The sequence below is a fragment of the Arachis hypogaea genome, chromosome 19, assembly GCF_003086295.3.
Source record: "Arachis hypogaea cultivar Tifrunner chromosome 19, arahy.Tifrunner.gnm2.J5K5, whole genome shotgun sequence".
Taxonomy (NCBI): Eukaryota; Viridiplantae; Streptophyta; class Magnoliopsida; order Fabales; family Fabaceae; genus Arachis; species Arachis hypogaea.
In genome coordinates this window covers 158,200,615-158,265,629 of record NC_092054.1, presented here as the reverse complement: position 1 = coordinate 158,265,629, position 65,015 = coordinate 158,200,615, and the positions used below count along the sequence as shown (strand labels likewise).

Sequence of the window (65,015 nt, the reverse complement as noted above, 5' to 3'; positions counted from 1 at the left end):
ACGTTAAAAACTTAAAAGAATACGTGTATTAACGAATACCTGGATGCTAACGGAAAAGAAAAAGCGGCAAAACCCTGCGGTCTCAGTGTGAAAAACCGCCAAAAGATCCATGACTGTAGCAACTGTAGGGGCCCGGCCAAGTTGGTGACGTTTCTGTTTGCCACCCTACACATGCATCGGTACAACCAGGCCAACGCAGCTGCGCCCCAGCTATAGCTACCTATGTCGTCAAGTATCGCCACAAATGGCAACAGCGAAGGTAGACCCGATTACCACTCTTGTCCATGAGCAGCTGTGTCGACAGAAGCATCATAATATACGCACGGTCTCCTTGGAAACATCAGCCGGTAACACCCTGAACCTCTCATGGAACCATGTGAAGTGGACCGTGTATAACTTTCTCTTATCCGGTGGCGGAAGCTCACCAAATAACTCATGGAACCACTCCCACGCCGGTCTGGCCCCTTGATGTGCAGGTGGAAGTCAATCATGCACCCAGAAACAGCCTGGCTATTCACGGGCAGCCCCTGCTGATATGCTTCATCCTGGAGCGTGATAGTACACTCTCCGAATGGCATATGGAAAGTGTGGGTCTCAGGCCGCCATCTCTCAATAAATGTACTGACCAGAGACTCATCCAACCAGAACCAATGCACGTTCAGCCTAGCTAGGTGGTACAACCTAACCCTCTCTAAGTAAGGTATGATCCTATCATGTAAAGGCATATTTTATTGCCTATGAATGCTATAAATATATCGGGTTGACTGCATATTCAGAAATAAAGAACACCTGATTAATTTCTAACAATGACATCACCAAACCATAACTTATGTTTCAAGGCTTAAACTACCTAGGTTTTAAAATTACTAATTTACCATCCACAACTTAAATTTCAAATTCTCTACATTTAATTTTAAATTTTAAATTTCAAATTTTAGTTTTCAAAACCTAAGCTAAACTAAGGTTCTATTTTGCTAATTAATAAATAACTTCCTTAATATTAAATAAAATATACAGGTATCATCCAACTGAAAGAAAATAAAGAGACTTACCTCTTCGTTGATGGTTCCGACTACGTGAGCAACACCGTTGAGCCGGTACAACCGCCTTTCATCTTTCATTGTTCCACTGCTCCTAGAATATCCTCTCCCTTCTCTCTACTTTCTCTCTCTAAGTCCCTTTCAAAACTCCTCAAATGAAATCTGCTACAGCCTCACGTGGTTTTTATAGTGAGCCACTCTCTTCATAATCCGCTACAGGGTGTAGCGGATTACGCTTTGGACCCATTTGTTCATAAACCGCTCCAGGGTGTAGCGGTTTATGTGTTTTCAGCAACTCAACATAATCCGTGACAGAGTGTAGCGGATTACGTGTATTTAGATTCCACGCTAGGGTGTCGCGGATTACATATAATTGGAATTGTTGCATTTTTGTTTGCAGTTTCACAATGTTGTATTTACATAACAGTTTCTCCAACTTATTTTATTTATGTGAATTGCCCTTAGAAATATATCAACCAAATATTTTGCTAACAAAATCGTAATGATTTAGCTTTTTTTATATTTTAAGAGAATAATAATAGAAATTTTTTTAATTTTTTATTTTTAAAATGCAAAAATATTGATCTTTTTAACAACTTTTAATAAATTATGAGTAAATGATCAAATTAATTTCTAAAATATCACGCGATCTCAAATTTTGATATTTGAAATTTTTTTTAATAAAATTCATTTCCTAAAAATTTTAGTTTAGTCATGTTAGTCCTTCTTTAATTATATTATGAACGGCGTTAATAAAAGCTGACCTAGTATATTAAATTACAAGTCAGGATTAAAAAGAGCATCGTTTTTTAAGATGAGAGGTAGTGATTAAAACGATGTCATTTTAGTCACTGTTTTAATTAGTATGATTGACAACACTCCCTCTCACTTCCATTCACTCTCGCACTCATACTGAGTTCCTATTTCTCTCACAAGACTCTTTTTCTCACTTTCGTTTTGACATCGTTGGGGAGAAGACAAAGAAGCCTTCATCATCGTTGCCAATTGAAGCATCTGGCGAGGCTTGTTCGCGAGTTCGTCATTGAGAAGTGGCTTTGGCGCAATGGTTGAAGACGTGACCGGTGACCATTTTCGTCCTTGTTAAAGATTTTTTGTGGTTACTAAACTTGTTGTTAGGATTGTACCGTTGATAAAATTTATTTTTTGTTAGTGTTTTTTGTTGGAACTGAAAACCGTTTCTGGAGTTAAGGTTTTACTTCTTGTTCATATATTATAACTTAGTACATGAAAATTGATCAAGAGTTCTGTTTTTTTTATTATTAAAGAAGTCAACTATGTATCAATTTCTTTGTTTATTGTTTATGTTTAGTTTTTTTTTAGTGTTTCGTTTTGATTTTTGCATTTTTTTTCATGAAATTTGGTTCTTTTGAAGGTAAATTTTTTTTCCTCTTACTAAACTTACTTTTAGGACTGTGCCATTGTTAAATTTGATTTCTCATTAGTGTTTTTTGCTAAAACTGAAAATCGAAAGAGATAGAGGAAATGCCTCGCTCTAAACTATTGTAACATCACCAGTCATTCTTTCTGCTGAAATCATCAGGCGGACTAGTTCCGCAACTGCCAAGAAACTTACTCACTTCATGACTTTTGTTCCTACTCTAAGATTTAAACATCTTAGGAAGAAGGATAAAATCACTTGATCAATTTTTGCATTATAATCACTCTCAACTTATGGATCAATTTATGTGTTTACCTTTCCTCTATCATATTCATCATCATCAACTCATTTGAAGAAGTTGCAATGGTTGTGATTCTGCACAAATTTTAAATAAATAAGATTAGAAAACCCCACAAGTACTAAAAAGGTTGAAGATGAAGGAATTTATAAGAACAACTCACCTGACATCTTGGACAAGTATGAAATAATCTATCTGAATTTTTTAAAGTCTCAAATTTTTTAATCAATGTCCTCACTCCACAATGACATATTAGGTCTTTGTTCTCCTTCTTTCTTCGCATAAATGAGTTGGACCAAAGGCTACCAAGTGAGTGAGAAGACACTCCACTATGACAACCTCTATTTTCACCACCCATCATGCCAGTGACCTCAAATATTGCTCTCTAAACCACTGTAGCTGCACTTCAAAGGAAGGAGACATATATACAATATTTTGGGATTAGAGTTTATCATTTAGGGATTGATTTGACCAGATGTCATCAAAATAATGTGCTATTTGTCAATTAGGATGTAGAGGGATGTCCTGATATGTAATTTAACATGTTTCGTCAGATTTCAATCAACGCTGTTAACGTGAGAAGTGACAAAAAGACTAACATGACTAAACTGAAATCTTTGAAAATAGACTAATTAAAAAAATTTTGGAAACTAAATTAGACATCGTATGATCACTCATAAATTAATTTAACTATTTATTTATATTTTTTTATAATATTTTTAAGACGCGTCCTTAAGCTCTTTTTTTTATATGGAAGTAAAAGTGATAATATACCTTAACATTGTAATTTTTTGTATTTTTTAAAAATATGGAAGATACATAAATCGGAGAGTCTGATTTCTATGCTTCAAATTTTTTAGTTTTTTTTTTTTTAACATAAATTTTTCGGTCTGATTTTACAAATCCCTCAGTCCGATTTTTGTATCCTCACAAATCGAACAGTTCAATTTCTGTACTTCTCACAAATCGGACGGTTCGATTTTTGTTTATCTAATTAAACGATTTTACATTTAAGAATAACACTCCATAAATAAAAAAGTAAAAGTAAAATTTAAGGCCGCATTTATGAGCCACTTTGTGGCCCAATTGTTGTACGCCTTATTTATTGTTCTCATAGCATTTTCAGACAGAATCCTCTGAGACACCACCAATAATGAAATAATCCAGAAGCATTTATCTTTGAAATGATATTTCTTTATATTATCGTCCTTTTAAAAATATAGACTAAAATACTAGAAGTACATGTTTCTTCCAATACATATTCTCTCTCGTTTTTATTTTTTCTTTTCATAGAAAGTAAAGCGTAAATGTAGTGCAAGCAACTATTTCTTTTATATATAAATTTTTTTATTTTCTTTGTGGTGTGAGAATATAATTTTGGTTGGATTTCCTCGGGGAAAGGGAATGAGGGCTTCAGCGGGATGCGTTGTTTTAGTGTGTTACGTCGTAATCTGCCCTCAAAAAGCTTTTGCAAAGTTCATTATGATTCATTATTTTTTCTGGTAACAAGGGAAGAACTCATACAGATTCTCGATCTGTAAAATACATGTATCTATACCTATAAATATGTAATAATGGTTGCAGTAAAATTATGTAAAGTACTACTAGTTTGAATAAGAAACTAAATATGTAAGAATCAAGCCAAACAAAGTGATAAGCTTTATTTTGTTTCATTAAATAAATTGACCAAAGGTTTCACAGGACGAATAGGATGTGTCACCTGTGACCTCTGTGACCTGTCACCTGGCAATGACACAAAGCTTAACACTGTTGGATTTTCATGCCTTCTCCTTTTTGTTACAAACCTCTAAGGCTTCATCCATATAGTGATTCCATGTCTAGCTGCACAAGGAAGGTTCTTCCATTTTTGGCCTCAAATTGCATTATTTGCCAAAACGTGGAAAGTGGTTTACTCTTATCATCTTACATTTTCCACCTAGCTATATATATTTCTTTTTCGAGGAATGCTAGGGGACCAGCAACTTTTGGGATTTATAGCCATCAATGAGGTTTTTAATGGTGTGAGATTAATGTGAGATTTCATCCAATGGCTCACTCTTCTTTGATGGTTACATGCTGGCCAGAATTTGATAAAATTGCTGACCTCCTAGACTTTTTCTTCTTTTTTTTTGTCAACACACGCTTAATTTTACTTTTAGTACGTACAATTTGGATTACCTTTACATAGAGGGGCTAGTACATATAATTATATTACAGACACTCGAATCCAAAACCTCTAAGTAAGGAGAAGGAGTGGATTCTCTCCCGTGGAAAAAAAACTGGATGGTGTTCAGTGTTCTCTTTTCTATTTATTTTTGATGCCACTTATAGAATTAAAGGTGAGAGATCACACTTTATTATCTCAACTCTCAAGTATTAAAAAAATGGAAAGGATCAATTTTCAGAGAGATTATGCCATCTGAACTATAGTTTATCGGTGGTTTGAAGTTTCTGACATAATTATTATGTACTAGCATTTTTGCAGGCTTTTTTTTATTTTATTTTTGTAGGCTTTATTGGTAGCTGCAGTTGGAGGAGCAAAAACCTATTGACCCAGATTGCTCCAATTAGGGCCCATTAAGGGCATTCATTTATGAAGGGCCTGACTTTATAGGCCTGACTTTTGGGTTGTTAGTGTCACAGTATTGGACTACTGTATGTGGCAGTAGAATTTACCAACCCCAAAACTACCACTGCTACTTACAGTGCTGTAATAGTTATACACTTATTACACTTGGTTACAATAGGCTTTATCCAATTATTTATGGCTACATGAATTACTTTTGCACTGCTGATGCCAGAATCACACAGATTCTCAGCATTATTGCTCCTTTGCTCTAGATTTATTTTTCCTTTTCTCTTTTTTTTTTTCCCGCATTTTCCCAGTTGTGAAAATAATAAAGGATTATTCAATATCAAATTAATTTAGTAAAATAAATTTATTTAGTCTGATCACGTCATTATAATTCGGATAAATCGCAGCAATAAATAACACAATTTGGTAAAGGATAAATGATTCATGAGCTAGAGAATTATTAGAATTTAGAGTAATTTTTTATATTTAAATAATTTTATATTCAAGTGAATTGAGTTACGTTTTTTTTTTGTTTTTGCTTCTTTTTTCTTCTTTTTCTTTATTTTTTAATTTTGTTAATATCGTCACCAATAACACCACCTCCTCCTCCTTCTACTATTAGAATTTCGTTAGCTCTTTCTTTTTTATCATTCTCCTCCATTATCATCATAATCATTATCGTTATTGTTATTGACACAGGTGTTTTTGAATTTGAATTTATATAATGGACCACTTTCAGTTCATTTGGTATTATATAATAGTTTCGTTTTGATAATATTTTCGATTCATTCGATCACCATAGAGAATCAAAATCAATAAAGATGTTAGCAAAATGTTGGCGTTATTAGTGATGACGATAATGATGATGGAGGAGGAAGAAGAAAATGAATAAGGAGATCAAAAAAATTCAAATAAAAAAAAATATTAAGGTGGAGGAGATGGATGTGGTGGTATGGTAGTGGTAACGATGACAATAATGAAAAAAAAAAGTAGAAGAAGAAGAAGAAGCAGAGGGAGGAGGAGAAAGAAGAAGAAGATGAAGTCTCACAGCGTAAACTAAATGACTTCGTTGCTTGGTTGCATAAATTGCTTTGATGTATAGTAAGACTCTAGAATTTATTATTTTTTTGCCATTACTTAACCATTAACTCAATCTCTTTAATTTAATCTAATAATCTAATAATATATTTTATTCTATAATTTTAAACATTAATATATAACTGATAATAAAATAATAAATTTTGATAATCCTCTAATATTACTCATAATTTATTCCTTCGTTATAAAATATATAAGAAAAAAAATCAGTTATGTTTTCCTCTAAAGACATTTTGAAAAATTATTTTTTTTAGACTAACTTAAATGTCAAAGTACCATTTGCATATATTTACACAATTTTCTGTAAAAAAAAAAAAAACTGAAGTATATCTAATTCTCAGAAAAACAAAGTTTAATTTCCTCCAAAAAATAGACTATGATACACATGCGATAAGGTTATTACAGAAAAACATAGTCCATACTCCATAATATTTTCTATTCAAATAATATTATAGAATAAAAAATGTGACTGAATCTATGGCAATAAAATTGAATACAAATAACTTGGTTAGTTCACGAGTAGGAGCAAAGCAGAAGCCCGGAGGACAAGGCAACTAAGCATTGCTGGTCCTGAATAACATAAAAATGTGACCTTAGTCTAGGCTTTAAATTCACTTCTGGATTCTGGCTCCATGGTAGGTATAGGATAGGCCTGTTGCACTTGCAGAAAATAACGTATGCATTTGTTCCATTCAATGCAACTTGTTCTGTTCTTCCTCATTCCACTACTCCTAGATCTCTAGCATCACTTTTTCAACAATTATTTTTCACTACTAGTCTCGTGCTGTAAAAAACAGAATTTTATACAAAGTACAATAATTATATATATCATGAAACTATAGTGAAGTGGAGCAAGTATTTAGATGAATATAAACTAGGCATAATTAAGTTAGTCTAAGAAATATGCATGTATATTCAATTATTCACCCACGTTAGTAGCTGTGTTCTGGAATGAGAATTGAGATGAGAAGAATCAGGAATGGTTTGTCCCGAACGTACAAGACACATCCCTCTCAATACTCCACACTCCCCCCATACCTACTGCTACTCTTGCTGCTCCTATCACTCCTATCACACCTCGTTAAATTTTATGACATTATATTAATTTTTTTTATAATAAAAATTTAGAGTTTGATTTATTATTCAAAAGAAAAAAAATTAGTATACAATAAATTAAGAATATAAAATTCACTTAAGCTCAAAATATAAAATTTATTACTTAAAAGAATGTATTAGAGATAACATTGTTAATTACTACTTGATCTGAATATCTGATATTTATAACTCGACTAATCAATGCCTTATCTTGGTCCAAATTGCTATCCGCAGTCTAACCTACCCTCATTTTTTTTCCCAATAGTAAGGCTGTTAAACGGGTTAGCCTGGCCCATTTAGGTCCGGCCCATTAAACCCGTGGATTAAATGGGTTGGATCGTTAAAACCCGCTTTATTCGCGGACCATAATTTTTTAACCCGGACCGTTTAAGGTCAGTCCGTGAGTTAAACGAGTTAGTCCGTTTATTATTTTATTTTTCAAAAAAAATTTTGACAAAAAATATTATTTTTAAGTAAAAAATTTTTAAAAAAATATTTTTTTTAGTTTTTTGGGTCAGATTTTCGGGTCGAATCGAAAAAAATATTGACTAAAAGTGCTACTTTTTTTAAAAAAATGTAAAAAAAAATAAACTGGTCACTCATTTAGCCCGCGGGTTGGCCTGTTTAACACGTCATTTTTTGCAGGTTAATCGGGCTCAATCTGTTTAGCCCAAAATTTAAACGGGCTTAATTTTAGAGACAAAATCCACCCATTTAAATGGATAAACAGACTGGTCCGATGGATTTGGCCCATTTTAACGGCCTACCCAATGGAATGATTAACCAATTATTTATTTATTGGTCAAGCGAAATTGGTAATGAAAAATCAAGTCAGCATTTCAGTGAGTCTACTGTGCTTAAGTTTGGTCCAATACAACATAAATTCATACAAAGTTGGGCTAATGTGGATATTTCTTTAGGGCCAAAGTCCGACCCGGCTATATATACAAGATGAGAACAAAGATTTTATTTCAAAGAGGCGAAAGCTAAAGTACAAAACTTATTCTTCATATTCAAATAAAATAAATAATAAATAAAATCTTATTCTTCTTTTGTATTGCACAAGATGAAAAGATGGAGCCTCTCTTGTCTGTAGTGAGTAGAGTATGATACAGTATCTGTATTAGTATGGTATGATAGTATCTCCATTCATAAATTAACATCAAACATTTTGACAAATCAGTAGCGTAATGAGCGAGTAGAGTAAGAGAAAGCAAGCCATCGCAATCAGTCTGGGCCCAGGGCCCTCTTTCATAATGGGCCCATTGTCCTGTTTGGGCCTTTTCCCCTAATACTCAAACAGACCCCCCTACCCCCTCCCTCTTTTGGGTTCTTGTCTTCCGAGTTTTGACCTTGGACTTTTTCTCTCTCTCTCTCTCTTTCTTTCACACGCCACGCCAGAACCAGAACCAGAACCAGAACCAGGAGTAGCAATTACTCAACCCTCTTTCAACCACCACCAGTCCACCACCCTCATTTCAACTCTTGTAAGTCACCGTCCGGTACTGTCTGCTGACGTGTCCCACCTCGGCCATGGGCGTACTCCGCCGCCGTCACCAGTACTGGTTGCCAGCACTAGTATTGACGGCCTTCACTCTTCTCTTGTTCTCTTCTGCTGCTTCAGCCATGACCAGCAGAACCACCAGAGCATCATCAGCACCAAGTAAGTTCATAACAGTACAGTTCAACATCACGTGACACTCTCTCTACTTCTGTTTTCAGCTCTGACCAGCTTTCTGGGTTCAGGTTTTGGAGTAGCAGCAAGACACGTGCAACCTCGCATGGAAGAGAAGGAAAAAAGGGCAACGGCGGGGGATGAGAAGAGGTCGAGGGGTCCAGGGTCGTGGCCGCCGTCGTGCAGGTCAAAGTGCGGGTGGTGCAGCCCATGCGAACCGGTTCACGTGCCGGTCCAACCGGGTATGATCATACGGCTTGAGTACTACCCAGAAGCGTGGCGTTGCAAGTGTGGGAACAAGCTTTTTATGCCTTGATCACTCATCATTCACACAACCATCATCATCATCATCATATATTAACCTTGTTGCCAAAACAGAACAGGAAAAGACATTGCAGGCACCCATCTTAAGATTTTCCCCTTTAGGTTTCTTTTTTTATTTTATTATTTTCTTATTATATCTTTCTCTCTCTCTCTCTTCTCTCTCTCTCTGTCTCAATTTTAGTGCCTACCAACATGCATTGATTAATGATTGTGGTGATGAGGATGGGTTGTTGGTGATGGTGCTTTGTTTTTTTGTTCTTCTTACAATTAGTGTTATATTATAGTTAGTACTAAGTATCATTGATATCTCAACATTTGGAGGGTTAACCCTTTTTGAGACAGGAAGCTAGGGAACGTTGGGAATGTAAGATGCTAATAATCTATGTTCAAGCATCCCTTCTCTGCTTTTAAGTTTTAACACACCTCTCTCTCTCTCTCTCTTTTAATGTATATATTATATGGTTTCTCTTTCTTGTTTTGGTTCTTTATTAAATTTATTTTCTCTCGGCCACCTTACAGATATCACATTATGAAAATAAGTGAAAGTTGTAACATATAATATTATGTTCAGAAAAACAGAATCATTTTCTTGTTCTAGTTATTATGGCTCCATTGGTTCCATGCTTCCATGCCTGTGAAATCCAGAGAGCATCTTTGAATAGAGATTGTGGTATCTGATTTGTATTCTTAATTTTCCTTCCGATGGTTTTCCACTTAATATATACATATATGTCTCATCGCTCTCACTGTTAGGTTCATCAGCTTGTGTTGTGTGTGCAGTGGATTAGGTGTTTTCTCTTTTTTTTTTTTTTTCTTCTTCATCTTTGTTTCTGCTCTGTTGAAAAACAGCGTTTGAAGTTTGAATATTATTTATATAGGGAGACATTGGCTTTTTAATTTCTCTTTTTCTTGGATATGCATTAAATGTGCACATGTCCAATAAAAGAGGTGGTTTTGATACTGTGGAGAAAGCAACGTTTGTCAGTGCCTCTGAGTAACATGTTTTGTGTGGTGAGAATGGAAAATGAAGTAACGCAAGGGATACACAGATAGCCATAGCCCATTCTTTGTTTCTACTTTCTATCGTTAATTTCCTATTTGTTGTGATCAATATTATGGTGAAATCATATTCACCTAGCTAGTATTAATTCATATATATATGTCTCATGTTTTTAGTTGAACCATTTGTTTGGTCTTTTGAATTTCCTTTCTTTTTCTCTTGAGGAGGGCCATATATACATGATTTGATGTAAGTAGAAAATAATGAAAGGTTGGTCCCATCATTCAAACGCCATGCATCTTCCTCACTTTGTTCCCTTAATTTACACGCGAATTTCAATTGTCTCTATTTAGTCGTCAAACTTTGTGAATATAACTCATGTTAGTCCTTGAAACAATTTTCAACGTACAAACGTTAATGGAACACTGTCGTGACAGCAGGATGCCACACTAAACTTTGTAAAATGATGTCGTTTTGATTTTGGCACTCAAATAACCTAAAAACAACATCCTAAATGGTGTTTATTAAAATTTTACCTAACAAAATAAGTAATACGATGTTGTTTTTGAGCTATTTAAATGTCAAAACTAAAACTGCATCACACGTTTATAAACTTTGAGAACTAAATAGAGGCAATTGAAACCTCAGAAACTAAATTAAGACTAACGTATAAATTCAAGGACCAAATTGAGTATTATCTCCATCTTCCTCTCATGGCATCAAACGGAACTTCACACAAACATGGATTAATCATGCACACCCAACGTGGGAGAGGACAATTTCTCTCTCTCCTCTTGTTTCCTTTTCAGAGCAAATTAAAGGCTATGCCACTGTTTTATGATACTAATTAAAGCGCCAATTAGGATGTGTGGGTGTGGTTTCCAATTTTCCCGAAGAAGAAAAATATGGTCCAGCAAGCAACCAATTTGGATGTAACATTTTTGATAAATACTTTGTACATAAAAATGCATATTATCGAATGGGGATATTTTAAGCCAATAATGATAGAGTTGTTCCTATATATGTGCTACTTTATCAGTTTTTCACTTGTGTGTAAATGAGACCAAATATATGTCCTTTTGGATTCTTAAAAGAAATTCTTCCTTCTCCTCAAAGTTATAATTTAGTACTACTAAAAGTCAATCCTCTTGTTACCTTATATGTATGTTTTGAATTACCACTCACAGATAAATAAACTAAAATAAAATAAAAATTGCCATGTTTTACAAAAATGATAATAAAAAATAGTGATTAAATTAATTACTATTTATTTGTAAATATATATATAGGTCACCATATATATATGTATTATCAAATGTATTTTATATTAGTCACCAAAAAAAAATATGTATTTTATATTTCAACATATATTTTATACGAATAGTTAGTTTGATGAGTTTGAAAACTCCAAATTAATTTGATGATAATCAAATATTATTAAAATAATTAATCTCAAAATTATTAATTTGAATTCTAATTCACATTTGATTAATTAATAATTTTGTTGCCTGCAGATTTTGTTATTGGGCATAAAGAAAACTCAAAGTCCAAAATGATTGGCAAAAATAATCAGCCTTGTGCAAGAAAATATTTTAAAATATGTGGCTGAATTATTATTAAAGTTGGGCCAGACTTTGTTGAACAAGCCCAAATTAATCTTTGCTACAAGACCATCAAGACTTGGTCCGAAAAATTGAAAAAGGAAGAAAGCAATATATGCTTTCCTCGGTTACCCACTTTCATCATAGAATGGATTTCAAATTTAATTAACTTGCATTAATAGCATTGGAAACATGAAAGATAAAGTGGGAATTGATTTGATTGCTATCAATGAGTTACACGTTATTAGGCATGGGTAATATAAACATAACTCATTTTTATTTTCTTCTTTAATTACATTGCAAGCTTTTCTTTGTTCCCTCTCCTCTCTCTTTCGGTCATGTCTAGCAGGAAAGGAGGGTTGAAGCAAGCTATCAGTAAAAATCACAAAGAAGCTAGAAGTAAGGAAATGGCCATTGTGATGATGCCGTTATCAGAAAGAAGATCCACATTAGGGTGTGGCAGAGATCTTTGCCACTAATGGTAAGATGTGGTAAAGAAGTCTCAAACTCTCCATACCCGAAAATGGAAGAGATCCAATTCGGTCAGAGAAGAAGATCCGTTAGGCATGGCTCGTCTCTACTTTTGATCAACCATCACAGAAAGTAGCTACTGTAGCTACGTGGAGGAAGAGGCAGAAGATAGAGCAGATGGAGCTGTCAAGCATCAAGGACTCATTAAGGGTCAGGAATCCTTCTTGGGGAGCAAGTCAAGATGGAAGGCCCGAATTGATGAAGCTTGGTGAGAAGGGATGAGGAAGAGGTAATTGCATGTTGGATTTTGCATTTTGCATTCGGTTCTCTCTCTTCTCTCTCTGACGGAACCGGTTTGGTATTGAAGAAGAAGAAGATTAGCTCGGTTCAACCGTTTCAACTTTGGAGGCTTCTCCTTCTATAATAAGGGTGAACAGCCAAGGCTTGAAAAAAGGAAAAAGGAGTGTAAAGCACATAGTTCTCATAGTTACCCAAGCTAACAGAAGTTCTTCTCCTTCAATGTTCTTCATGTTGTATTTTTCTGTTTAGTTTTATCTGTCTTGAGTCTCATGGTGAAAAAGGCAAACAGTGTGAGGTTTGTAAGAAAAAGTCAGTGAGTGAAAAAAGGCAGAGGATACAAAATTTAAAAAAAAAGTCATAGGTGTTTTAGAGGTCCTTTGTACATCTGTGTTGTGTATCATGGTTCTGTGGAAATCCCCTTGTAAGTTGGGTTAGCACTTAGCAATTGAAAGTTTGGTAGGTGATCAAGTCAAGTTTAGGATTGGGGATAGATTCTGGACTTGTCCCGAATAGGAAGGGTAGTTGCTAGGGAGAATTGGTGTCTGTAATCAAGATGATTATAGTGAAATTCCATCATGGTTGTGAGACTAAATGTAGGCTGCATTGCACTTAGCAGCTGAACCATGATACTTCTGGGTGTGATTCTCTCCCTCTTATACTCAATTTCTGATTCTGTTCGTAGGAGACAAAATTGAAAAATATCTCATCATTGGTTACGAGGCAAAAAGAAAATATCTATTGACTAGTGACGAGACGAAAAGAAGAAATATCTTCTCAAAGCATTTTAAAAGGGCAGCAAGTGTTATTCAACAAAAAAGGGCTAAGATTTAACCCCCATTCTCTTAGCCACTGATAACCATCATAGTTTAATAGCTAATTTTTTTTAGAGTAATGTTATATGACCAGCAAATATTATTATTTTTTACTAGTAATAATTTGTACTCATATTTACAGATATTTTGCACACAAAAAGCATATAATGTACACCTATATTTATCACAATTTTGCACATATGAATTAATACAGTTTGCACCCACATTTTTTGAGTTTGCACACATAAATTAATAAATTTTATTTATTAAAAATAATTTAATCTTTATGTTGGACAAATAATGACAAAAAATACTAAAAATTGTTGCCCCAAATTTTTTTTAATAGAAAGTATTGGTTTTGATAAGCAATAGTTAACAATACTAAAAAATATTTGTTAAAAGTCGGATATATGACTACTAGCTAAAAGTATTGGTCAATATAAACTAAAATTACTTAGTCTTAAATTCTTTTATATATACACGAGTTAGCATGGTTGCATATTTTAATTAGGGGTGTTAATGTGTATACTTTAAAGAGCAAGCACTAAGCAGGAGTAGTGTTTAATGTGTGAAAATAGAGACAATAATTGAGGTACGAAAATAGAAATAATGGAAAAGAAGGAGAGTGATGATGAGAATTATTGGAGATGGGGATGGATGACATAATAAGAGATATGATATGAGTGCTGGAATGGTTGGTTCGATGAGATGATTATAAGGGTTTGGTCCAAAAAAGAGCAGAGGAGACGCACGAGGGGGTGAAGGCCTTTTCTCTGTTGAAGAGATCAGAGATACACAGTAGTTTCTATGGCTTCTTGGGTACCTAGCTAGCAATCCATCCAGCCTAGGGTATGTGTTTTCTTTGTGTCACAGTGTCAGTGTTGCCTGTGTCAAATGTGGTAAAAGGTTAAAATCAAAAACACTGCCACAAAGAAAGCCTCCACTCTCAAACAACAATAAGTCACCACTAATATCACTAGTCTGTTTGCATTCATTTATTAGTTACTAATTGCCTCTATAATACCCTCCATTAGTAGGGGTGAGCATGGTAGCGGGTACCCGATTACCTGTCCAAATCCGAACCGAACTAATTAAATTGGTTCTGGAACCAACGGGTAATCGGGTTCAACTTGAACCAAATTAATGATTTTTGTTAGTGATTGGTTCGGGTATCGATTTTGGAAGTGCGGAATCCGAACCAACCTGTAAATCCAATCATATATTAATTAAATAAAAAAATAAAAATATATATATGACTTTTAGTGATTTTTAGTGAGATTATTCACTATTAATATGTTTGGATTTTAATGAGTTTAGTTTTTAATATATTTAGTGTTTAACATGTTTAGATTATTTATATTAATGTTACATGTTTATTGTACTTGTTGAATTTTTAAGATAAAAATTTGATTTTTTATGAATTTTAAAGTCATTGGGTACCCAATTACCCGAACTAAACCAATCCGTTTTTAATCAGTTTGGTTTGGTTCGGGTACATACACAAAAAAATGCAGATCCAAACCAAACCAAACCAATTATATTTTGATCAGTTCGATTCTAATTTCACGTTAAATCCAAACCAAACCGACCCGTGCTCACCCCTATCCATTAGCAAATAGCAAGGGAATTAAGTCAATTAACCAATGCCATGACTCATTGACTCATATAGAGAGAGAAAGAGTATTTGTATTTAAGTATTTATTGTTTGAATTTGAAAAATAAAATAGCTGGCACGTATGTACAGTCTGCTTTTTCACGAGGCGTGGCAGTGTTGTTGTTTTTCAATTGTTTGTATGTGGTTTGATGCAATTATAATAAGTCACAGTCGTATTCCCACAGAAAAATATGCGTATAGTGGTGTTATTATTCAGTATTTGATAAGACACATTGACATAAAATGACTAATAAGGGGTGGTGGGCCGCTGCTACTACCTAGTGCGTGCCTCTCATTCTCAATTCAAACTTGTGAATCCACTCAGCCTAATTCATTTCAACTAACAAAGTTTCTGAATATTTGGTGTGATTTGACAGTGTTGTTGCCATTGCTGCTCATGAACTCAGATAACTATAAGACCCAGCATTCACCATCACCACTTTAATTTGGTTCTTTATTCCCATCCATCAAACCTCTTTTCATCTTATATATAATGACTAATTTTAATTATATACATATAAATTCTTGTAAATGGATATGGATCATTTTCATCAATTTAACCAGTACTAAATAGCAAGCATGTACATTATTCTAGGTCACACACAAATATGGGGGTAACTTGGATTAGAAATTTTGCCTATTATGCATTTTATTTAGAGAAAAGAACAATGCTGCATAATACTTTTATGGTCTTATCATTTATGAACAGTGTGTGCAGAACCCTTTTTGTTAAAAAATAAATATATAAAAAGAAATACTAATTTCATTGAGATAATATACGAAAACAAACCCCTCTCTCCAGGGGTCTGGGGTCTTTTTCAACCTGCAATGCGGCAAAATATTCTAGTTGCAGTTTTTAATGGAATTCTGTTCAGATGGCTCTATGTCCAGATTCCTTTTTGGCTTCTTTTTCTTTATTTCTTTTACATTTCAATTTTAATTTTTAATAGGGTAATAAAGTAATGATTGCCTTGTTTAATTAATTTGTTGAAGCTAATTAAGAAATGGATGTAGTAATAAGGCGGATTTGGTCAAATGAATTGTGTGCATTCAAAGAACAAAAACTTGGACTGGTATCTAGAAAGTAGAAACAGCCATGAATAATAATATCTTGATTAATGATTAGTGATAACTGTTTACATAGGATACGAGTGAAAGTGATGGAAGTGTGTTAAGAAACATGCAACGTTGTTTGTGTAAGCATATGGGGGATAGGGAATCTCTGACATTCTGAATAGCATCACATTGCACCCACCACCATTCCACACTCCACACTCTTTCTTGGAACAACTAACAAGTAATAATAAGTAATGTAACACTTGTACTAATTACAGCTCGGTATGGCTTCATTATAATTATGGAATTCGTGACCCACTTCCCCTGCTTCCTGTCTCATCCCCCCCAAATTAAACACACCTTCTCCCTTTTCTAAACATGATTGCCAGAGTTAGAAATGAATGGTAACTTTTTACTAGTGTCATTATAATGTACACAGCCTAATCTGATAATTATCTTCATGATTTAAATTTGTTACACATTTAATATGTTAAAGCAACTAAATTTTTGTTCCAAATATCTTCTCCCACGAGGCCACAACAAACAATACGTCTTGTCTTGTCCATCACATTTTATTCATCATGAATGAGGGGATGGGTTACTGAGATTTTTACCAAAACTTAGTCACCAATTGAAGCCTTTCAGAGCCATATTCCAGTGTGCATTTTCATCATTGTTTCACACTGCTATCGCTGATCATATGGTACATTTGTATCATGTCATCTTAAAAGCAATTTATTCTTGAAAAAGTAGGTTCTTTCAAGTAGAGGATTATTGATGTCATATATTTAACCATTAAGATTTAGATTTTCAATGTCAAATTAACGTAACACTATATATACACATAAACACTTTCCTCGTCTTAATTTGTTAGATGCCGCTGAAATAGCTTGTATTTTTTTTTTTACTTTAATCCCGTTTAAATATTCCCCAAAAAAAAAAGAAAAAAGAAAAACTATCATACATATATTTTTTCCGACAAATCAATGGCTAATTCGTCGCAGATCTGAGTTGAGCTCCATTTAAAGGTCTGCCGCTGGCCAATAGGTTGCTGAATCCCAACACTTACTTAAGCGGACGAGTGAACTGACCACTTGACCAACCCAAGTTGGTTGTCAGTCATATATTTTTGGTCATGAAGTAAGTCACATTTTATGAGAGCATACAAATAGTTTCTTTTCTTCTCTTTTTTGTTGGGCTGAGATTCTTCGTTTTACAAGGTGTGAAGCACAGAGTGGACAACGGAGGAGAATAAATAAACCAAAGCCCGAAGCCTGCTTCGTTGTTCCTCCAAATTTGGGCCCAAAACAAAATAGTGCTTGTGAGTTACATAATGACCAGAAAAAAGGAAAAGAATTTTCTGTGACGTAGAAAAGAAAGCATTAGCTTCTTTTTTTTTTTGGGCTTGAGCATTAGCTTACTTACTTGCATGGTTGCTCTTTTCTTAGCTTTTCTTCACAGGCCGTATTATCCCACTTTTTGTGGGCTATAATGATGGGCTTTATCTCCTTTACTACCGAGACAAGGTTAAGATTTTGGGCCAACTAGCCCATCTTCACATCAAGGATTTTCCACCTTTTGTCATCATTTATTTTGTTTACTATCACACACAGCTTTGGGTTTCATCAAAGTAAATAACAATGTTTAACCAAGATTCGCGTTGAGAGTTTTGAATTGCCTCTTTTTAATCAATCAAAATGTTAAACACATGAATTAGATTAAGTGAAAGCTAAATTAGGGTGTTAAATGGCTGTGGTGGCAAAGGGTGTCACAAGTATCAATCAAGTTTGCTAATAGTCAAAATCAAAGGAGCAATAGATGAGTTTGATCTCCCTTGTCTATTTCACCGACTATAGGTCCACTCCTATTAATGCTGAAAACTATAGCATATTGGTGCTACATGATTTTCTTAGCCCAACATGGTATGGTACCACTAACTACCAAAAAACTTTGATTTCTTACTGTTCCTGCAGATCTACTGAATCTCATTACTTGTATTCAGGTCCAACTACCCTGCCTAACCAACCCAACATGATTCACCGTAATATGGAACTCAATACATTTATATGCAATTTTATTAAAACGGAAAAGACGAAACAGTGTCGTACTCACGGAGTAAACATAATTGACGAGGACATATATGGAATAATGGTTTTCTTTTTGGTTAAATTGTTTTCGAATATTTCTTTTTTTCCCAACAGGGCATTCAAAGTAATTGTGTCAAAGAGGGGCCGGGACATATGGATAATGGCCTTATTGTAATGTATACATTAATGTTTGCCATCTCTTGCTCTAGAATTCAGTACGAGACACGTTGCTAACCGTAACATGAGCGATAGGACTCGACTATTAATATCACTGAAAGTGACAATTCAGTGTTTTGTAGCAACTGCAATATCCAAATGCACAACATTGGTAACTGATGAAAGGTACAAAGAAAGTGAAAGAGGTTCCAGTAACATTTTGTGCTAGAATGATGAACCTCAATACTAAATATCCATTTTCCACTAAGACTAATACATATAAATTTCTCAAATAACTTTTAAGGAGTAAGGGCAAATAAACATAACAGTCACATTAGCTTTTTACATTTGATTATATAAAAAATAAAAAAAGGCAGGGCTTACTCCTTAGTCCATGCTGCGAAGCATTTAATCAAGACAAGTAGAATCCGAAGGCAATGATGACTCTCTAAGTGGAAGAAACAGTTACTAAGAATTTTAGAGAATTAGAGATCCAATCCATCAATCATAGCTCAGACATTTTTTTTTAATTGTATTTAGTCACATGGAAATCTAGGATTATGTTCACTTTCTCTTAATATATCCAAACCACATGTACAAACACCTAAGATAAAATAATAAGGATTAAGGCCTAAGGGGGTAGGTGTCTTTGTCTTCAATATATATATTAAACCTTCTCTCCTCCAATGTGATCCTTGCCTTTTTGACTGCCCCCACAGTCCAAGAGACTCATTTTTTCTTTCCAGAACAGTGTAAAAACCAAAAAAGACCAGGCTTCACATGGTGATCACTCACCAAGGTTCCAATAACTTTCACTTTCCTCATTCAGAAAACCCAAAAAACATCCAAATCCCCATAACGTATAATATATTTTTCCAAAGACTAAAGTCACCCCATCTAGCATTTTACTTTGCCTTTAGTTTCTCCCTTTTTACAATGATCAAAACCCCACCACCATGTATACCAAAAGATCCTACTATAACGTTAACACTAATAACCCCACACAATCAAGTCATAACTGAAGCAGGATCATATTCTGTTTCTGCTGTTCTTTTCTGCAGCAATAGAGAGAAGCCTTGTGACACCTTGAGTCCAAACATCATATTCCCTCTGATTTCTGCACTCAAATTCAACAACACCGCGCATTACAGTTTTCAACCCGAAGTAGCGGCGGTTCTCGCCACCTTCGAGTAAATGGCGGCCAGGCCAGGCAGGCATATCCTTGATTACTTCAAGCACCACATCTGTTAAAGGCAAGAGATGGAATTAAAGAACACCACTTTAGATCTTTAGATCCTTTTATCAACCCTTTAGTGCGCTATGGCCTTTCACAAATCCCCAAAATGGAATAAGACCCACCTCCGAATCTGATATCAAATAATTAGTTAAGAGCAAGACAAAAAAGGAATGAAAACTCACTCTTTTTCTTTTTTGTAATGGTCCCAGCAACATGCCTGCTCTTCATCTTCAGAATAACCTTCAACACAAGTAAATAAAAAGATTTTTAGAAAAAACTTCCAAAGAGGTAAAGGTTACAGTTTTCTATGAAACGAAAGTAAATCCATCCGTTCACTGCTTCATATCATCCTAATTGCCCCAACTCACAACTTCATATCATTAAAACTTAATTGAATCTTGACTAATTTAGTGATTACTTGTCCTCTAGAATTTAAAGTACAGTATCTAAATTGTAAAACAGAAAAGGGGGGAAACAAAACCCACCTGATTCATGCTGTTGATATACACAGATACAACTTTCCAATGAAGATCACCTGCATATAATTTTCAATCCATATTCACTTCAAACATAAAACAAGAAAAAGTATGTAAAATAAGAGAGTAAATTTTAGGGAAAATACCTTTGCGAGTGCGCTTAAGGAGCTCAGAGCCTCTGGCTAGTAACTCTCTACTGCAGATGCCCAAGAAATTTTCCTCCGGGGCAAGTTCACCGCTGAAGCTACTGTTAGAACTACCATTGCTACCACTACCACTATTATTAACAGAACCACCCAAATTTTTCTCAACAGGAATTACTGCTGCAATATTCCAAACTTCCTTCAAGGTTCTTGCTTTCAATGTGGCAGCCCCACGCAAAGCTGCAATTCAATTTCAGGCCACACAATTATAAATGTATAAAAAAAAAAGTTAAAAACACAATTGGCAATTTGGCATAAAGAAACAAATAAAGTTAATAAACACATGTATTATTATATTAATAAAGACAAAGGAATGTTCATTCAAAATTATGAGATATCATTATCATGTACCTGTTGCAGCTGCGGCAGTTAGAGTCATTATATCACCGGCTGACCGAACGTTCACGGCGGAGCTAACCACCGCCGCCAGGTGTTCCCTTTCGGCACCCATGGCCTCCGCCGCCTCGACGCACTGAGCCGCCACCAGCGTGGCGGCCGATGCCACCGCCATATCAGTCTTAGCCATGTGCTCATCTTTGCCGGAGCCGGATGAGGCGGCCGTGGCGGCAGCGATAGCGGCAATTGCAGCGGCTACACCGGCAACGGAGACAGCAGCGTGAAGCTGAGCATTATGAGCCCTAGTCTCCTCTTTCCTCTTCTCCTTCCTGTCCTTGAGCCACCTCCCCACAGTCTTGCCACCACCGGCACCGGAAGCAGCGGTGGTTCTGAAATAAGTATTGAAGGCGGCATTGTTGTTTGTATTGTTATTGGTTTGTCGGTTATACTGCAGAGACTAATGCATCCAACGAGTTTAGGAATATGCTTAAGGAAGGTTAGTTAGTTAGTTAGTTAGTTAGGTAGTAGTACCTTGATATCGTCGAGATCGGAGGGGGAAAGAGGGGGACTATCTGTTCCGTTGAGAGGGCCACTACTGTGCGAAAGCCTCCCTGAGGTTCTCGGAGATACTTCCTGCCAAAGAACTGTCATTATCCGAAGAAGACGAGGAAGAGGAAGAAGATGAAACGGCGGTTCAACTTACAGATTGTGACATGATGCGCTCCATGACCATGAGGGAGGTTTCTGAGCATGCGAATGAAAACGGCTTCCCTGAGACGCTGGCAGAGGACTCTTCAGACTCGGCGGCGCCATCCTCGTCTATGGCAGCGGCTGATGGCGGCTTGGAGAGGGCCTTGGAGACTTCCATGGCAGAGACGCTCCATGAGCGGGACAGGTACTCCATGGGCTCGCGTGGGGTCTCCGGTGGGCGGAAGATGGGTGCGGCATGGAGCTGATGAGGTCCCCAGGGTTGGGATTGGGGGTTGTCCATGGCTGTATATATTTTGTTATGAAAAGAAGAGAGAAGGAAGGGTTGTCAGTTATGATGAAAGGAGAGTGGCGCGTCGAGAGAGAGAAGAATTGTAATCGTAGAGACTGGAGAGACAAATCAGTGGATTGTATGTCAGTCCTCATATATAAGGTCAATTTTTTGGATATAAATAAACGGAATCCCCTTTTATTCTAAACTTTTTTATATGCATTATTTTCATATATTTCTTCTTTTTTATTATGACTTACTGAATATTTAGAATAATACATCCATATCTTCTACAGGTAAAGAGCTCAAGCAATTTTGTATTTAATAAGGGGTTAAATCGAAGTTTCATTCCCATCTCTGTCTTTCGGAAGAGGCACAATGTTGATTAAAATATTGCACCGATTTTCTATACGAAGACAAGAAGAAGAAAGGAGATAGGGGCTCATAGTGTACGATAGCCGATTGCTCAGCGAGTATATTGGATTTTTCGCCTTTTCTTTTTGCAGTACAACATGCAGAGCAAAATATTTATGCTATTGTGCACATTTTTTTTTGAGTAAATATTTCATCTGACTCCTGACAATTATCTCGAAAGAATAATGAGGTCCTAAAAAAAAAACTCAATTCGGTCTATGATATTTTTTTTTTGGATTGATTAGTCCCTATGTCAAAAAAATAACATTAATTTTTTTTGGCACAGGAGTCTTGTCCTTTCGAGATAATTGTCAGATGTTATTTTGAGTTTTTCTTTTTTTTTTTTATGTTCATATTATTTTGTATTTTGGTTACATCTAATAAATACAGAAATAGAAAATAAAATTAAAAAAAATCACCCAAAAATTAAACTATCTTAACAAAGTTACAGAGACCAATACGATCATTAATATTTCTCCAAAAATTTGAAACTACAGGGGATGAATAAGGAGGTAGAAGATGAATGTTAGTTGGTCCCTTTCATAGTCCATGAAATAATATAATGGTGCGGCAATATTCCATTGAATTGAATGAATTTGGTTAAAAGAAGCAAGGACCAAATAAAGGCCAACTCAATTCACACTCACATACACCTTCATTGGTTCCATTCCTTGTTTGCTTTTTTTTTTTGCGCATATTAAAACTACGCCTATTCGATATCTCCTTTTCCTTCACCCAACCAAACCAAACAAAACACGTAACAACTACTGCAAAATCCCTTTGATTTGTTTTCATTTTAGCGTGTATGAAAACAAAGTAGTTAAAAACATAAAAATATTATATACATACAAAAAATTAGCTATTAAATCAGTTAATTTTGTGACTGATTTTTAGTATACAAATGGTAAAATCATACCCCCGTCAAGGCCTTCATTTTTTACCCGCTAGCAAATTTAACAGTCGATAATGACAAAGTACCGAGACTACTAACGAACCACACTATATTAAATTGTGTAACGTATAAATTAGCTAAATTAATAGTAAGCAATAATAATAAAAAGGAATTGTTACTATCAAGATTGCTGGATACAATGGTGTGTGGATACTTGATATTATTATTCATATCTGCAACAACGAGACGTTGAGCTCATTTGAATAAGATAGATACAAGTCACACAACCAACACATGATATCCTATTGAATATTGATTTATCTAGCTCACCACTGCAATTGTCCATTGATAATTTATCCGCAATCAAAATTTTTATTTAGTATTTGTAGGCTCTATTTGAATATTGTTACGGACCACCAAAGTCTAGCCCAACTAGTCGTCGGGTCGGGTCACTGTCTTTGACCCAAACCCAAACTACCCCTTACAAAGGAAGCCAGCCTTGTGTCGGGGGTTCGAATCACGCCTTGTGCATGCAGCAATTTATTGGCTAGCGGCAAACCCTTAAATGGAGCTCAGTACCGCGACGGATTAGTCCTTTACCTGTCGGGCTGGGGGATACCGTGGGAAACCAAAAAAGGAAGCCAGCGGGCCGGTCCTTGTACTCGACCCGGATCGCACCCGGTCTCCCCATCTGTGCAACTCAGCACACCCTGGCAAACTGGTCGGGTCGGTTTCCCCTGGGAAGCACCCGTAGCTCCGACCCGAATTCCGAAACGACCAGCATCTCTCACGTGGATAGGGGTAGCTCGCGAATATCTTTGCCAGTCGGCTAGGTCATCTTTTGGGCCCATCCAATACCATATATAAGGGGAGAGGTCAGCTCTCCTCCCGAGGTACATCACATTTTTACCTAATTCGGTCATCCTTTGGTACGGACTCTGACTTGATCGTCAGAATGTCCTTGCAGGTGGCCACCCCGCCTTCCGTTCAACCTCCGGCGTCGCCAGCACACCTCAACCCTCGCTCCACGTCCGTTCGGGGTCTCTCCCTCTCTCCTACTCATCACCATCCGACTACCCAAGAACACCAAATAACGAACAAATATGATAATTGCCTTACAAAAAATTACGAAAACACTGAAAAATACAAGCCTATTTTAAAGATAACAACATTTTTACTTATTTTCTTTATATGTATTATTTCTTCTCATTTACTCTAACCTCCTTTTATTTAATAAGATTATTAGTTAGATATGTTAGAATTATCAGATTTTTTTAGTTTTAAGATCATCAATATATAAACACACGTGATTTATGAGTATGACGGAAAGACTTCAATTCTTGATATAGATCTTAGTTTATTGTTTAAAATCTTAATAAGTGGTTCTTTGATTTTTTTTCCAACTAAAACTTACTATATTCTTATTTTAAATTGAGTAGTAATAACTTTTTGATAGAGCAAAAGTTGTAAAATGACTGATTGGATACCAATTTTCAGTGCATCGTCTATTTTTTTTTTTTTTTGGTGTTTTGACGGGGCTTAACGCCCAAGAAAATTAAAAATCAATGATAACACGAGGCAATGATACCCCTCTAGCATCATCATCTATAATGTTCCTTAGCCCTGTTGGCATAGTGTCTATGAAATGAAATCCAAGGCATGCTTGTAAACTTTCCTTCGCAAGCCAGTCGGCGCTTTTGTTTCCTTCCCTATATGTATGACAGAGTTTTACATTCCAGTCTCTTTGTATTAACTGGCTAATGCTTCTTATAATTGTTTCCGGATGATTGTCCATTTCTTCTCTTTTGCTGAGAATTTGGAATGCAATTTTTGAATCAGTTTCTAGAATGATTTTTTTGAATCCCAAATCCCAAGCTAGTTTCAATCCATGGAGAATTCCCCAAGCTTCTGCCGTGAATGCTGTTCCTTTGCCAATATTCGCCAAGAACCCCGCTACCCATCTTCCACGGCTATCCCGAATCAAGCCTCCACACCCTGCTATACGGTGCTCCTGTAAGACTGCTCCGTCAGTATTGATTTTTAGCCATCCATCGTTGGGAGGTTGCCATGCAATATGTATTTCTTTTTTCTTCTGTGCTCCTTTAAGGATATTGACTTTTTCAAAAGCATTATTGATCCTCTGCAGATATTCTTTAATCCATAAATGTGCATTGTTTGGTTTATAAATACCATTTGAGAATTGATAATACAATAAGGGTGTGACAAGTGATCTGTAACCAACCATATGGAGAATTAAATGAGATGGACCATAATTTTTTGTGAAGAAACCTTCGAAAGAGGCAAAGCCATCAATAAAAATTGAACAATGATTGGGAGTCACGCGGCCTTTTATAAATATGGTCATCAACTCATCATGAAGGCTTCGTCCATTTATCAAATTTCTCACACATTGCCAACTTTGCACAATTTTTTTTTTTTTGGTTTTCTACTGTAACTCCTAATTCGACAAGTCAAGAATTAATTTATTGCGGTACTGAGTTCTATTTAAGGATTTGTCGCTGGCCAATAAATTACTGCATGCACAAGGCAGGATTCGAGCTCCCAACACTTATTTAAACAGACTAATGAACTAATCACTAGACCAACTAACTTAGTTGCATAAGTTTTTATTACGCAACAAATTATACATATATATGTATTCACATAGTCACATCGGCCTTTTCACCACCCTGCTGGGCTACAAAGAACCAACATACATGGTGCTTATACACATCTAGGATTATGACCTTTGAACTACCTTTACTTCCTCTTCCCACGGTTTATAATTTCTTTAATGTATTTTCGTATAACAAATTAGTATTAAGTAACTTATTGAGTATGACCATGTGATAATGCTAAAGGATGATACAAGGCACTTCCAAATTTTTGGTGGACTTACTGTGGTAGTGATGCTTTTGTTTGTGGCTTATTTAGCTATTAAGACCTTTACGAGCCCAATTATGATGGGTCAACCCTACACAGTACCATTGGGGTCCATAAAGGTAACCAATGAACAACTGACACGTATGAAAAACCACCGTACCAGTAGTTGCCCTCAGGCAGTCGACCAGGTTTCTTGCTCTTCTCGGTTCTCAGCGGCAGACAACCCCAACTGAGTACTCTGACACGTACCACCCTACAAAATCTCCACCCTTTGTTGTTTTCTGCCTTTTTTTTTCATTTTTTAAATACCTAGTAAAATTTTTGAAAAGTTATATATATAGACGAATGCTAGATGCCAAAGAATTATTAGAATTGATTATTTTTTACTATATTCATATTTAAATATGGAATAAAATATATTATTAAATTAATAGATTAAAAAAATTAAATTAAAAAAAAACAAATTAATAATTAAATAATAATAATAAATAATAAATTCTGATAATTCTTAATATTTGTCGTATATATATTATGGTAAATAAATGTCTCCAGCATTTAATATTGAATTTGTAATTTAAAAAAATATCAAATAAATTTTAAAATTGCCACATTTCATTAATTTTTTCTTCATACTTTTATCCTATTTTATTGGAGAATATCAGTCATATTATTTGTTATAAACAACTATTTGATTTTGAACGAGGCTATAAATGAAACAATCAAATATAAATATAAAATTCGCTTCATAAAATAAAATTTACGAAAAAAAATACTTGAAGGAAGAATTAATATTTATGCATTTAAATTTGAAATTTATTTAGCCTGATATATAATGAATAGATACTTATTCAAGTAGGGTTGTATTTGCAATAAACAATCAACGATAATGGCAGGGTCTGCGTTTTGTCTGAATGTTTTTCACTGTCTACCTCTATTGACAATGCCAATATGCCATGATTCCTCTTCCAACTTTTTCAAGTTTCAAGTTCCAACGTAAGCAATTAATATTTGGGTAAAGTGTACAAAATGTTCTAAAAAAAGGTTTGGTATCAATAAAATTCTTTTCAAAATATTGAAATAATAAAATATCATTTTATATAAGTAATAAATAATTGTTATATGTGTCAAATATGTGCATATTTTGCTTCAATTTTAATAAAAATATAGTGGCCATTCACAAAACTAAAATCAGAAAAAATCTACTTAATGTAAAATTATTAAAAATAAAATCATATTTTATTATATTTTTTAAATTCAATTTTAAATATTTGTTAAACATATATATATTATTTTAATCATATTTTGAAAATATTCAAAAATGTTTTTTATCTATTCAAATAATTTTTTTATAGACTTTTTATGGCGTTTTACTCTTAATATTGCTGGTTATTGATATTGAGAATTAAGATTTAGTGTTAATGTGTTATATTTGATAGTTGGAGAAAATTTTAATCCATTCAATATTTTTAAAATTACGGACACAAAAATTAAAATTTATGAAGATTGAAATTAAAATTTTTTAATATTTTTAATAATTAAAAATATTTTAATAAATAATTTTTATTTAATTTTTATATTTATTTTAAATTAAATAAAATATTAAAACATAATTTAATATTATATACTTTACACTAAATATTATAGGATTAATTTAGTCTCAATCCTTTAATTTTTTCTCCTAATCTCTGTCACTCGATATTCTTTCGAAAAGTAACCTAAGGTAGCGTTTGATGGAGAGACAGAGATGGAAAGACTGAGACTGAGAGACAGAAACTAAGAGATAGAGATTAAAATAAATTTCAGTATTCTATTTGGTGCAAAATGGGAGACAAGAATTGAAACAAGAATAAAACTCTAATTTAATTTGCACAAAGAGTAAAATTGGAATTAATTAATTGAAATGAAAGTATTTTAGGTATAAAATGTTATTAAAGTTTCAGTTTCCATCTCTAAAAATTTTAGTCTTCTGTATCCCTACTTTTTAGAGATACTGAAATACTGAAATTTTAGAGACAAAAACAAAAATTTTAGTATCAATCTCTAAACTAACTCTGTCTCAGTACCTCAAAACAAACGCTACCTAAGTTACTAGTACTGATAGCGAGCGAGTAACGAGTGGAGGAGCGGCTATGAAAATCTGGGCGTGTTAGCATGCCTGTCTACGTCATCATCTACCTCACTCTCTCAATATCTCTTTCACATCAAAAAGCTTTCAAATGCAGATCTACCACTGCAGTATCAGTGCATGCCCCAAACTTTTCAATAACTTATTATTCTCGAACAACTATATATATTTCTTTTGAACTTGAAGTGAAGAGTGAAGTTCCAGTGGTTTTCTCAAAATTCCCCATGTTGCCCTTGCACCAACTATCTTTGTGACTTGTACGTTATTTAATGTGACAAAGGATATCTTATGGTCAAATATGTGGGGCTGTGTAATGGGAACGGTGAAATAATAAGTATAACTGGAGAATGTTTGCACTTTGTTTCTTTGAATCCCAACATATTATTGGGACTTACACCACATAAATATAATAGTTAGATTAATTATTCAAATTAATTTTTTAAAATTTTAAAAATAAATATTTTAGATTTTAAAAAAATTAATACCCAAAAATATTTTTAAAATTTTACTCTAAAAGATAAATTAGTCTTTAGTTTATTTTTTAGTAAAATAATTATCTAAATCAATTTTTTAAAGATTTTAAATGTAGATATTTTAATTTAGTCTTTAAAAAAATTTAATATACAAATCAATTTCTAATATTTTTTTATCAGACATAATAGTTTTTTATCCATAAAAAAAAGGTAAAATGAAATAAAATTTTTATTATTATTAATTACATAATAATACTTTAATATAATTTTTTATATTTTTTGAACAAAAATAACGATAAATTTATTCATTAAATTCTTATGTATATATTTATAATATAAAAGTTTTGTTGCATAAAAATATAAATATATTATATATCGTGACTCAATAATAATAATAATAATAATAATAATAATAATAATAATATTGTTCAATAAAGTAATTAGAAATTATTCTATAAAAAATTTAATATTGAAATCATTTTATATTTTTTTATTTAATATAATTTAGTTTGGTGTGATAGTTAGAAATTAAGTATAATCAAAGTTATTATGTATTTTACTTGAATTTCAATTTGATCATAAAATTATCAATTAACTTAAAAAATTAGCTAAATTTCTACTTCATAATTACACTAACTTAATACACACATTCATATATCATACGTATTATTTTTCTTTGATTTATAGTGTGTGCAAAAACTATATTAATAAAAAAAGTGTGTCAAATTTGTAACTTAATTCCATATGCATAATGTCAAATTTTTAACAAGAATTCTACAATTTTCTATTCTAAAAGACATGTTTGTATTTAAAAAAATGTTTTAATTTAGATTTCAAAACATCATTATTCACCTTGTTTATTTTTAACGAAAAGAGTGTATCAATATGCTAATGTCATCATCCACATGCACAAAGCTAAGCTAATAATAATAAATATTGACATATAATAAAAGTAAAATAGATGGAGGGACTGATATGTCTGACAAAAAAAACGTTAAAAATTAATTTGTGTATTAATTTTTCTTGAGAACTAATTAAAATATTCGCTTTTAAAATTTTTTGCGACTGATTTGGATAATAACTGCGTCGAAAAATATACTAAAAATTAATTTGTCTACTAAAATAAAACCTTAAAAATTGATCTGTATATTAATTTTTGTTAGAAACTATTTTAAAATATTTAGAAACTGATTTAAATAATTATTCTAGTAATTACGAGTATTAGTGCTACCTCTACTAATAGTCAACTATGATTCAATTTTCATTCAACTATTTTTTTTAACAAAATATGTATTTTCTAGTTCATTCAATAAATGAAAATATATATTTGTAAGAATTTAATTTTGATGTACAAATAATTTTAAAATTATATACATTTTTTTTAAATAATTATTCATGTAATTAATATAAAAAATAATTATTTTTATTAATATAATATTATATAATTAAATACATATATAAAATTATTTTATACTAGTGTATAAAAAATAAATTTTATCTATAATTGGTTCTAATTGTACAATAGAGTACAAATATAGAGACAAATAATGTATCAAATTATCAATCAAAATCAGTAGGTATAGGAGCGTATGTGTACATACGATAGTGATGGCCTTGACAGTGCATGTGATAAGCCAACGCATTAATTAATATAGTGTATGTGTTATTGGAACGCGTCATGTATATTATGTAGCGTGCTTGGTCAAGAGCTTATGTGGTTGAAAATGAGTGGTAGACCATAGTGTTAGGAGAAATTATTTGTTGCTCGATCTAGTTGGATCTTGAGCATTAACTCACTATATATGTGGGAAAGTTTGTAATCAAATACTTGTGAATCATCTTGAAATTAATTTTTGTTAAAACTTAAAAAGAATTTACATCTTTAAGATACATGATATTATTACTAATAAATAGAATAATTTTTTGAATGTGATAGATTGAGATTGAGGTTGATATATTTTAGGTTTCGGCGTTCATCTTATCCTTATTGAAGTAGATTATCTTTGAGCATGATTTATGAATATGAATCCATATCCACGTATATTAAATTATGATGGAAGAGACGGGCGCCATTACTTCATTTAAGTCAAATTTTATTAATAACAAATGGACCCAAAAAATGCTTTAAAGTTGTGGGGGACTCAAATAATCTGGCCTGGGTTCCAATTAATCATTTACTATGCTAACACTAGTCAGTAGTCACCATTTTTCGTTAATATTTTCTTTTTCATTATTTTCTATATCTACATATTCTCTTTATTTATATTGTTATCTATTTATATGTTTTTGAATATCTATAGATAGAGTTCAAATACATGTATATATATAAAATCAGTACTACTGACAGAAAAAAGGTTCAAAAGATGAGTGTCTTCTCTTCCCTCCGTGGAGTTTGATTTTGAAGGTTGGAACCAAAAAAGAAAAAGTAGCTAGCATGATTGAAGAGAGGGCCACCTTGAACAATGAACAATAGGGAGAGAGAGGAATATATATAGGGCTAATTAAGCAGTAGAAGTAGAACACAGAGTCACCAAGTCAGAGGACTACTACTACAAACACTAATATCATTCATTGTGCGGGTATTTTTTTTATTTTTTTAAATTAGGAGGGAGACCAAATGCCTAATTTCTAGATGAGTATATTATGATATTTGAGTTATAGTTTGTAGCCTTATTTTTTTTATATTGTAGGAGTGTGTGAATTTGTTTGGTTATGGTGTATATAGGTGTTAAACACAGGTGTGGGACAGATTTTTCTGAACAATGGCAGGAAAAAATTGGACCGTCTGAATTCTTTGTTAAGAAATTTATTGACTACAAATCGGACCGTCCAATTAGTTTTTTTTTTTCTTAAAATTAAAACGGACCATCCGTTTACACTTTTGTTTTTTTTTTTTAACTGAAAACAGACCGTCCCGTTTAGAATTTTTTTTTTTAAATTTTTTCTTAAAATAAAAACGGACCCTCCGTTTTTAGAATTTTTTATTTTTATTTAAAAAAAATATTAAAACAGATCCTCCGAATTTTATTAAAAAATATTTTTTTGTAGATATCCTCTAATCGGACCGTTCGAGTTTCTTGCTCTAAATTTCTCGGTCCGATTTCAGTCCCCTCACACTATATGTAGGAAAATCACCTCTATTCTCCATAATGCTGTATCACCCCACACTTTTTTCTATATTAAAAATAAAAAGTGTAATTATATACATTATGAGAAGGTGGATAATTACTTAAAAATAAATATGGATAATAATTAATGAATCATGATGCTTATTATTTAGTTTGAAAATATTTAATAGCAAAAAGAATTAATAAAAAATAATTAAAATTTATTTTCTTTAATATTTTGATAATATTAAAAAAATAAAAAATAATATTTATTAATTATTATAATAATTAATAAAAATTAAATAAAATAAATTTTAATAATTTTTAATTAATATTTTTTAGTTATCAAATATTTATATTAATAAATTATTATAATAATTAATAAATATTAAATAAAAAATTCAGATTTTTTTTCTAATATTATTATCGTATTTAGTTAGAGATTAATAGTGCTAGATTCTTGTGTAATTTGTACGGTGGGACAGGGTGCAATTTATGTGTTGCAACTCGCAACAGTGAAAGCCGAAGGAGACAGACACCTGCATCAAACTGACCAACCATGGTATTTAATAATTAATTATTTAATAATGAATATAACAATAAAAAGAATGAATTCATGATTCCTATTAACTAGGCCCCTAGCTCCTCTCCTCACCCATGACCCAATCAATTTAATGAAGAATCTAACACCGGGATACTCTCTTCTTCCTTTTCACACCCTATAACCCTCCTTGAACTGAACTTCATGCAGGCCTTGTTTTTTAATCCGGTTATTCATTTTTTATGAAACACAATAATGTGCCTGATTTATGCAGCCATTAGCAACCTATGATGCCGAGATACTGATACGGACACGGGACACGACTTGACACGGGACACGTTGACACGTGAATTTTAAAATTTTATATAACACGAAGATACACATACATATAAAATATAAAGTATTTTTAGATAAATCGTATTAATATTTTGATATTTTATTGATATTAAAATATAAATTAAAATTTTTAATTATTTTTAATGTCTTATTTTAATTATATTAAATATTTAAAATATTTTTTTGTTTTAATAAATAATAATATATACTATATAAAAATTTATTTTAAAAATATATGTTAAGAATAAGATAGGACACGCTGACACGTGATGGTATTTAAGTGTGTCCAGGTGCGTTTGAAGAAGAATTTTTTATTTTTTATTAAGACACGGTCGAGCACAGCAGACACACGTGTCAGACGAGTGTTGGTGAGTGTCGTGTCCAAAATATGTCTGACACGCAGACACGACAACTCAACGAAATGTCCATGCTTCATAGTTAACAACTAATATAATCTAAATTAAACCAATATATACGCATCAAAATAAATATAGATTGCTTCTTTTAATGACTTAGGACCTAGTACTCAATGGCACTACACAACTATTTATTACTTACCCTCTTTGGTTAACAATAATTGTTTTTCTTTTCGTTTCTTTTCGGAAAATTGACAATCAAGAAAAAGCTCCGATCCACACAACAATACTCTAATTTCCTAATAAGCCAACCCATTTTTTATAAGTCAAAACTACGGTTTTATACTATGCTCTTCCTATTTCATGCTTAAGGCAAATTGATATTAATATTGGACACAAATCATAATGATATTGCATATATGGACCATAAATTCATAACCAAGCAAACATGGAGAAGAATTCAATTTTGTAGGGTGACAAAAACAGTTACGAACTACTAACAAATACTTATTTTTTTATTTATATACTAGATTTTTTTTATTTTAATTGGTAATTATATATACTAATTAATAAGAAATTCAAAATGAGTAATTAACTATGAAATTATTTAATGTAAATAGTAATTTATATATAGTGATAATATGAGGCTTGGTTTGGTAAATTTTTTTGAAGAAAAATTTGTGCTTTTTAAAAATATAAGCACCTCATTTTGTATTTGTTAAATTAAAAATTTCTGTATTTATACTTACAATTTTTAAAAGTTAAGAATACTTTAAAAGACATCTAAAAATTTTTTTTTAAAGTTGACTTGTACTTATCAAAATTAAAAAAAAAATCTAATATAATTCTATATAATAATAAATATTTAAAATTATCTTTATTAATTATTAGCACCAAAAAATAATTATTCTTTATTATATATGTCTATTATAGTTCTTTATATTTTTAAAAATGATTTTAGCAAATACAATTATGGTACTTATATTTTTCAAAAGTCATATTTAGTTTGATTTTATCAAACGTAATTACTGTAGTTTATAAAAAGTTATTTTTTAAAAAATAATTTTTATAAGTTACTTTTAAAAAGTAAAAGCTCTACTAAACTAAATTTAATACGAAGACGATAAGAATCATTTTTCTTTTGGACATATTTAATTAATAGTGAAGACGTGAAGTCGACTGCACCTGAATTTCCACCTTAATTAATACCACCCAACCCAAGAGCATATATATATATATATATATTGAGGGTCACTTAATTTTGACTTAAACATGATACATATTATCAATCACACAATTTTTTACGCCCATCCTGGGCTTCATGTTACTCATTATCTAAACTTACATGGACCAAATAAAATTTACAACCTTAACTTTGGTTTAGTTGTGAAAAAAATAAGGGAAAATGCCAAGGGAGTACGATTATCCATCTTCATTTTAAGTTGGATGTGTACATATAAATGAAGAACAACTCTATTGTCCTTGTGGGACAATGAAGAATGGAGTTGGTTCTTCAAGAGGATATCAAAAATTAAATAAATATTTTTATTGTTTATTTTTTACGTTTAAGGTAACAAATTAACTTTTTCTAACGACAACTTCTTTCACGATCCATCTTTATACTTGCTAAACTAATGGAAGAAGGGAAAAAAACCCTACGTGGAGAAAGATACTATACAACAATCGTGACACATAATAAAATGGCATCGTATAATATTGTTTCATTTTTTAACTATCATGCATTGAGTATCAACATACATGTGAATATAATAGAGGTTTAAGGAGTATTAGAGATATAATTATTAGTGTTACCCTTTTCTATTCACTAAAGCTTTTGGGATGAGTGGTATTATGACATGGTATTAGAGCTCTAGATCCGAAAGGTCAAGAGTTCGATCCTTGGTGAATTCGACTTAAATAGGTATTATTTTTGTTTTTGTGAAGCGAAGAGTCAAAGGAGCACAATCCTGTTAAGCAGAGTAATACATCCTCCTGTACGTGTTACTATTATAATTACAATTTTACTAATAATTATTTTAAAATATTTGATAAGAATATTATATAACAAAATTTAATATTTATATGTAATAAATATCTCAAACAATTACCACGCTTAACAATAATAACTAAGGGTGAATGGGATCGAATATGACTAAAATCATCTGCATTAAAATTATCGAATCGGATTTAATATCTGCAATTTTTAAGTTTGGATTCGATGATCCGATCCGCAAATACGTGTTACTATTATAATTAGAATTTTACTAATAATTATTTTAAAATATTTGATAAGAATATTATATTAACAAAATTTAATATTTGTATGTAATAAATATCTCGAAAAAATACCACGCTTAACAATAATAATTAAAGGTGAACTGGGATCGGATATGACTAAGTGTGTGTTTGGATTACAGTTTGTAAACTGGAGTTTGCATAAAATTGATTTTGCAAACTTGATTTTAATAAAAAGTAAGTTTGTGTTAAAGTGATTTATGTTTGGTAATTTTTGTATCAAAATTGATTATAGTAAAATAAATGTTGTTTGGCTTGCACGAATCAAAATCACTTTTAAATAAAAAATTACTAAAATGGACATTAATCTAAATAATTTTTTATATTATTCTATTATTTTAATTGAGATATTTAAATAGATCTTATTAGTTAATTTTATAATAAAATTAATATTTACTTCCTAAAATAAAAATAACATATAAAAATAGATAAAATATATTTTTAAATAAAAATAAAAATAATATAAAAGTTCTTGATAATCTTTTTATATAGTATATTTTTAGTATTTTTAGTACTTTTTTTTAGTATACTATAATTTCTTACTATTATTATTATTTACAGTTAATTTTTTGTTTAATTTATTTTACCTAATAGAATTAATAAATCGTATTATAAAAAGATAATAACAAACATAATACACAAAAATCACAATTATAAAAGTGTATAATGTCAAACAAACAATTGAAAAAAATATAAATAATAAATAATAAAAAATAGAGTTCATATAAATAAAAATAACAAGAATTGTATAAATAATACAATAACATACATAAAAGATAAAATTGGTAAAAGATAAATAAATGATTAGTATCCATGGCTAAAAGCCCGTTAGGAAAACGCAGAAGCTACAAATAGTTGCTTCTTGTAAACGTGGTTTTGGTAGCAAAATCATTTCTGCGTTCATGAGAAAAAAATTTTGCCAAACCAAAAGTTGAAGCTTTCAAGAAATTTAAACGTACTTCTTCCCTTCCAACGGGTTTCCAAACACACCCTAAAATCATCCACACTAAAATTATCGGATCGAATTCAATATCCGCAATTTTTAAGATTGGATTCGATTATCCGATCCGCACATTTGCAGATCAGATCGGATCGATATCAGATATATCCGCAAAATACAAAAATATTTTTTAAAAAAATTATTTTATTAAGAAAAATAATAAAATTTTTTTCTACTATTTTAAATATGTTTACTTTTAAAATAATATTAAACATATTTTTTTTAAATAATAAATTTAAAATAATACAACATATATGATAATTATTAATTGAAATAAAATATAAAAAAATATTTATTTATTTATTTATTATTACATATATATGAATAAAATCTACAATCCAATCTTATAAGTTTGCAGATCGAATCTGATCCAATAACTTTACAAATCTATATCCATAATTTTTCAATTAAATTCGAATAAATACCGCAAATATGCATGACACCTCTCTCAATAATAACGTTGGATACTCGATCTGCCTAGTGCTGGTGGAGGAAGATAAATGGAATTGGCAGTTTTTTGCTCTTTTTCGAGGGATATATTTAATTTAACATTTAATTTTAATTTATGAGATGTGACACAAATAGCTCTGATCCATTAGCTTAGGTTAGCTTCAGTAGCTACCTGGGGATGGGATTATTATAGGACTGGCAAGTTCTTAATTTCTTTTTCTTCCGGGAAACTTTTAATTTGTGCGACCTTTGATGATGGTTTGATTGAGGGACTGAATGATTGAAATCAGTGTTGGAAAAGGACACTAATTCAACTCATGCTACCACTATCCACAGTGAGCATTATTTTGGTTAGGAAAATACTATTTCTAACAAGCTTGTATCAAAGAGTAAATTTAAAAAGTTTTTTTGTAAATAATATTCATATTTATAAGAGCTGAACTAGTATGTATTTATATGGTAGATTAAGTGGTCGGTGTTATTGAAAACTTGACATGTCATTTTCACCCTTAGTACGTGTTAAAGGAACAATAATTGTATTTCCTGGGTCGAAAATTTATTAGTATATGATTGTAGTAGGTTAAAGAATAAAGACAAATTTAAGTAAGATGAGATGAGCATGATTTTAATAATGGCATGAACAAAATCGCCAAGATCTAATACTGCAAAGATATGATATAACTAGAAAAGTTTGGAATACAAGGTGATGATACATTATAGCACATGCACAAGTTGAGACTTGGGAGTGACAGATGTAGATACATAAAATCATGGAGAAAAGAAAGAAGGTGAAAGGAATGGAGGCGGAGGAGTGTGTTTTGCTTTCAATTCCGAGGGGAAGGAAGAAGATGGGACAGAGACAAGGACATTGGAGAGAGAATAAAGAGAAGATTTATGTGATGTAAAAATGAAGATCATGTCACAATCCAGATGGAAGCCACCAACCTCATTAAATACTAGGGTACTATCATTAGGAATAGGGAATGAAAAATGAAAAAACTGCTTCTAATAATTCCAAGAAACCAGCCTGCCAATAACTAGTTAATCAAACTCACTTTACTACTTCTATTTTTATCTATTTCAAGTTTTGTTTTCATTTTGTTTTCTAGTCCACCCTTCAAGCTTTATGACCTGGGATTTGGACCTGTCCCTATTCAGATAAAGCTAAGGGTATCACAAGAATTAAATTCCTATTTTCAATCCTTAAAAAAGCTAGTTATATAAATGAGAAATTATTGAAACATATTTTATTTTTTTAAAACTTTTCCAAACATCCTATAACCAACAAAATACACATCCTTTAGAGGGTTTTTTTTTTCACATGATAAATTTTTGTGTGTAATGGGTCAAAGCCCAAAGGCCCAGATAAGAAAATCATAAAACTGCAGGTTTTTTTTTTCTCTGAGCCCAATTTTTAACATTTCACGATTAAATTATAGAGCTAACATATTATAAGTCAATGAGTTGATGTTTTTGCTCACCTAGTTTCCAATATCATAATTCTGTCAAAAAGAAAAAAATATATATAATGCACAAAGTTTGCAAGAAGGAACATATGAGCAAAGGCTCTGAATATATCTGTTTGGAATAATAATATTTTTTCTTGTAAATACTATGAAATAACAAGACAAAAATGATATGAAAGATGCAACTTCCATAACCTATAATCTTAGCTTCCGTGTCAATAACATTACAATAATCATGCGATTGAACTCTGTGTGGCATTATTCAGTGATCAGTAACATGCAGGGTTCACGGACCAAAAATAGAATGAGAGACTCTTAAGTCTTAAGATCAAGGACAAAAAGCCCTAATGCAATTGTATACTAGCCATGAACATTATCAACATAAGCAACCCAATACAGCTTCCTTGGAGAGTTGAGCTAGCTGCAAACCCAAAAAATCAAGAAGGTAATAACTGATTTCAACAAGGTTCAACAAAATTGTAAGCAGCCTAAACAACTATGTAGCAAATAGTTGCTTTAGAATGCTGATTTCAGATGAGAAAGCACTTAGAATAAGCGTTTGATTTTCCATGAAATTTCTTTAGCTGAATCACAATTGATAAAGCCAAGTTATGCAACTCCTATTTGTGATTTTACCAGAGAGAATTGACCTTAGCTTCATTCTTACCGCTCGCGGACAATGTTGGTGGCGGTGCTGTGGTAGATGAGTTCGTCATTGGAATTCCCAGGTTAGAGCAACCAATGCCAATAGCACCTTAGGAAAAATGTGAACATTAGATCATACCTTTCCACATTTCTAAACCAATGATATGAAACATGGGTGAGGTTTGTAACATTTACATTGTTTGACACAAGGGAAGGCAGTGGCATTGAGAATATTGTAATATCCGGCATCACAATGGCAACTGTAGGAGAAGGGTGATGTCTTGTTACATGACCCACCTCCACAATCAACCCAAAAGCAAGCTACATGATCAAAAAGGATATAAACACGAAAAGAAATTGAACAGCAACATTTGATGGCAGTAGTTTTTTCCGTCTGTTACCATCAAACACTGATTCATTGGATCTTCTTTCTTTGTGTGGAGAAGGGGCAGGGGCTTCCATGCAAGAGTAGTTCAGGGTACCTGCAATTACAAAAAGGTTATCAAGGAAGGTTCATAGTCATTATTAGAATTGAGCAGCTAAGTCAAAATCGCAAAAAGCTAACAGTAGAAGTGAGGGTCTAGGGTAAAGATTGGCCACATCTTGATTCTTAGCAATGCTCTACTTGTTGAAAAGTTAAAATCATCTGATTTGATTAAGACGTTTCTGATTTAATATATATCCATTAAGACTTAAAATTGATTTAATCCCTTGATTTCAAATATTAGTTTAACATCTTAGTCTAAGGAACAAGTTCAACCAGAAATGCATTCCAGTTAGTAAAAGCTTCCACTAAGCTACATCCTTTGCAGCAAGTCAATTGCTTCATATAATAACTGGGTTAAATTTAGAAAGTTGCTCATTGACATGGTACCAAATAATGACCAGAAACAAAATTAACTACATAGCATTTTATGCACCCTAAAACCACCATGTGTTAATGCAACTAGTTCACCACTTAGACAATTGAGAGTGAGAGAGAGAGAGTTCTTACAATTGGGTACTATGCAAGGAAGAAAGGTGAAAACCTGAGTATGGGAAGAGAGAGATTGCTTCCAACCAGGATTGCACTCACATTCATATAAGAAAGTGCTGTTCTTAGAAGGCTTGCAGGCCCCCTTTCCACATTCAACTCCTTTGCACACATCCTCTGAACTCAATCCACATCCAAAACAAGTAAAAAAACAAACTCAAGCTAAATATGATCAAACCAAGGGTGAAAAAAACTGAACTTGAGAAGACCCAAATGAAGAAAAGTATTGCAGGAATCTCAACCCATTAATCCCAAATATCCCAATAAACAGAGATGAAAGTAAAGTAAGGGTCAGAATCACAAACCATAGATCGGAGAGAGGAAATCAGTTGTAGCCGAGAGGGTTTGCAGAAGCAAAAATGTTACAAGTATAACACTTAGATGTCCCATATCTGATAAGAATCAACACAGAATTGACGGACCCATGAAATGAAACAGGGAAATTTTGGCGAAACGTGTGGAAACTTGAAAGTGCATCATCATTAGAGTGTGTTTGTTACTTTGTTTCGGTCACTAAACTTATAGTTAGTTACCTACTTAGTTGAATTGATCTAGTTTCATGTTCGGATCATAGCAATGTAACTGTTACACGTGGTGCTGATGTCATCTAATTCTTTTTTTGGTCGTGTGATGTCATCTAATTCAAGTGCGGAGCCGGTCAACGCAATTCATCAGATTTAATGGGCTACCATATTGGGCTTCTTTTTTTAAATTATTATTGGCCCATTTGGTATCGGGCCTCTTTAATATCAGCCTGTGTCTAAGCGAGAAGTTTCCAGAATTCATAACAATACTATTAATCCGAAAAAATATCTAAATTCAGAATATTATATATTATTTATCTTTCTAACAGGGACGGATCCAGAAATCTAAGAGTGGAGGGGCCGAAAATTAAAATATTATATAATTAAATATAATGTTATATATTTGATAATAGATATAATTATAATTAATTTTTTAATTTAAAAAATTAATAAATACTTATCAAATAAAAGAATTATCTCAATTTTTATAATTTTTTATAATTTTTTTATGATTTTATATCTAATAAAATATAAAATTATGTATTTTTAAATATTTTATTAATTAATTTATTTTATTAAGTATTTATGTGACGGTAAGTTATATTTTTATGTTTTATATCATTAAGAAATATGACATAAAATAATATAAGTTAATTGCACTAACAATTTTGTTACGTGAATTTAAAATATATTAAAGTATTTTTATGTAATAATAGGGTAAAAGTTAATTAAAAAAAAATAAAAAATAACTAAATAAAATTAGAAAAAAAATATTATTATAAATAATATTAAAATATTTTTATATGATTATAAATGTTAAAATTAATCTTAAGAAAAAAATGTAAAAAAAATTTTGAATTAAAAAAAATACAAATAATATAAATATATGTAGAAAAATTTAAACCCTATTACATAAAGAATAATAACTCTTTTATTTTTTATCAAAAATAGAGAGACTCGAACCCGCGACCTCTTAATTGAGTATGGAGAGACTATGCCATTTAAACTATAACTCATTAACAAGAATAATAACTCTTTTTACTATTACTACATTATTAAATTTTATTCTATATAAAATATCTATTATAATAGTATATGAGCTTTTCAAATTTGTTGGGGGGGCCAAGGCCACTACTTGCCCCCCCTTAAATCCGTCCCTGCTTTCTAATATGACAAAATATGTCACACCAGTATTTAACATGTCACATCAATATTTAACAGAGTAATCTAAGAATAAAAGAAAAGTACCTAAACTCAAAAAACAAATATTTTTTTACACAGTGTTTGGTTCAAACGAAAATAAGGAGAAGGAAAATACAGGGAAAGAAAACGGGTGAAAAGTCAAGTTTTTTATTGTTTGGTTTATCAAAGAAAATGAAGAGGAAAAGAAAAAAGTGGAATGGGGTCCACGAAAAAATTTTCTCTTCGATTGGGAGATGAAAACTATCAAGAAAGAGGAAATAATGATATAATTACAAATTTATCCTCTATTTAATAAAAAGATCAAAATATTTTATTTTATTTTTTTTTACATTTAAAAATTATCTCTTGTGCTCTTCTTAATTTTACAGCACTATCAAATTTCATTTTTTTTCTTAAATATAATTAAAGAGATTAATAATATAATTTATGAATAATTATTTACTTGTAAAATTATTTACTTGTAAAATTAATAAATTATAATTTATATATAATATAAGTAAGGATATTAATGTAATTTTATTCTAACATAATTTTCTTTTTTTTTACTTTTCTTTCAAACCAAACAAAAGAAAATTTTCTCTTTATTTTCTTTCCATCAATTTTCTCTTAATCCAAACAACATACAAATAACTCTACTTTTCTTTTTATTTTCTTTCCTCTTATTTTCTTTCCAAGAGAAAATTTTGGAAAATTTTGAAAAAGAATCAAGCGAGAGAACATAAGATGAAAAAACACCACATCCAACTCAAAATCTTAAGATGTTAAGTTAATGGGTCTCTCATCTTATAAACTCCTCATTTTTTCTTACTTTCTTTGATATAGGACTAACTTCAACACTTCTCACACTTACAACATTAATAATTTTTTCCTCAAGTGTGAGCCTCCACATCATGCATCAGAAATTTATTCAAGTCTATAAACTTTTATAAGTAAAAATAGTAACATCCAATACAGAATGCTTAATTAATGAGTATGTGGGTGTGCATCAACTGGGGTTCGACAATAAGGACAGTGAGGATGGGATTGAAGCCATGGGAGAAGGCATGCAGAGTGGAACTTGTGAGAGCAAGAAAGGTTCATAATCTGCTTCTCTTGCTGGAAATCTTCTAGGCACACTGCACACACTTTTCTCTCTTTCTTCTTAGCACGCATTAACCATGCATTTGATAATAGCTTCCTTCCTATTATTATTCCTGCATCTCTCTTTTCTTTCTTCACTTTTCCTTCTCTTATTGGATTCTCATTTTCCCTGTCTCATGTTCACAAACACACACACTTCAAGCCTCAAACAACCATACATTTAGAGGCAGAAACGGAGCTAGATAAAATATTAGAGGGACAAAAATATTTATACAATAAACTAAGATTAAAATAAAATTTTAAGGGGACTAAACTAAAACTTACATATAATTTATATGTAAAAAATTAAAATTAGAAGGAACAAATATTCAAAGAGTTAATTTGCACATTTTTTAATTTTAAGAACTAAGTTACATAATCAAATTTTGAGTGGTGTAAACTGTAATTAATCCATAGAAAAATAAAATTTTGTAAGTTAATGTTTGTTAAGTTATTCTTCAATTTTTTTTCCAAAAATATTTTGACATGTATCGCATTTTACTTCGATGAATTCTAGAAAGGAAGATAATTAAATGTTTTATTATCTTGGATGGTGGACATAATGATATCCTATCCAAATGAAAAAAATCATTTAAAATAAAAAGTGGACAGAATAATAAAATAAAAAATATTATTATTAAATTTATAATTTTTATTATATATAAATTTTATTATTTTAATTTAAAAGTAATTAAACATGTTTTTACTAATCACTTTAATTTAGACGAATATAGAGACAAAAAACAGGGTCATGTGCAAGCAGCATATTCCCCAGAGTAATTATTACCAACAGTGATAGTTGCAAGAAGATAACAACCTAACCTCATTAGTGGAAATAGTGGTGCTTATGTCAATTTGGAATCCGAACCGTATTTTGAATCCATCTCAAAGATGGCTATCAACGAATATAAGGAGAAAACTCAAATGAAGTTAATTTTACTGAAAGTTAATATTTGAGAGACGTTAGATGAAAATTTAGTTAAATCAGTTAAATTATTTAACGATTTTTAAATATTAACTTTATGTAAAGTCCGCTACACCTGAATTTCCACTTGAATATAATTTTCACCTTAATATAGTATTTATGTGTGCACGTTGCACAAGCTAAAGTACTTGTTTATTAATACAAGAAACATCAGAGAAGTGGTAAAATTTATTATTTTTAGTTAATAATAAATTAATGATATTTAAAAATATAAATTAAATTAAAAAATTAAAAATATTAATAAAAAAAATAATTTTTCTTAGTCTTTAAATTTTTCTCGTTTAATATAATAGGACACAAAAGCCTAAACTAAGCTAAACATGGAAACCACTTAGTTAGGCACTAATAAAGAGTTAAACAGTTACCTACCTACATGGCTACATACAATCTTGGATCAGTTAATCTCCATCTATCTCCAACCAAGAATTTCATGGTTACGAGTTGATTAATTTACATATTGAAAAGTGAATCTATTAATGTATACCTGGAAGAAGGAAAGAATTGTGCAAGCTTCTTCTGAAGCCTTTGTCTGGCCTTAAGAGCAGTTTCATCCAAGGCACTTGCCTCCACTAATGATACTCTTCGGTAGGTGGCAAGATTGTAGTGGTTGTGCTCTAACAAAGAAGAAGAAGATGATGATGAAGAAGAAGATCTCTTTCTAGGGGGCACTCCAACACCAGGTAGCCTACCAGCCATGAATTGAATTAACTCTCTATCTATCTTGATTGGTGTCTCATCAAGTTTGATATAGATGAGAGGAGTGAGAGACCCACCAAAATAATGCAAAGGCTATAATAAGAAGATGTGATGGGTGGAAGTTACTAGTGATTTGATGCACTCATTACTGTTATACAGTACTGCTATTCAAGTGCAATATGACAGCTAAAATATTGGCTCAAGGAATTTGGCTCATTGCCTGTCACAGAATTTGCCAAAGGAATTTTAATTTACTGCTTTAATTATGTGACATTTTGGGATATATATAAAAATATTATTTATACATTAAAATTAATTAATAAAATTAGCTATTAATATATTTAATAAAATGGAAAGAATATAAAGAGCATGTAAAGATAATAAAATTATGAAAGAATAAAAAAAGAAAAAAAAAAGATAAAGAAATTTTATTGATTGTTGATTGATTGAAATTGTAAACTATAAAGATAAAACTAAATATATATAGAGAATTAACCTATAAAAGATAAAAACAAATAAAAAGATAAGATAAAGATAAATAAAAATAAGATAATAAAAACTAAAATTATAACTGAATTTATATATTCGAGTTAAATTTATGAGTCATAAGACTTCTTTATTATTGTCATGAATTAAAATAAAAGAATAATTTAATAATTATATTTTAATATATATTTTATAATAATAATAATAGTTAATTTTAATGATTAATTTTAATATACACATAATATTATGGGTGTTATATGTGGCGGGTAATGTATGTAGCATGTGGTTCTCGTAATAATGGACTTCTTGTCTCATCTATATATGAAGAGTAAAGAGTTGCGTTGTAGTATTGGACTCTCTCAAATGAGAATCAACTTCTTTTCTCTCTGGAAAACTTACTAGGTTATTGCCATTTTTTTTATTTATTTTATATTTAAGTTAATATTAATTATTTTTCTATTTCTTAATCAAAAATTGGTTTTTTAGCATTTCCTTTTATTGTTAAAATATATTGTCAATCATGTTTCAATAGTTGAAGAGTAAAAAATTTAATTGATTATATATATTAAATTTTAATTATTAAAAAATATTTTTAAAAAAGACGTTTAAACATCTTTATGTAAGTCACGAATACTAAAAGTAAAAGAAAAAGGCAGGCAAAAGCAAAAGTAGCTTAAGCCAAAGTGACACATTCTTTGACAAGCCGCAAAACATGGATTCTTACAAAAATAAATTAATAAGAAAAAATATATTAAGTAATTAATATTTATAATTGTTTTTCACTAAAAATATTAACCATTAACATTCCTAATAAATAATTATGTATGTCTTGCAACTTGCAAGTGATCATGAAAATTCTTAATTTTTAACGTATTCTAATCAATAGCCGCCTTTGCGACTCAAATTAAAATCCTTTATACTTTCTCTAAATAAATAACATCCCAACTAGGATGTGAAGAATGAAGATCTATGTCTTAATATCAAAGAATGCTTTATTTAATATTTTATGGTTTTATCAATAGTTACTTGTATAAATAAAAGAATTATTAGATAGATGATATTTTAATATTTTTAATGATAGTAAATATATAAATATTTATTTTTTCTATAAAAATCTCTTAAATTTATATCTTTAATAAATATTTTTAGGAAACTTTTATTTTATTAATAAAGCAAATCTAAAACCCACTTGCTTCTTCACACTGGTTTCATACTCTGCTCTGTTCTGCTCTGCTCCGCTCCGCTCCTTCTTCATCCTTCTGCAACACACACCTCTGTCCTTGAGTCCATTGTATGCTAAATCGAAGCAAAGTTTGTAGCTTGATATAGAAACAAAGCTTGAGAAGAAAAAAAAATGAGGGGTCCTTTGGGTGCAGTAATAGGAAGATACCCATCAAGTGATGGAGTCACTCAAATGGGTGCAATCATTAGCCACAACAGGAAATGCAGAGACATAACTGTTCTTTTCATCTTCATTGCATTTTGGATAGCAATGATTGTTAACTCCAGCTTTGGTTTCAACCAAGGGAACCCTCTCAGGTAAGAATAATGTCAAAGTTTCCAGCTTTATCTAATTTAGCTTTGTGTTAAGCTGTAAAGTGGATTTTATGCTGTTGACAAGTTGAGATTTTGAATGTGAACTTTGACTGTTTCTCACTGGGATTATCTTATAGCAATCCATGGTGTTTTCACTTTACTATTTTTTATTATTTAAAATAATTTTTAGCTTAGCATGCTTCAAATACAAGACAATGTGTGTGTTAATTATGCAATTTGATTTTGTAATTGTATGCTTACTTGGGAACTTATAAGTAAGAAGTGGGACTTGAATGTATAGCTGCTTGAAGTCCATAGTTTTATTCTCTTTTTTTGTTGGTATCAATGTGCAACTTATGATCACTTGCCACTGTGGTTTGCTAGGCTTACTTATGGAGTGGATTACAAAGGCAATGTGTGTGGGGACAAGCATTCAGATCCTAACCTTAGTAAGTTGGAGCTTAGATATTGGCAAAATCCTAATCAGGTTTATCAGAGTGGATTGAAGGATAGCCAATTTAAGCTGGTTGATGCACGCACTATATGCTTGTCTGAGTGCCCTATACCTTCTGATGATTCTCTAAATTGGGTGTGTGATTATCCTGATGGAGATATTCGTCTTTCCATGAAAGACTGGATTAATAGGAACTATGATTACTTTGAGTTTCTTACACCTGAAATGAGAAACTCCTCTCTTCAACTTCAAGGTCCATGCTATCCTGTCATATTTCCTAGTGTAAATGGTGAGCAAACTTTTGTTTAAGACCGTTCTTGTTTTATACTTACCAAAGTGGTTGTATGGAAGTGTTACTTCAAATTCTTGACTTAGCTGCAGGGTATGGTTCTTGTATGAGGAATTTGCTCTCTTTTTTTTTTCCCTATTATTGCTTTGTTTTTAAAGTTCTTGCTTTCTTTAGAAAAAAATTGTTGGGAGTGGAGAAGTGGGGGAGGATGTATAGATTTAGAATTTTCAAACTAATGGTTCTCAAAACATATTTTGTGCCTAGTTTACTGGAGTTGCCAGTTTATTGCTCGACCGTCAAATACTTCTTTGAAGCATTGGCAGCAGATGGGTGGAGTCAGCATAAATGAAAACATTGTTATTGATAAATCAATTCACAAATCCATTAATTCTCGGTCAGCTGTCTTGAAGGTTAGGAATTTTCACTTCCTACTATTCTTATTAGTATTTCGATTGCAATTTTTACAGGGAAAGTATAGTTGTATACCACTTACATCAGACTTCTAGCAATTTTGTGTGTATTGTAGAGTGTGTCCTATGTTACCACCATGCGCAATAGATGCATTAGTATGATTTATCGGCTGACATGTAAGAGTTATATTGTTAGGAATTGAATTTGTGGATGCTTGTAGATATGCATGTGTATTATGACTATTATCATGTTATGTACTGTAGAATGTCAACTTGTAATTCTTTGTGTGTGCAGAGATACATGGCTGATATGGGGAAGGCATGGCCTGTGCTGATTGTTTGTGGAGGAATTTTGCCTCTTTTTCTGTCTGTGATTTGGCTGATGTTGATTCGGCATTTTGTTGCTGCAATGCCATGGATTACAGTGGTTCTCTTTAATGTTCTAATAATATCAGTCACAATGTTCTATTACCTTAAAGGTGGGATCTCTGTTTGGCTATTTCAGTATTTCTTGAACAAAATATCTGTTTTTTCAGAGAAATATACATTTTTTATATTTGAAACCAATTTTGCTTATATTTCTGTTTTGAATATATAGCCATGAATTAATTATCTGTATCTATCTGTTGGAAAAAATCATAAACAAAATACTGAGTTGGTTTTCTTCCTCACGTTTAGCTGGATGGATTGGAAATGATGCTATTTCTCCTATCATTGGTGAGCATGATGCTTATACTAACGTATTTGGGAGGGTAAGTACCATCATATTTGAAACCCCGTCCTTCTCCATGTCTTTTTTCTTTTATATATACACACACATGTTTTGATCTGTGATGTTGATTTTGATTATTGACTTTACATATGTCTGATGGCAATATTTTGCTTTTTAGGAAGTAACTCATCTACGTGCTATCGCTATACTTATGACCTTTATCATGGCTGTTGCAATTCTTACATCAATTGCTATTGTTCGACGCATCCTTATGGCAACATCTGTCCTGAAGGCAAGAATTGCTTTACGATATGCAGTTACTATAATTTGTCTAGTTTTGTTTGCTAAGTTGATATCTGATAGCAATATGTCTGTCTGTTTAACACTAGAGTCAGAGATGACAGTGCAGCAGTATTTCCACTATCCTAGTCAATCAGTTTAATTGATTTTTGGCAAATCTTGCTCACAGGTTGCTGCAAAAGTCATTGGAGAAGTTCAAGCTCTCATTATTTTCCCAATCGTACCATATGCTATCTTGGCAGTGTTTTACATGTTCTGGATTTCAGCTGCTCTACATTTGTTCAGCTCTGGCCAGATTGTTCAGAATAACTGCAACGCTAACTGCTGCACATATGATCTTGTGGCTAAACGGGTGAACTGTGATCGCTGTTGTGGATATAGCATTCATTATACACCACATATTGGAGTTGCAATCCTTTTTCACCTATTTGGGTGTTATTGGGTTACACAATTTTTCACAGCATGTTCCTCTACAGTAATTGCTGGATCTATTGCCTCTTATTACTGGGCCCGAGGTGAAACATCTGTAAGTCACAATGCCTTATCCTAATTGAATATTCGATGGATAAGATAATGGTTTCTTGCAAGCAAAATAACTAAAAATGTTATTATACTGAACATGTATTGTCCAAGCCTAACAAGACCATAATTTGCAATTTGCTCAGAAATGGTTACTGATTTGTAGTAGTAGTCGGTGTAGCATGGTTAAGGATTGGTTTATCTAGATTGTCATTGTACTTGGGTCGAGACGAACTTGCAGCTACATGATATTAGTATTAGAGTGCAGTTCAAATTTGCAAACAACTATAGCTTGTTTGTTTGGTTAATTTGAATGGATTAGTTTTAGCACTTTGGTTATGATATTTACAAAATTCCTATTTACATGTTATTGATATAATTAATATTTTTCAATGCAGCAAGAAATTCCATTTCTTACAGTCTTTTCCTCCATGAAGAGGCTTATGCGTTACAGTCTTGGGTCTGTCGCCCTTGGCTCTCTGATTGTGTCATTTGTAGAATCAATCCGATTTCTGCTTGAATCCATTCGTCGCAAAATAAAAGTCTCTGATCATTGGCCTGACAACTGGATAGGGAAGGCTGCATACCAATCTTCTAGATGTTTTCTCAGGTGTATTGAGTGGACCATCAAATCAGTAAACCGAAACGCTTACATCATGGTAAATTTTGTCACTTTATTTGTGGTATCATCAACCTTAATAGAGAAAATTTTGCATATTAATTGTATCATTAAAATGTTTCCAATGAAGCTGGCTTCACTAGATTGTTTCTTAATTTTATGCTTAGAATATAATTTCAACTTAAAGTATTTTCTTGCATTCTGCAGATTGCTATTACAGGCAAAAGCTTCTTTAGTGCTTCATCTATTGCAACAGAGTTGATCATGAATAACATCCTAAAGATCGGGCGTCTTAACGTGATTGGAGATGTTATCTTGTTCCTTGGAAAACTATGTGTCAGCCTTGCAAGTGCTTTGTTTGCATTCCTCATGTTAGATACACACAAGTACAGCTCTGCTCATAACAAGATATCATCTCCACTCTTGCCTGTTGTGGTATGTTTTCTAAAATATAGTTAAGTGAGTAGATGGAAAATCATTTAGCAAAAGCTTAAAAGATGGTAATTCAGGATAAGTTGCTACCTAGAAGGACCAAGAGCTGGAAAGTAGTTGCTAACAGAGAAGTCTTATATAATTTAATGTGATTTTCACACACTTTGCTTTTCATTTTGTTTAATGCAGGTATGCTGGGCTCTTGGGTACATTGTTGCAACTCTTTTTTTCGCAGTTGTGGAGATGTCAATTGAAACAATTGTTCTCTCATTCTGCCAAGATTCTGAAGAGCACCAAGGGCTAGCCCAGTATGCTCCACCTCTTCTCATTGAAACTCTTGGTGACCACAATGAGGTGCAGAGACTCACACAAGGACCACAGTGAAGTGTGTCCATGTACGATTTTGCTTATGATGATAAGTTTTTAGATATTCTTGCTACCCCTTGTATATATGTCTTGATCATATAACATTTTTGGACAAAGGTTATGGTGGGATTATCTTTTGATAAGTTGGGTTATTTAGATTTATATATACCAAGCTATGAACACAAACATAATTATTGTATTATGTAATATAATCTTCTTCAAAAGTACATCTCAGAACAAGAATTATTAATTGTAAGCTTTCTTTGTTTAGTGTAAGTTCTACTACAAAATCTCAAATTTCTTTACATTCAAAATGCAAGTGAAAACAATTTTATTTAAAAGGTTTAAGATAGTTCTTTGCTTGTCCAAGATATGTCCATTCTAATTCCAGAAAAAGCAATATGAAACCCTCTATGAAAGCTGCAATTCATTGTAGAGAAATAGCTTGAAATATTGGTTGATTGAAGCCATTAGTTTTCTTATCTGAGAGTTACTAGTTGTATGAAAATCAGACAGAGTCATATGTAGGCCGCCAATGTAGTTGCTCTGAATCTTTGAAAAATGAAGTCTGTTTTTCACTGGGCCATCAGAGTTCGGTAGCCTCTGGTCATCGATACGTTGGTGGACTTTGAATGGGGCTTATCTGCATATGGATTAGTGTTCCTTTTTAGCTAATTAAGCCACTTTGACCATGCAACTACATAGATTTAACACCATTCATGCACCGCAAAATATACCAGTGTTAGTTTTACTTGCTTTCTTTTTTTAAGATAGGAAGATTATTATAAGTCCTATATTTTTCAATAATATGACTTCTAGCTTTTGAAGTTAAGTTAGATTTACTCAATTTTAATTTTAATATAGTATTACATTTTATTTGATCCAATATTGTTGGACCACTAATTTCACCTCCAAATGTTTATACTTCAGATTGTTATTTTTGGACATGAAGAGACTGTATTATAAGTTTTACGTCCCTTGTATGCTTTTTGAGACTGAGACTAGGAGATTGACTGGAATTAAATATTGTGTTTGGTAATTGAGATTGGAACTAAAATTTTAGTTGAGATATAAAATTTTTGTCTCTTTAGTACCTCAAAAAAATAGAAACACAGAAAAGGAAGAAGACTGAAATTTTAATAATATTTCTTTTTAAAAATATTTTCATTTGATTTTTAAAATTTCAAATCTACCCCTCAAACTTTATATTTATGTTAAATTAAACATGATTTTGAGACATATTTCAATCATGTATATTTTATACCAAATATAATATAAAAACGGAGAGTGCTAGGTAAATAATGACCATTTTGAACAAAATGAACAACCACCAATCAAATAAAAATACACCACATCCTAATTTAATGCTACTAATTAAATTTAAGATTAATTTATTCTTTTAATCCTATTAATTCACATTGTTCACACATTGTTCAAAAATGTTGTTGGTTACCTATACTTTTCCTATAAAAACTTAATTTAATCTCCGTCTCTGTCTCTTAGTTTCTATCCTCTTATCTTTGTGTTTTCCTTACACAGAAATAGCTTCTAGGTAATATATAAGTGTGTAACAACGGTCACCATTAGAATTAATTTTTAGAATTGAGTTAGGTAAGTATAGAAAGTCTTGATAATACTGCTTCTATGCATGCAAGCACGTACACATTCACAGGATACAAAGTTTCATTGCTTGTGAATTGTGAGGGAACACCGTAGCCTATAGGTAGGGAGCAGAGAGAGTCATGTGGCGTTGCATCCATGCACATTACTGGTGAGTTCTCTCTTTGATGAGAGAAAAGCAATCAGAAGAAAGAACAAATGAAGCATTGCATGTGCTGCCACTGCTACTACATTGGACATAAAAAGGTTAGGAAACATTTCAAGTGCACCGGAGAGTACCGGTGCACCAGTTGTTTTAATAGTTGATTTCAATTAATATATATTATATATATTTTTTATAATTTAGATCAACGGTTAAAACAATTGGAGCACCGGTACTCCCGGTGCACCTGAAATGTTTCCAAAAGGTTATAAGAATCTGTCATTAATTAAGAGTTTAAAACACTATCTCACATGCATTATTTTTTTATTTTTAATGAAACGAAACCATGTGAACAGCACTTATATATTCTTAATAAACTTGAGTTCTTCTTTGCCTTTTGTAGCATTACGTGCTGAAGAATAGAATGTCACTGAATCGATTTAGACTATATATTTTCACATGTGAAATCGAGTTCCACGTGGGACTCTAATACCATTTTCTCATGCTCATGATTAAACATTTGTCATCTATTAGTAGTTTATTAATAATTACAATATAGTTTCTAATACTATACTAAATTTGAATAAATCTAATTCAACTTTAAAAATAGTCTGTGAGAGGAGAAATATTGAAACTTATGAAAATTGTATAAGTAGTAGAAATGAGTACGAGTCGGTTTGGTTTGGGTTCATGGTAAACTTAGAATCGAACCAATCAAAATATAATAGGTTCGGTTTGGTTCGAATTTATGTTTTTTTATATATGTATCCAAATCAAACTAAACCGATTAAAAATTGATTGGTTCGGTTCGGGTAATTGGGTACCCGATGACTTTGAAATTCATTTAAAAAAACCAAATTTTTATCTTAAAAATTCAACAAGTAAAATAAACATGTAACATCAATAGAAATAATTCAAACATGTTAAACACTAAATACATTAAAAACTAAACTCATTAAAATCCAAATATATTAACAGTGAATAATCTTTGTCTAATAGAAAAGTCATATATATTTTTTTTATTTTTTTATTTAATTAATATATGATCGAGTTCGTGGGTTGATTCGGGTTCTACACCCCCAGAATCGATACCCGAACCAATCACTAACAAAGATCATCGGTTTGGTTCGGGTTGAACCCGATTACCCGTTGGTTCTAGAATCAATTTAATTGGTTCGGATTCGGATTCGAACAGGTAATCGGATACTCGCTACCCGTGCTCACCCCTAATAAGTAGCAAGGTGATGGAGATTTTCTGCATCAGAGATCAGATTAATTAAATTCTGAAAACTAAACTTTAAATTGGTTTTCAATAACACTAGATAATACAAGAAGTTTCCAAGAAAATGCATGACTTCTATCCTATGATCAAGTGTCTCACTTTATGATTTTGTATTGGATTCGGTGAATCATTATTGATTACTATTTAAACCATAAGAGGACAGCCTTCAATAAAAGACTTATCAGGAATCAAATTATTGTGCTTTTGTTTTATGTTTCGTCCATCATCTTATAAATTATTGATATATGATATTCAATTACATTAAGGGCTCCAGGATGGTTCATATTTGTAGCTGTTACTGATGCTGCTCTGTAGTCTAATCTATTAACCTTGATTTAGCCATAGTCATTATGTTCGAATTTACAAGCATCTTATAAAGTATTATTTAAGTGTTAGTTGAGAGAGAGGTTGAACTTACTCTCAGTGCTTAATAGATGTCTTTTAAAGAGTAATAAAAACATCATTTCTGTTTCAAGGGAATACCTTGATTATAACTTATTAGGAGTTGGGGTAGCTAGAAAGGACCACAGGGGAATTTGCCAATTTGGTTAAGCATAATATATCAACTAATATAAGTTGGTTAAGAGAACAAGGATAGAATTAGTGGAGGAAATAGGCCAAATCCCAATGCGTTGTTTCCTCCTGCAAAACACCTAGTCAAATGGGAAGCATATAAACATGCCATGTGAATGCCAACTAGATGTTTTTGCTTAACAAAATTCATCTTTGAAAATAAACAATAAAAATCACTAGTCTATGATGGATATAGCAAGGGGCCTAACCTTATTAATTTGATATCCCTTTATAAGCTACCACTTGGTCCCTTCTGATAATTGACCTTAGGTTGGTGTACATTATTTGCATGCAACTTATTGAGCAATTATTGTAAATTTTGAACATGTAGCACAAAAGTACTTGAATCTACCTAGCCCTTTGGTCATAGAATTATAGGAAAAAAAGGGGTAAGTAACCAAATATTTTAATCCCCATCACTAGTATTAATACTTGGCACATTAGAGTGTTAGGGTGCATGGATAGGATGGGCACATGCAGATCCTAAGGACCCTCACTCAATCACTTATTTAGTGTCCCCACTAAGGTCTTCTAATTTTCAATAGTTCTAAGGTCCCTACATGGACCCTCACTTCAAGCCAAGCCATAATATGAGTATTTTACACGGATGCTGCATGTTCTTCCCCTATTTTCACATGCTTTCTGATCCAATCTCCAACCCATTATTCCTTATTAACCGACAACTGAAATCACCATAACACCCTTTGTTTAGTGGCCTTACCTGTGGGGACTCGATTCTTTTTCAGTTTAGAGGGTAAAGAATCTAATCCCATTAGTGCTCCAGAAGAAGAGTTTCCTATTAGTTTCTTCTTAGATTTTACACACACAAGCAAGCATTTTAAGTTACATGGCATTGATCCAAACATAAGAATAAAAAAGGGTAGCTTGTACCGAAAAAAATGATGAGATGAAACAGTTAGTTTAGGCTGTCAAAGAACCTTATGCTATTCTCAGTGAGGGGACCATATATTTCAAAGAATATTTAGTATTACTGAATCACAATTACTAGGTAGTTTTTTATATTATATTTAAAAGTCTCTTATTAGTGATAATATGTGTCATTCTCAATGTAATAATTTTCCACTTTTAATGAATGTGAAGATAGCCAAGATTGAATTATAAGAAAAAAGGGAGGGGCCATATATGACTATAGTATTGAAAGCAACTTATTATTAGACATATGAAGAGATCTATCTACAAATGATTTTGTTACTGTCTTCTTCCACTAAGTTGTTGCAACAATCAACTTCAGCTTTCTAAGTTTTTGATAGAGATGGGGAAGGCAGGGAAATGGCTTAGAAACTTCTTGACAGGGAAGAAAGAAAGGGAAAAGGAGAAGGTGAAGGACAAATGTGGTGGTAATGCAACAAGTCTGAATTCTTCAAATGGAACAGAAAATCCAACCACTCCAAATTCCACAACCCCAAAGGAGAAAAGGAGATGGAGCTTTAGAAGATCATCTGCCACATCCACATCCACACCAACAACACCTTCCAAGGAATTGAACTTTGCAGAATCAAATGTCACTGCTTCACAGACACCACAAGCTGCTGCCACCACAGATATTCCTCTGGATGACGAGCAGAAGAAGCATGCCATGGCTGTGGCTGCTGCCACGGAGGCAGCAGCTGACGCGGCAGTGGCTGCAGCTCAGGCTGCGGCTGCTGTGATCCGCTTGGCTTCTGGTTCCAATGGAACAGCTGAAGAGGCTGCAGCCATCAAAATTCAATCTGTCTTTAGGTCCTACTTGGTAGGTAGCTTCCAAGGAAGCTTGTTTATTTTCTCTTTCATTTTCATATGAATATCTTTGTAATGTTTATTTATGTGACAGGCAAGAAAAGCATTGTGTGCTCTCAGAGGACTAGTGAAGTTGCAGGCTCTGGTAAGGGGTCACTTGGTGAGAAAACAGGCCAAGGCAACACTGAGATGCATGCAGGCTTTGGTGACAGCACAGGCTAGAGCTCGTGCTCAGAGGATCCGAATTGCATCATCAGAAGGGAAGTCTTATCAGAAGCAATCAAGTTTCAGAAACACTACAGAGGAAGATTTATATGCTCAAGTGTATAATGTAAGTTCCATGACATAATGGTTGAAATTTTCAACTTAGATTTGCAGCATTGAAGAGAAGAGTTGTTTGTTTTCATCACCAATAAAATTGGTTCTTGATTTGTGGATATAGGAAATGGAGAGAGGCATGGAAGAGAACATCAAGATTGTGGAGATGGATGTCTGTGAATCAAAAGGAAACTCTAGAAGCAGAAGCAGCAGTGTGCATAAATTTCCAGCATATTATTCAAAAGAAGAAAACTTGAAGGTATCACCAGCTCCATCAGCCTTAACAGAGTTTAGTCCAAGAGCATGTAGTGGACACTTTGAGGACTGCTTCAGCACAGCACAGAGCAGCCCTCAATGCTACTCGGCCGCGTCTGGAGTTGACGATTCGAAGCATCCCTTCTCCTTCCCTAGGCCAGGCTATGCTGAGGTGATGTCCTATGACTACCCTTTGTTTCCAAATTACATGGCCAACACGGAATCATCAAGGGCCAAAGTGAGATCACATAGTGCACCAAAGCAAAGGCCTGATTCATTCGAGAGGCAGCTGAGCCGGCGAAGAGCTTCTGTGGAAGGAAGGAATGTGCCAAGGCCTGTGAGGATGCAGAGGTCATCTTCACATGTTGGTGCCACTAATCCATGGTCAGCAATCAAGCTTGATAGGTCCTCAGTTTCACTCAAGGACAGTGAGTGTGGATCAACAAGTACAGTCCTCACAAACACTAATTACTGCAGATCCCTTGTTGCATATCATGTAAGTACTACCTCTTTGAAATTAAATTAGATCCATATAATGTGTGAACATGTTTTAATTGTGATCTTTTGATTTGGATGCAGCATCATGGAGATAGGTAGTGATAGTGCAACTTTGCTGAGTGTTCCTCTTCTTCTACTTTGTAGACTTTCTTCCTGTGTCTTACTTTGTAAGAATTCATTGTAACGGTTTTGTGGACTGTGTATAAGTTTTTAACAAGCGATGTATTCCCTAAATAGATTCAAGTTTACTAAGACTAAATTATGTGAGGCTTTCCAAATAAACATCTTCACCTTTAGAGGAACATTCATTTCCATAACTCCCTCCTATCCTCACTCAGTCACTTGTTGAAGCTGCATTTACATTCACTGCCTGTTTTCCAATTGTTAAAATACTATGTACTATGGGCTATGAATCAGATTTGAGAACTTTACGCTTTAGCCCATTACATAGTTCATTTCAAACTACAAGGTGGTCTAAAATCAGATTTGTAGGGCTTCATAAGCCCATTACCACAAAAGATAAGAATATTATTTGTTATCCATTATCCATTACACAAAAAATCATTCTAAAAACTTATTCCAAAGCAGCATTCCAAATTCTTAGCAACAGAGAAGAAAGGGGCAATCACCAGGAAGCAATCATAGAAAGCATTAGTCAGTTAATACAAAGAGATTGGGTTATCAAGCCCGTCAAAATACCAAAAAAAAGGGATAGCCAGATAGCCCAATTAAATTTGGTTAATCTAGTGGTTAACTCACTAGTTTGTTTAAACAAGCGTGGAGGTTCAAATCTTGTCTTGTACATACTGCAAATCATTAAATAGAGTTCACCATTTGTAAAAAATATTAGAATTAATAGAACATATTTTTCACAAATTGAAGGTATCTACAATTGAGAGTCTAATTAGATCTTTAACTACATATTTTTTAGGAGAAATATTTCATTAATTTAAATATTTTTTATACAGAAAGAACATAATTACAAAATTAAAAGTAGTATAGAGACTCAATTATATATATTTAATTAGAAATTTTGTAAAATTATAAAGACTAAAAGAATAATTAAATTTATAAAAATATATATATTTTTGTTATTTCAAAGACTCACCTCCAAAATCTTTTAATTAGAATATAGGATATTTGGCATCTTAATTAACTTTATATTTATTATTATTATATATATTTAATTTATAAAAAAAATTGAACTAACAGGCACCTTAGTGTATCTTTTTAGACCGTTTTTCTTATTTACTATGTTATGGACATGCATCTAATCTAAATAACATGTGATTTAGGATAACATTTTTATGACTATAATGATGAAAAAATGTTATGTGTAAAAAAAAATAATTATTATATATTTGTGAATAAATATATATTATTTAATTTATTTTTAATATATATTTTATATTAATAATTAAAATAAAAAATTAATTTTAGTGTATAAATAACATGTTTAATATCGATGTGGTAGAAACAGATGGAATATATTTTATTATTTTCCTGGAAGCTATTTTGAGTCAATGTCTCAAATGCAGACCCCTTATCTGTCATATAATAGGGCATTGATTAAACAAACATAATCCGAAATTCTCAACACTCTTATGGAGTATTCTGATTAAGTTAACTATTTAAGTATACAGTATTCCTTGAAAAATTCTCAACATGCAACCATTTGACATAAACAAACGGCATATTGCAATCATAATTACAGCGTGGCAAGGTTTACATTACATAGTTAAATGAACGGTGAAAACTCAGGTGAAGTCGACAAAGTTGATACTTCAGAGTCGTTAGATTAGATGAAAATTTAGTCAAATCAGTCAAATCATCTAACGGTTCTCAGATATCAACTTCACGTGAAGTCAACTGCACCTGAGTTTCCACCTAAATAAATACATGATAGAGGGTAAACGCTAAGCTTATACATGCAGATTTCAAACCCTCCCTAGCCAGAAAAGGAGAATTTATCGAATATTAAAAAGTTAAACAACAAATCAAAGCGTAATAAACAGTAGTTTACACTTATTTTATAGATTTTGACAATTCATTTGACATTGAAAGTTTCTCGTACCATGATAAATGTGTGAAAAATCAAACCAATTAATTATAGTCCTATTTTTACTTGATTCACTTCCCAGCCGAGTTTTCATTTTTCCAACCTTCTTTACGCTTTAATTTTCTCCAACTCAGACAACGACAACCTTATTGCACTCAACAAACACACATATCAATATCAATCTGCCACGAACCTTCATATATACCCTTTCCAACATCCATGATTTTATAAAATTATTTAATTTCATTTGTCAATGGTTAGGAGCGACACATTGATATTTCTATTAAAAGGAAACTTATTTAAAGATGTATATATTGCTGACATCATGTGTGTGTTCTGTGTTTTAATTACTTTTACTTAGTCTAGTTAAGTAGTTTGGTTATGGTGCTTTGACTCCAGCAAACGACATTCTAGAAAACCAAAAGTACTATTATACTAGCCTCGTTTTCTCGTTGACGCCCTTGTACTTTTTTCGTGCTTGTTCCAAACTATATACATACATAAGCATTATCATGGTTACCCTAAGTTTCACTAAACAATAGCATAGTTAAACTTAAACTGATTTTCGAGTTCATCAAATATCGAACTTTTGACATTTCGGATCTAGAGTTCTAATACCATGTCATGATACCAATCATCCCAAAAGCTTCAACTGATAGGAAAAGGTAGCACTAATGGTTATATCTCTAATATTTCCTAAATCTCCATTGTACACATTGTACAAATATTCCATTGACTCCCCATACTTTTTCATATAATAATGTTCGTCAAGAGCCAGCACAATTTATTGTTTTTTATTATTATTTTTAGTTATTAATTAATTTTTTTAATTTAATAATTTAATAATATACTAAACATTCATAATTAATTATTGGTTATAAATAATAAATTTTATTGATCTTCTAACATTTTTTATACATTATTTTGACTTTTTTTTTTCACAATCATACACTCTCACAAGAAGATTATTTAATTTGAGGGTGATGGATTTAATCTGACGTTTCTTGTTTTCTCTTGTATAATTAACGATATTCATTAAATATTTGCTCTTAGTGTTTATCTTTTTCTTCTAAGTTTGGTGTTTATCTTTATCTTCTAAGCTTCAAGCATAATGTTCCCCCTTTCTTTCCTAATTAACTATGATTTGGTTAACGAGTCTTGAATATAAAAATAATTAAATAAGGCTTTCATTGTAAATTAAAATAGATAACATTTTCATATTTTTCAATAATATTAAATATATTTTCTTCTCAGATTAATCATCTATCTACCAATCTCATCATAAATCAGAAAATTCAACGATAATATTCTAATACTGATATTAAAAAAAAAGGACCTTTGAATAGGATGATGAAATGTCTCTAGGGTTTGGTGGAGAGATATAGACGAAAAGATTGAGACTGAGAGACAGAGATTAAAGAGACAGAGATTGAAATAAATTTCAGTATTCTGTTTGGTGCAAAGTGGGAGACAAAAATTGAAACAAGAATGAAACTCTAATTTAATTTGTACAAATAATAAAATTGAAATTAATTAATTGAAATGAGAATATTTTAGGTATAAAATGTTATTAAAGTTTCAGTTTCTATCTCTAAAATTTTAGTCCCGTCTGTCCCTACTTTTTAGAGGTACTGAAATACAGAAATTTTAGAGACAGAAACAAAAATTTTAGTATCAATCTCTGAACCAACAAACATAATACTGAATCTCAGATTCAGTCTCTCAATCTCTACAAAATACCTTATAAAAACTAAAAGAACTAAACTAGCTCCACATATATGTTTTTTTTCCAAAGAATAGTGAAATAATACTCTTTAATGTAACTTATTAATTAAGTGTTAAAGTGCTTTTTTTAGATATTTGAGCCGCTGATCTATACTTTTGTTCACTCCAAAACAAATTCATTATAAATCAATTAATGAATCTAAACAACATATTTATGTAAATTTTAAAAACAAAAGGTAAATTGGAAAAAGAAGAAATGTAGACAAAAATTATTTTTCTATAATAAAACACTTATTAATAAAAAAATTATATAAAACAATCCAAAAGTGAAAACCTGAGTTGCTGTGCTTGACTTTGATTGGCTCTCTGTCCCTTATGATAAGTTTCCTCTACAAGTGGGATTAAATTAGTTACAGGTTTCAAATCACAAGATATTGATCACCTGCCTTAAAAAAAGATTTTCATTTATGTCCTTTTTATTTTTTATCTTAAATTTCAAGCATACTTGAATAGACCCTGTAGCTAAGTTTGATCCTCCCCTTAATCTCACCTACTCTACCGTCTTTGGCTTAGCTCAATTTGAAGACCTGGTTTCATACACTGTGATTCTGAAAGAAACTGAATTATAAACAAATTTTAGTTATAATGACACTTTTATTAATGCCACTTGCATTAATACATAAACTGATATAACAACTAGGCAACTAACTAGTATATATCAGCAGGCGCTACTATAATTTAATTTTGTTAATAGACGAAGAAAATGAAACGACTGAAAGATACTTGCACAAAAGGGACGTATGTAATTGAACAATGATGGGTGTTAATTGATCGCAAAATTTATCCAAAATATTGAACAATGAAGGGTGTTAACATGAAAACAATGATTATGGCCATTTACTCGGTCAATAGAAAGAAACGAAGAATAAAACATGAAAGTCAATATGATAATTGCTAGTTTAATTTATAGTCAAAGGGAATAAAAAGCAAAATTGCTTACATAAAAAACACCAAGTATGGTAAAAAACCGTGTTTTTGGTGAGATCAGCGACCAATTTTTCTTACAGCCATCTACAAGAACCCAACATGAGCATTCCCATTAATCGTTTACAATGCTTGACAGTTCATGCTAAGTTGTAATAAAACTACAAAAGAACATAAAATAGTACACAGAATAAGAAGAAAGAAACGAGTAATACATTCACACTCTAGAATAATCTTAAATTGAGATTATAGTATTATAATATATATTCATAATTATGTATAGTTGCGAGCGCTATCCAATTTTTGCGTGAGTACGTACGAAAGTATGTGCGCCAAAAAGGCAGAGCAAAGTAGCAGAAAAGCCAAAGTATGTGCCAAAAACTAAGGCCATTTATAGGAAAGTTGATGCTAAATTGGGGTGAGCACGGATAGCGAGTACCCGACTATCAATCCGAACTCGAACCCGAACCAATTAAATTGGTTCTGAAATCAACGGGTAATCGAGTTCAATCCGAACCAAATCGATGGATTTTGTTAGTGATTGGTTCGGGTTTCGATTTTGGAGGTGCACAACCCGAACCAACCCGCAAATCCGATCATATATTAATTAATAAAAAAATAAAAAATACATATATGGCTTTTCCATTAGACAATGATTATTCATTGTTAATATGTTTGGATTTTAATGAGTTTAGTTTTTAATGTATTTGGTGTTTAACATATTTGGATTATTTCTATTGATGTTACATGTTTATTGTATTTATTGAATTTTTAAGATAAAAATTTGTTTTCTTTTTATGAATTTCAAAGTTATCGGGTACCCAATTACCCGAACCGAACCAATCCGTTCTTAATTGGTTTGGTTTGGTTTGGATACATGTACAAAAAAATACAAATTCAAATCAAACCAAACGAATTGCATTTTAATTGATTCAGTTCTAATTTTACCATAAATCCGAACCAAATCGACCCGTGCTGATCCTAATGCTAAAATCCAACTAGATAGGTGCATTCAAAGAGATGTAGAAGAGCTAACCTAATTACTGTAATTTGAGTGATTAGGTAATAGCCAATTCAATATGAACATAAAACAGATCAAATAAAGAAATTAATTATATAAAGCAAGTCAAGGATATTATGATGTTTAAGTCACATTTTTTATTTCCTAAAAAATATAAGTAGATGTTCATTTAAATGTCTAACCAAAAGAATTACGCATTATTTAATTCTACGGGAGCGAATGCGAATTTGCAGCCCACCAAACTAAAAAATTTTCTCCAACGACAAACTCTATATATAAATCAAAGTTTCTCTCCAATATAAACCAAACTAATTAATGGCCTCTCATTGTCCGAAAAGAGAATTAGGCCCTTTCCTGAGTCATCTCATTCTGATTCTGATATCCATCAACCCTTCACACCAATTTGAATACAAGGAAGAGCACAGCTCTTATCGGTTCCTCCCTCAACTAAATCCGAGGCTCTCAAAAGCCTACATAGCACTCCAAGCATGGAAGCATTCAATAGTGTCAGACCCAAAGAACATGACCCTCAACTGGTGTGGACCCCACGTGTGCAACTACACCGGAGTCTACTGTGCACCAGCACCAGATAACCCCCACATATACACCGTTGCAGGAATTGACCTAAACCATGGCAACATAGCTGGTTCGTTACCACAACAACTTGGCCTCTTAACTGACCTGGCACTCTTCCACATCAACTCTAACCGTTTCTGTGGCTCCGTCCCAACAACCTTCAACGGCCTCAAACTCCTCTTCGAGCTTGACGTCAGCAACAACGATCTCTCTGGCCCCTTTCCAGAAGTTGTTCTATGCCTCCCTTCGCTCAAATACTTAGACATAAGGTTCAACAACTTCCACGGCGCTATTCCCACGCGCCTCTTCGACCTCAAACTCGACGCGCTCTTCATCAACAACAACAACTTCCAGTTCTCCTTGCCGGAGAATTTCGGAAACTCAACGGCCTCGGTTATTGTGTTCGCCAACAACAATCTGAGGGGATGTTTCCCGTCGAGTGTGGCGAAGATGAAGGACACGCTGAACGAGATCATAATTACGAATAGCGGGATAACGGGTTGTTTACCGCGTGAGATAGGGTTGTTGGAGAGAGTAACGGTTTTCGATGTGAGCTTCAACAAGATCGTTGGGGAATTACCAGAATCAATTGAAGGGATGAAGAAGTTGGAACAGTTGAACGTGGCGCATAACATGCTGTCTGGCATCATTCCCGAGAGTGTGTGCAACTTGCCGAGGCTGCAGAACTTTACGTACTCCTATAACTACTTCTGCGATGAATCTCCGCTGTGTTTGAAGCTTCCGGATAGTGATGATCGCAAGAACTGTATTCCTTATAGGCCGCTGCAACGGTCCCTTCAGGAATGTGCCGCTTTTTATAAACATCCGGTTCAATGTGCTGCCTTTGGTTGCTCAACAACTGCACCGCCGCCGCCAGCACCACCTCCACCTCCACCTCCACCTCCACCACCGCCTCCACCACCACCACCTCCTCCTCCTCCTCCACCTCCACCACCACCGCCATACTACCAGTATCCGTGAAGGCGTAAACAAGTATTGTAAATTCTATGGTGTTTTTACTGCTATGCCTAAATTACCTATCTTAGTTTTAAAAATAAAAAATAAAATATTTAAAATTTATTAAATATTATTTATTTATTGTTTGAGTTAGTTAACTTAAACACCAGGTTAAAAATAACATAGCATTCACCATAAGTGTTTAGTATTTTGCTATTTTCGATTATTGTTTTGGAAAAATGAATTTCACCTCGGTGAATATAGTTATTTTTAGTTAGAGTTGACCTTATTTGATCATACGTGAACATTTGAAATAAAACTATATATTTTAATTTTTTTCCCCATCGTTGAAGCAATGTTGTTTTAGCTTGTTTTTTTTGGTTTGTTACTCCGTTTTTACTTTTTAGGGATGGTTATGGGGCTTGGTTGTTTTAGTTAGTTATAGATTAACAACTTTTTGTATGAATTTAATTTTAACGTAATGTAAAATGTTTTAGCCAGTTATATAATTATATTAATTTTTTTAGATTAGCATTCACATAATTAATATATAGTTATTTTTATTCACATGACATTATGTTATTAAATATATATTTAAAATTATTTTATACTAATAATATATTAAAATCTATTTTTTTAGTATGTATTTTTTTTATGTTTTTTATTTTTAATATTAAAAGTAATCTAAAAATTAGAAAAATAAAAAGTTTATTTTTATAATATATAAAAA

The 65,015-nt window shown here is 32.2% G+C and overlaps 6 protein-coding genes across 9 annotated transcripts; 3 read left to right on the top strand and 3 right to left on the bottom strand.

Moving 5' to 3' along the window:
• Window positions 1-19,149: 19,149 nt before the first annotated feature.
• LOC112776421 (VAN3-binding protein) lies at window positions 19,150-22,407 on the bottom strand. 2 transcript variants are annotated; one of them, XM_025820583.3, is made up of 7 exons: window positions 21,597-22,407; window positions 21,425-21,526; window positions 20,909-21,350; window positions 20,501-20,737; window positions 20,364-20,413; window positions 20,061-20,118; window positions 19,150-19,885 (listed from the first exon to the last, which is right to left on the bottom strand). In XM_025820583.3, exons 1-7 carry the CDS (start codon window positions 21,882-21,884, stop codon window positions 19,671-19,673), a joined length of 1,392 nt encoding a protein of 463 aa, XP_025676368.1. In that variant the 5' UTR covers window positions 21,885-22,407; the 3' UTR covers window positions 19,150-19,670. The 2 variants fall into 2 exon arrangements, with proteins under 2 accessions (XP_025676368.1, XP_025676369.1); XM_025820584.3 differs by having other exon boundaries at window positions 20,909-21,341; window positions 21,597-22,374.
• Window positions 22,408-38,241: 15,834 nt separating this feature from the next.
• On the bottom strand, window positions 38,242-40,466 carry LOC112779593 (uncharacterized). Of its 2 annotated transcripts, XM_025823906.2 has the most exons (6): window positions 40,194-40,466; window positions 39,850-40,005; window positions 39,257-39,337; window positions 39,051-39,176; window positions 38,878-38,964; window positions 38,242-38,631 (listed from the first exon to the last, which is right to left on the bottom strand). In XM_025823906.2, exons 1-6 carry the CDS (start codon window positions 40,276-40,278, stop codon window positions 38,555-38,557), a joined length of 612 nt encoding a protein of 203 aa, XP_025679691.1. In that variant the 5' UTR covers window positions 40,279-40,466; the 3' UTR covers window positions 38,242-38,554. The 2 variants fall into 2 exon arrangements, with proteins under 2 accessions (XP_025679691.1, XP_025679694.1); XM_025823909.3 differs by lacking the exon at window positions 39,850-40,005 and having other exon boundaries at window positions 40,194-40,416.
• Window positions 40,467-42,517: 2,051 nt separating this feature from the next.
• Window positions 42,518-44,557, bottom strand: LOC112779383 (uncharacterized). Its single transcript, XM_025823622.3, has 2 exons — window positions 44,204-44,557; window positions 42,518-42,864 (listed from the first exon to the last, which is right to left on the bottom strand). The coding sequence occupies exons 1-2, from the start codon at window positions 44,413-44,415 to the stop codon at window positions 42,579-42,581; spliced, it is 498 nt and encodes a 165-aa protein (XP_025679407.1). The 5' UTR covers window positions 44,416-44,557; the 3' UTR covers window positions 42,518-42,578.
• Window positions 44,558-45,862: 1,305 nt separating this feature from the next.
• On the top strand, window positions 45,863-50,828 carry LOC112776277 (choline transporter protein 1). Its single transcript, XM_025820370.3, has 10 exons — window positions 45,863-46,440; window positions 46,822-47,180; window positions 47,445-47,590; window positions 47,886-48,069; window positions 48,269-48,342; window positions 48,481-48,594; window positions 48,772-49,128; window positions 49,520-49,780; window positions 49,948-50,175; window positions 50,362-50,828. Exons 1-10 carry the CDS (start codon window positions 46,256-46,258, stop codon window positions 50,554-50,556), a joined length of 2,103 nt encoding a protein of 700 aa, XP_025676155.1. The 5' UTR covers window positions 45,863-46,255; the 3' UTR covers window positions 50,557-50,828.
• A 4,273-nt stretch (window positions 50,829-55,101) lies between these two features.
• LOC112777652 (protein IQ-DOMAIN 19) lies at window positions 55,102-57,265 on the top strand. Of its 2 annotated transcripts, XM_025822033.3 has the most exons (4): window positions 55,102-55,905; window positions 55,987-56,223; window positions 56,335-56,961; window positions 57,045-57,265. In XM_025822033.3, exons 1-4 carry the CDS (start codon window positions 55,429-55,431, stop codon window positions 57,060-57,062), a joined length of 1,359 nt encoding a protein of 452 aa, XP_025677818.1. In that variant the 5' UTR covers window positions 55,102-55,428; the 3' UTR covers window positions 57,063-57,265. The 2 variants fall into 2 exon arrangements, with proteins under 2 accessions (XP_025677818.1, XP_072082666.1); XM_072226565.1 differs by lacking the exon at window positions 57,045-57,265 and having other exon boundaries at window positions 56,335-57,025.
• Window positions 57,266-63,004: 5,739 nt separating this feature from the next.
• LOC112779732 (leucine-rich repeat extensin-like protein 6) lies at window positions 63,005-64,413 on the top strand. The gene has a single exon (XM_025824068.3). It carries the CDS (start codon window positions 63,068-63,070, stop codon window positions 64,307-64,309), a length of 1,242 nt encoding a protein of 413 aa, XP_025679853.1. The 5' UTR covers window positions 63,005-63,067; the 3' UTR covers window positions 64,310-64,413.
• Window positions 64,414-65,015: the final 602 nt, after the last annotated feature.

What these genes read in the sequence shown, in the direction of transcription:
- LOC112776421 (XM_025820583.3), bottom strand. Translation starts at nt 21,884, where the DNA reads ATGGACAACCCCCAATCCCAACCCTGGGGACCTCATCAGCTCCATGCC. An exon ending in AGCGCATCATGTCACAATCT is followed by an intron (nt 21,527 to 21,596) that starts GTAAGTTGAACC and finishes GTTCTTTGGCAG; the next exon opens with GAAGTATCTCCGAGAACCTC. An exon ending in CATTACAAAAAAGAAAAAGA is followed by an intron (nt 19,886 to 20,060) that starts GTGAGTTTTCAT and finishes TGCCTTTAACAG; the next exon opens with ATGTGGTGCTTGAAGTAATC.
- LOC112779593 (XM_025823906.2), bottom strand. Translation starts at nt 40,278, where the DNA reads ATGGGACATCTAAGTGTTATACTTGTAACATTTTTGCTTCTGCAAACC. An exon ending in TTTCCTCTCTCCGATCTATG is followed by an intron (nt 40,006 to 40,193) that starts GTTTGTGATTCT and finishes GATTGAGTTCAG; the next exon opens with AGGATGTGTGCAAAGGAGTT. An exon ending in ACCAACATTGTCCGCGAGCG is followed by an intron (nt 38,632 to 38,877) that starts GTAAGAATGAAG and finishes TTGGGTTTGCAG; the next exon opens with CTAGCTCAACTCTCCAAGGA.
- LOC112779383 (XM_025823622.3), bottom strand. Translation starts at nt 44,415, where the DNA reads ATGGCTGGTAGGCTACCTGGTGTTGGAGTGCCCCCTAGAAAGAGATCT. An exon ending in CAATTCTTTCCTTCTTCCAG is followed by an intron (nt 42,865 to 44,203) that starts GTATACATTAAT and finishes AACATGAGACAG; the next exon opens with GGAAAATGAGAATCCAATAA.
- LOC112776277 (XM_025820370.3), top strand. Translation starts at nt 46,256, where the DNA reads ATGAGGGGTCCTTTGGGTGCAGTAATAGGAAGATACCCATCAAGTGAT. An exon ending in CTCGGTCAGCTGTCTTGAAG is followed by an intron (nt 47,591 to 47,885) that starts GTTAGGAATTTT and finishes TTGTGTGTGCAG; the next exon opens with AGATACATGGCTGATATGGG. An exon ending in AATGTTCTATTACCTTAAAG is followed by an intron (nt 48,070 to 48,268) that starts GTGGGATCTCTG and finishes CCTCACGTTTAG; the next exon opens with CTGGATGGATTGGAAATGAT.
- LOC112777652 (XM_072226565.1), top strand. Translation starts at nt 55,429, where the DNA reads ATGGGGAAGGCAGGGAAATGGCTTAGAAACTTCTTGACAGGGAAGAAA. An exon ending in CTGTCTTTAGGTCCTACTTG is followed by an intron (nt 55,906 to 55,986) that starts GTAGGTAGCTTC and finishes TTTATGTGACAG; the next exon opens with GCAAGAAAAGCATTGTGTGC. An exon ending in TATATGCTCAAGTGTATAAT is followed by an intron (nt 56,224 to 56,334) that starts GTAAGTTCCATG and finishes TTGTGGATATAG; the next exon opens with GAAATGGAGAGAGGCATGGA.
- LOC112779732 (XM_025824068.3), top strand. Translation starts at nt 63,068, where the DNA reads ATGGCCTCTCATTGTCCGAAAAGAGAATTAGGCCCTTTCCTGAGTCAT.